We start from the raw sequence: 61,425 nt of genomic DNA, 5'->3' as shown, positions 1-61,425 counted from the left end.
CTTCAAGCTTTTGTGATCACTAAAAACTGTGAAGGTAGCACCATACAAGAGCCACTCCTGTAGATGATATGACGTGTCCAAGAAACTGGATCTCATGTAACCAAAACTCACACTTGGATGGTTTGGCATATAACTGATGCTCCCTTAAAATCTGTAGAACTATCTTCAAATGCTCTGCATGTTCTTCCTTACTTTTGGAGTAGATCAGAATATCATCAATGAATACTACAATTCATATAACTCATGAACACGGCCGGGGCATTAGTAAGCCCAAATGGGATCACTAGATACTCATAGTGCCCATATCTAGATCGGAAAGCCGTCTTCGGAATATCCTCTGCTTTTACCCGAATCTGGTGATATCCGGAACGAAGATCAATCTTTGAGAACACTGAAGCACCCCTGAGCTGATCCAACAGATCATCAATGCGTGGTAGAGGATACTTGTTCTTTACTGTTACCTTGTTTAACTGTCGATAATCAGTGCACAACCTCATAGTCCCATCCTTCTTTTTCACGAAGATGACTGGTGCACCCCAAGGAGATACACTCGGTCTGATAAAGTTCTTGCGGGATAATTCTTCTAACTGCTTCTTCAGCTCAGCTAGCTCCACTGGTGACATCCGGTATGGAGCCAATGAGATAGGCCCCACACCAGGTACTAAGTCAATTGAGAATTCAATCTCCCTCTCAGGTGGAAAATGAGGAATTTCTTCCGGAAATACATCTTCAAACTCGCATACAACCGGAATATTAGCAGTAGGTTCTTTGGAGTCTCCTACGAGTCCTCCCAGGATAATGTATCCTGCATCTCCCTCATTTAGAGCCTTATTTAATTTTTGTGCCGTCAAGTACAAACTGTCCGGTTTTTCTCCTTTTGCAGCAAAGAAAACCCTTCTGCTACAACAATCTAGCATCACACCATATCGGACCAGCCAATCCATACCTAAGATAATGTGTAGATTCATGCCCTCAAGCACTATCAAATCCACCATATACTCTTCTTGCTCATATATGAATCTGACTTCTTTGCACTTCAAGGAAGTAGAAACAATGTCTCCGGTGGCAGTCTTCACTACCATGGGAGGCGTGAACTCACAAATGGGTAAATGTACCCCATTAGCAACAAATTCCGATATGAAGGAGTGGGTAGCTCCAGAATCAAACATGGCATCAAAAGCATATCCTCTGATAAGAATAGTACCTCTGATAAGGTTTGGAGACCTCTCTGCCTCCTGCTGTGTCACTGCATATACCCTGGCACTAGTGGGCGCCATAGGCTCCTCTATGGCTCTCTGAGTAGGCACAGACTGAATAGGGATCGCCTGAATGGCTGCAACTTGCCCCGTCTTCTTGGGGCACTCTCTGGAATAATGACCTGCCTGACCACAACTGAAGCAAACATTCTGCCCCAGTCGACAAACACCTGTATGCATCTTCCCACACTTGGCACAAGTGGGAATCTTCCCTGCACTAAACATTCTGCTTCCATTCTTCACAAAGGGAGTCTTCTTAAACTTGGTGTTCTGCTGTGCTTGCAAACCCTTGCCCTTACTCTTCCAGGGCGTAGTCCTCCCACTGAAGCTCTTTCCTGCTGCTTCCTTTCCCCTGGTACGATAGTGCTCCTGAATATTCTGGCACTGCTTGATCAACTCCACAAAATTTCTGGTGCAATGACCCGCCAGTTTGTCTGCTATCATATCATTCAGACCCTTCCTGAATCGAAAGGCCTTGTCTTCTGGAGTGAGGGGAGTTCTACCATAACAAGAATATTTTGCCAAGCGGTTGAACTTGCTGAGATATTCATCCACAGTCATGCCTCCCTGCCGGAGGTCTTCAAACTCACTCTTCTTCCTTTCCCTGGCTTCTTCAGGGAAGTACTTTTGCAGAAAATGCCTCTCAAATAATGGCCAAGTAATAGCATAACCTTGGCACTCAAGTGGGTTTCTAACATTACTCCACCAGTCAGCAGCATCCCCCTGTAACATGTACACCGCATATAGGAGCTTCATGTTGGCATCGCATTCCATAACCTGAAAAATACGCTCCATCTCTTGGAGCCACTCCAATGCTGCAATGGGATCTCTTCCACCTTTGTAGTGAGGTGGGGAATGCTTCCTGAAAGCATTCAGCATACGCTCTCTAGTATCCCGGTCAAACCTGGGTGGTATAGTTGATCTATCAACCTCAATAATTGGCTGCCTCACTAGTCCTTCATGGACAGATGCCTCCGCCTCCTGATGGGCCTCTCCTGACCCTTCATGTCCCAGCACAACAGGCTCAAGAATCTGTACGGGACCAGCAGCACGTGCAACCTGCTGCTGCACATGTGGTGTAACTGGCGGTGGAGGAAGTGGTGGAGGTCCTCCTCGTACCTCTGTCAACAGTAGTCGGATCATCTCAGCATTGGCCAGCCTATTCTGTGCCATAAGGTCTTCACTGGCCTTTCTTAGCTGCTCTCTATCGCGATCTCTGGCCTCTTCGATTCTTTTCAAATCAGCTTCCCTGGTTTCATTCAGGGTCTGCTGCAATGTTGCTATAGTTGCAACAATAGGATCAGGAGGAGGGATTTGAACTATTCGCATGGGTCTCCCTCGAGGTGCCATGTCACTACACAAAACTGCACGAGGTATGAGTTAGCTACGCTCAATCAAGTGATAGCATATGCAATATCATGACACTCAAGAGACACTCAATAACACCCCGTAGTACTCCGGTTGTTAACATACATGATATTTAACATTCACAGCGGAAGACTTTATTTGAAAAGGAATAAAGCATCTTATAAAAATACGAGTAAACTTTTTCCAAAACATTTCATAAAAACATTTCTAAAAACGTTCACGTCAGATACTGCGAAAGCGTAAATCTAAATATACATCTACTAATTAATCCCATGAGCCAGTATTAGTGGCCATTGACCATCAAGATATGACATCAAGTGTCATTCCTGACGGAGTCTCACGGACAGCATAACGGCTGTATTTCGGATAACTAGAAACATGATTCTACACATACAGATAACCTAATTAATACAACAATTTAAACAGATAGCTTGCAAGTCCCACACGGACTGCAATCCCCTTAATGGGTCAATACAACTAATAAGGCTCCATGCCCAAATTAACTGAATACATGCATCAAGTCTATATTAATTCGAAGTATAAAAGTATCAGTAAATAATCCATGGCTCTAAGAATACTATCATGAGCCTAAATAAATACATACAATAATCTCCATAAAATAATTAAGCATGTTAACAAGTCTACATGCCAACATCAAATCTAAACATAATATAAAATCATCAGCTGCATCATCAACTACTCCAATGCGGGGGCCTTGCCCCTAGAAGCATCACCACTACTCTGGGTACCTGAAATGATGTCCCCAAACGGGGTAAGATAACAACATCTCAGTAAGCTCAAGGTTCATAGAGGATCCTCTAACCCCTGAGCCCACTTCCTGCATAACAAGTCAGATATAAAGCATATAATACAGACATACAGCATAAACATAGCATCATCATATCATCCTTGTGTAACCCTAGGGTCAAAGCCATAGACGGTTACACATGTGTGACTTCCAGGGTCAAGCCATAGACAGTCAACACAACCTCAGTATGAAATAGCTCCCAGAGTCAAGTCATAGGCAGCCTACATACCATGATCACTGGCCAGGATCCTCATAACATATATCATCAGTGCATCATCATAACATCAAGATCATATAACATCTATATGAATGTGAATGAATGCACATATACATCATACCATATACTTTCATACAATATAACCATAATGCCCACCATCATGGTGGGGCCACAAGAGAGAGGAGTCAACTAGAACTAGGAGCTTACCTTAGGGAGCTTAGCACAAGCCCACACTCCAATATAATACGTATGCTCCAACAAAATCCTCAAGTGCACGGTTCTCTAGGCACACCTAGAGTAGGAACCATTCACATCATTAATTACATATTAATTAATCAAGTCATATCCACGACTTAATCATTTAATGATTCCACTTTTCATACTCATATGCCAATAATATGCCCATTACAAGCCTAGACCAATTATAACTTATTACATATTTTAGTGCATTATTACAAGCCACTTTAATCTTCAATTACTTACATAGCTTAGAATCACATGCAAGGCTCACTTAGATTATTTTCAACTCATCCAAGTCATATTTATGATTATTATAAGTTACTAAGGGTTCCCATAAGCCCACTTAGCTTAAATATCACTTTTACGGTTTTTCCATAACTGTACATGCTTCTGTTTTCTAGTTACTGGGCGTGACTCACTTGTTATAAAATTCTCATCTTTTAGTATGTTAATCTAGACTCAATTACCTTTCCAAAAAGGTATCATATGCCTCATTTGAAGTTTCCTAGCTCCGGTTATCACCATTTGAAGTTGGACAAACAAAGCTGTTTGCCAACTCCGAACAGGGCCCTAAACATCCTTTACCATTTCTGCGATTATGAAAATTATACTAAATAATTTGCTCTAAAATTTTTATGTAGACAACTAGACACCTTTATCTTTAATTAGACATATTATGAGCCTAATTTGAGTAATAATTGAGGGAGAAAAAATTCATGGAAGTGTCAGCCATGTACAGCGCCCCTGCACATGCCTCCCTGTGCAGTCCTCACTCAAACGAACATACAGAATGGAATATATCTTCAATTGATACCAAATTTTGACACCACGTAGATAACATCTCAATAGTCAATTTGATATAAGGCACATCCCTATATGATCTCTGTGGAGGAAGATATGCTCTCCCCAATTTTGCCTAAAAACTGGTTACTTAGCCTTAAATGTGTTTACTTAACAAACCTTAATTACTTTTGATTATAAATCCTAATTCACATTAATTCTTGGATTTTTCTATTATTAAGTCACATTATGAAATATCCTTAGTCCCATTATGTCATGATACTTAAATTTTACTAATTATTTAATTAGTGTACCTAAACCTTACTTTAGTCCAATTTTAGAGTTAAATCCTTGATTACTTTTGTTAATTAATCTCTACCCTTAATTAATCACCTAATTCATCATCTCCTTAATTTTAACACAACTAAACCCTTATGTACTTTATGGGGCAGATTTGATTAGCTATATTAATTAGGATTTTTAGCCATTATTAATCATGATTAGAGAGTTTTACTTAGAGTTAACCCACCTAGTTAATCTTTCTAATCATTTTTCCACACTTAACAACTTAATAACATTTTTTTGTCATCAAACCCTATCCTTACATGATATGGCTGAAATGTTCATGGTCCATTTTTGAGTTCATAGTCATCTTTTTACATGAACATCACTCAAAGGTCCAAAGGTGGCACCTTTAGTCATCCAATCCATCATTCCATGGTTCCAAACACACACACACTTAAGAATCATCATCAAACCATGACATTACGAAATTTTAAACAACATTCTCCTCATGAACATATCAAAACCAAGGCACTCAACAAGAAAAGGGAGGCTTTTTGGTTCATATTTCCCAAGTGGGAGCTTACATCTTCAAGGTTTCTCCTTTAGCTCAAGTCTCCACCTTTTTCCACCAAGAACACACCTTTAGGCAAGCACACACCTTCATGAACATGCTCATGAGTTAGGCTCAAGAACATAAGAAGAAAAGATGATATTTTTCATGAAAAAAATTTAAGAACACTTACCCAAAAATCAAAGGAAACAAGCAAGCAAGTGTGATTCTTCAAGAGAGCTCAAGAACACAACTCCATAGCCTTTGCTCTCCACAAAACCATGGCTGTTTGGGATGATAAGGGACACGGAATTTTTGATTCACACCATGAAAATGGTATGGTTGTGAAGAGGAGAGTGAGGGGAACAATCTTTGTGAAGGAAGTTTGGTGGTTTAGAGAGATTTAGGTGAAGAAATCTTAGAGAGAAGTGAGAGAGTTTTCAAAATTTGAAACTTAGAGAGAGAAGGAGGTGAAGGGGCTGCTGATCAGAAATGGAAGGGAAGGAGAGGAGGGTGCCCTAATGAGGGGTGCCATGTCACTTAAGTGATATTCGTCCTTTAGTGAGACCCGGTGTAATTTTTAACTGATCTGTCGTCAAATTTTTACCCGAAAACTCTCAAGACCCTAACTTTAAGTACTTAACATTAATTTTGTCTAATTATCATGTTCATAACTTAAAAATTTGATTAGTAGGTCACAGATCCACTAACAGTTGTTTAATTGCACTGTAGTCTTTACCGGTGTTTTTAACTGTACTCGGATTTCATAATCTTCTTAACTTTAACATTTTTGGTCTAATTATGACTTGTTAGGCATATATTGGTCTTTATTTCTATTTTCTTATCTTTTTCCTGTTCCGGGATTCTACCGGATGCTGCTACAGCAGTACAAAATACCCGGCAGAAGTGACTTTTCAAAAATACCCCAATATGGGTATCAATCTTCACCAAATCATATCCTAACCTCATTCATGATGTTTATATCATTAGATTAGCTCTCTAACTATAATTTGCTAACTTGGAGCTATTCTACTAACTGTTATTACGTCAGCAGTCAAATTTGACAAATGAAAATTCATCTGTGCATAATACCTCAATATGGGTATCAAAATTCTTATAATTTTATGCTCATTCCATTTATGACTATAAGGTCATCATTATAACCCTCTAATTTAAAAGTCATATAATTAGGGTTATTATATTCATCCCTAACTTTTAGACATTCATATTGCCTTCATCCTCACTTATTTTTTAAAGGAAAACTTAAGTTGAAAAACGTATTATTTTGAATCACTTATCTCTTTTTTTTTTTAATTACTTAATCCCTTGTGAGTTTTTCATCCACACTTTTTCTTAGCATTGTTAGAAACTTAATTAAGTATGCATATTTTTTTTTTCTTCTTAGAAAAAAATAAAGTGATAAAAAAAGAAAAATAAGACCAAATGTTATGAAAACTTATAATATTTCATAAAAGATTAAAATAAAGAATAGAAAAAAAAATTGAATGTGTCTAAATAAAAAATAAATAAAATAAGGACAAAAAAATAGAAGAAAAAATAACGCCAAACATGTTAAAAATCATAACAGTAACACAAAAGACTAAAATTAAAAAAGTTAAAATTAGTCCAAATAAAAAAAATACTAAAGACAAAAAATAGAAGAAAAAATTAAGATAAAAAATAAAATAAAAAGAAATCACATTTATTAGTTTCCAATATATTTGGTTATATTTTTTCTTTTTTGTTCTTGGTCTATTTTATTCTTTTTTATTTAGATATGTTTGGTCTTTTTTCTATTTTTTATTTATTTTTTGGTCTATTTTATTCTGTTTTTCTTCTTTTTTTTAGTCTTGTGCCACCCCATCTACTAAAGATTTTAGTAAAAAAAATTTAGAAAAAGAGAGAGAATAAAATGGAGATATAAAAAAGATCAAACATATCTAAATAAAAAGAATAAAATAGACTAGGGACAAAAACGAAAAAATAGAAAAAACTAAATATATTGAAAATTCATAATTATGATTTCTTTTTGTTCTATTTTTTATTTTATTTTTTATCTTATTTTTTCTTTCTATTTTTTTTTGTCTTCAGCCTATTTTTTTTTTACTTTTAGTCTTTTCTGTTATTGTTGGGATTTTAAACATATTTGGTCTTATTTTTTTTCTATTTTTTATCTTTATTCTATTTTTTTATTTAGACACATTTGATCTTTTTATCTCTTTTAATCTTTTATTAAGTATTCTAAGTTTTCATCTTTTTTTATATAACTTTATTTTCTTGTTCTAAGAAGGATAAAATAGGTATATTTGTCAAGTTTCTAACAATATTAAGGAGGGATGTAATTAAAAAAAAAACATAAAAATGTAAGTGATTCAAAGCAAGCAATACCACATGAAGTTTTTGAACTATTCCCTAATTATAAAGGATCACAATTAAATAAGAAATTGTTTTTGTCATCGTAAAAGAAAACACGTGTATAACCATTGTACATTTTTTTTTATGCTAGGTCCTACTTGGGCTCCTAGAATATACTTTATAAGGAATTTCTACTTGGGGAAACCATGGAGAGGAGTGAGAATGGAAATAAAAAATGACTCAATGGGTGCAGCTCAGCTCAGTTGGTTCCTTGGCACTGAGTTAGTGGAGTTTGACATGTGTTCGATTTCCGCTGAATGCATTCTTGGGGAGGGGGCTGAACCTTTAGCCATCACTCCGGATTAGTCCCATAGCCGGCTCAAAGAGTTGAAGCTTGTGGGGATACCGGAGGGAGCCAACTCGCCTCAAAAAAGTAATTAAGGTTGAGTAACTCCAAAAAAATAAAAATAAAAAATGAATGATTTATCAAGAAGCATTCAATCTCATATTAAAAACTTACAAGTATTGTTATAAAAAAAAAAAAAAAAAAAAAAACTTACAAGTAAAGGTTTCAATCAAGGGAGTTAGATTCATGTACATAATTTTAAATCTAACAATTAGTAACTATTCTGTATACGGAACGAACTTTTAAAAAAAATAAAATCATGTTTAGAAAAATTCAAACAAAGCAAACAAATAACATCTTGACATATATAAAATTATTAATATAGCCTCACCCAAAAGCTTAAGCTTTTGAGTTGAATTAATTCTTTAAATGGTATCAGAGCCTCGGTGTACTGGATTTGATCCTCACCACCACACTTTCTTTCTAGTTAAATTTTTTTCTTTGCACAGTTAGGTGGGGCCGTCTCCCAAGTTGAATTTCTTTCTTTGCACAGTTAGGTGGGCCATCTCCCACTTTCTTTTTAGTTGAATTTCTTTCTTTGCACATACAGTTAGGTGGACCTGTGCATTATCCACCCTTCTAGTCCAGTGGATTCTCGTGTGAGGGGACATGTTGATATATATAAAATCATTAATGTAGCCTTACTAACAACTAACCTTTTGACTTAAATTGATTCTTTATATAACATCAATTTGATTTTCCCTACCCAAAATCAAAACTTCAAATGCCAACAAAATGAGTAAAGAAAAAAGAAAAATGAAACATTGGAAGTTAAAAATCAGAGACAAAATTCACAGATAGCATGAGCAGTTCAATCTTCATTAGAAGAAAAGCTTAAAAAGCAATGCTCCAAAAAAGTACCGCATCTTCACGGGTTCACACGAGCGTTTCCAGTTCAAAAGCCTAACTTCAATGGTCAACACACACGCTTACGCAAACAACAAATACACCTACTCTCTCTCTCTCTCTCACATACACATTTTCTCTCTCCTCTACTGTGTTCAAAAACATCGCCTAGAAATGTCAAATTAGACTTCTACTTCTACCGACACTTACCTTCCAAATTCAGCACACCCCACTTTACCAATTTAGCTCCCTTCTCTTAAAAATCCTTGCTTTCTTTGTTGTGTCTCTTTCCCATTTTTTCTGGTTTTGGATTCTGACCTTCAACACCAGACATGTCTCTTGAGTCAGCTACAGCTTCAGCTGAACACAATAACATCAGAGGAGTTCCCACTCATGGTGGACGCTATGTTCAATACAATATCTATGGCAACCTCTTCGAGGTCTCCAGGAAATATGTCCCTCCTATCCGACCTGTGGGAAGAGGAGCTTATGGTATTGTTTGGTAAGGGAAAAAAAAATTGTAGGGTTGAGACTTTTTGGCTGAATTGATTTGTTTTCTGTGTTGCTTTTGTTGTTTGTGAGGTGTTTTGGGGTGAAGGGTTGCCTTTGTTTTAGCTTTGTGTTGCTTGCATCTTCTGGGGGTGTGGAACACTTGGCTTTGATTTTAGTCAGAAGCCTTTTGTTGATTTTTGTTGAGATATATAGTCCCACGTTGGTTGTACGTGCAACTAACGTGGAGTTTATAAGGTCTTGGGCACTCTCACCCAGTTCTTAATATGGTATCAGAGCTTCGCCGCCCCCACCTTATCTTGTGACATTTCTTAATTGTCCACTCTTCAAGCCCAATGAGCTCTTGTGTGAAGGGGGCGTATTGAGATATATAGAATTTGAATGTAAGGGGGAGTTCAGAAATCGTCAGTGACTGTGTGTTTGTTGGAATATGTTTATTTTTAGTTAGTTCATTTGATGGTTACTGGTTTGTGATTCTAGACTTTTGTCACGGGGTTTATGTGAAGTAGACGTTTGGCATGTTCTGTTAGTTGTATGGATGAGGATTGTAGTGGTTATTTTGGTGATGATGATGAGCTTAATGCGGGCTACTGTACTGAGCTGATTGTGATTCTTGAGATTAAAAATCTATCCTGTCGTTGTTTGAGTTTGATTAGAATTAAGATTTAGTCTTGTGGGATTTATTTAATTCTATCTAGTTCTGTACGTTTGGTATTATGCGAAGTGTTATAGCCTCAAGTTCTCATTTTCCTTTTGGGGACATCTGTTGGGTCAAGCTTCCCACTGTCTTCTTTACTGGCCTTTGAGAATGTATCTTAATTGTCTTCAATGATGACCATCAAATGTAAAACTTTTCTATTCTTTTAGCATACAAGGATGTTTGGTTCTTTTTGAGCCGAATTCAAAATGAGATAGGATCATTCTTTTGGTATCTATGTTCAGGTGATTGACACTGAATATAACACAATCCTCAGGATTTTCAGACTCGTTAAACTGAAGATAATATGTATCTTGTGGACGATTTCTTAGAATTTGGTGTGTTTGACAATAATTCATCTGTTCTCATTCATGTGGATTTAGATTCTGTCATCAACAATATTATTTTTTTCGTTTCCTTCAGTGCTGCTGTAAATGCGGAGACACTTGAAGAAGTTGCCATTAAGAAGGTTGGCAATGCATTTGACAACAGAATAGATGCCAAAAGGACCTTACGAGAAATTAAACTTCTTCGGCACATGGATCACGAAAATGTAATTCTAGTTTAACTTTTTTACTTGCATTCTCACATCTAACCTTGTTTCCCTCATTTATGTTGTTATTCTATTTTTTTTCTTAATTTTGGATATTAAGGGGATGCCATTTTTCATCTGTGGCGGTATGAATGATCCTATTTGACTTGTTATTGTCTCCTTTATTTTCTTTTTTGTTTCTGCCTTTTTGGTTATATCTGCAACTGTAAGCAAATTTTCCATGTGTTACTAGTGATGAAAGGACCTTTAAAGCATATTGGTAATGCTCTTTTGCTAAATTATGTTTTATTGATAAGAAATGCCTGTTGTATGGTTAAATTAGGCATTTGTTTTAGTTCCCATGAACATGTCTATAATTCAGAAGTATTCATTTATATACTTTTTGGTTATACTATTTGTCTTTTGAAAAATTCTAAACTCATTGCAATATATCAAAATATATGGTCAGTGTATTCTGGCTTAAATGGTTAACTGATATCAAGATATGGTGATAGAACTTTTGCTTTGATATATTTACATTAAATTTTCTTTTGGGTTGCATTTTTTTTCCTTATTAGAAATTTATACCCTTCATACCATTTTATAGTTAATCTAACAACTAGCCAGGTATTTTTTCTTCTTTTGTTTTCTAATTAGTATATTATGAAAGCCACAGCGTTTGAACTCGTGTTACGGTCACATGAAATTCTAATCCCTGAGCAACATTACTTGATATCTTCAATTCATTTTTCTATGTTGGTTAAAGATTTTGGTAGTACATAATGTCCCAGTGCAGTAGAATATCCTGGGGCATAATGCAAAGTTTTGAAGTCTAGATGTGATTCTAATATATATCGGCTTTGTGTTACTTACGCATATATTACTGTACAATATTTTCTCCAGATGTCTAGGTTTTTTATTTGTTAGGCTGAAAATTCAACTATCTAAGCTTACTGGTTCATTCACTATCATCTAATCTCAGTTTATCAAACAAAACATGCTTTTGGATGGAGTAAATTAGACCATGGAGAGTATCATGTTATTGGTTTGTAAGTAGGTTTGTTTGGACATTCTTACTCAAATTCTGTTGGTTTGGAATGATTTCTTTATGCTTAAATGCATCAACAGATGATGATTTCTCTAGAACAAATACTTGTTACATTGTCAGTCAGTCTCTAGCTAGACCTTCTCCTTGATTCATGAAAGTTTCCTGATTGGATTTTCCACATTGTATTTTGATTCTACAATCTTTATTAGAATTCAATTTCAGAAAAGGCTGCTTACTTACAAGTTACTTCTCCAATGCAGGTGATAGCCCTTAAAGACATTATACGACCACCACAGAAGGAGAACTTCAATGATGTGTACATTGTTTATGAGTTAATGGATACTGATTTGCATCAAATAATTCGTTCCAATCAACCATTGACTGATGATCATTGTCGGGTTAGCACTACAACTATTTCTTTTAGCATATGCCATTTAATGTTTAACTCATTGAAAGGTCTTTAGGTAATGGCTTGGGTAACATATTCTCCTTTGTAGTATTGTTGCCCAAACTGAAGATAAAGTGCTTGTTTGAATTAGCTGAATCAAAATTCCCAAGAGATAGCTTGGGTAACATATTCTCCTTGGGCTTTCTCTTAGTATTTTTTTTTTTCTCTTGTTTTGAATTAAAATAGTACTCAACATACATGGATTTTGTAATATTATATATTTAAAACGTAATTAAACTGTTGCAGTGACTGATAAGATACATTTTCCAGTATTTTCTGTATCAGTTGTTACGAGGACTCAAATATGTACACTCAGCAAATGTTCTACACCGTGATCTAAAGCCTAGCAACTTGCTACTGAATGCCAATTGTGATCTTAAGATTGGAGACTTTGGTCTTGCTAGAACTACGTCTGAAACTGATTTTATGACTGAGTATGTGGTTACTCGATGGTACCGAGCTCCAGAATTGCTTCTTAATTGTTCAGAATATACTGCAGCGATTGATATATGGTCTGTTGGTTGCATCCTTGGTGAAATCATGACAAGACAACCCCTATTTCCTGGGAAAGATTATGTTCATCAGCTCAGATTGATCACAGAGGTATTTGACTATTAGCCAGAGATCTTAAATGAAACTTTTTACTTCTGACTCCTGAATTGCAAGTATGCTTTCATCCATTTTTATTTTTCCTTCATAAGCCAGAATCTTGGATCCCCTTGTAATTAAATAGACAGAGAAAAAAAATGCTCTGTGGACATAGTCCATGTGGATCATTTGACACATGACAGCAAAAGGCACAGGATTCAATGGATCAAAATTAGGTTTTATTTTGGGAGAATTAAGGTTAGAAATTAGAGAAAATGAAGGCTCATATGGAATATGTGGGGCTGTGATGGTATGCTAGCAATGATGTCATAAGAAGGGTGACTGCACCCTTCTTATGACATCATTTGACTATTATTGGTTGATAAATCATGTATTTACCAACTTGACCATATAGTCAGGTTGGGTTTGTTTGTTTATTTATTTATTTTATTAAATTGTTAACCAGAACTAAGAGAACCTGGCCTTGGTCATGGTTGATAGGTTAGGTGTAGGTTAAGTAGAAAGGGTATGAGCGACATGATCACTGAAAGAATTGACTTCGACATTGCTTATACTCAACATGACCTAACTCAACCTAATAAGGGTGCAGTCAAAGCGTTTGAGGAGGACATTAATTTTCCGAAGATAAGAAAAAAAATAATTATATAGCTTGGTGGTTGGAATTTTTATGAAGTCTCTGTCAAAAGGAATCCGATCTGATGGCATAAGAAAAAAAAAAGTCAAGAATCTCTTCAAGTGTCCCTTAGGTTTTCATACCGAAGAATACGAGACTCATCTTGAGCTTGGTGGCTAGGGTTTTTCCCTGATAATGATTTCATCATTCACTGTTTATCTTTTGTGGCTGGTTACAGAACTTATATAGGGCTAGTCAAACTTGTGCACCAAGTAGTCCACAACTTAGGACCCAAGTTAACTAGTCAGTCTCTAATAAACTCAAGAAAGCCTAAATATCTATTATTTGAGAAGCCCACAAAACTAAAACACTAGATCCCCAACTCTAGGAAGGACCGTAATGAAAATTGCTAAAACCCCCGGATGCCTGAGAATACATGTTAACTATAAACTAATTTAACCCTAATTGAAGAGAAGATAACAAAAACTCATCTAAGGTGGTTTGGTTATATGAGTAGAAGACCAAGAGAGGCTCCACTAAGAAAATTGGATCAAATTGAAGATAGTCTGATGTAATTGATTTACTGAAAAGTTGGTTTTTGATAGGACTCCACTTAACAGGATAAGTTTGGTTGTTGTTGAGTCTGTTGCAATGTTAGAGTCAGGTAAAAAATAAAATCTAAAAACCAAATTAGTGAAATTTTTGGATCTTTAGATTATGTCTTCTCTTCTGTATTCAGTGGATTATATAGCCTGCAACACCATGTCTAAATGAAAAATTATGAATTTGCATGCATCACTATGAACCTGCATCACCATGTCTTTTATTTTTTTGTTCATTTTTTTTGGGAATATAGGATGGAGAACTCCAACTTGATAATTGGAAAATGAATAAAATATGACTGGATAGATTGCTAACTCTCTCATTCTTTCGATCCTTTTTAGACTTAGTCTCCATGTTTAAAATTTGATATTAGCATGACAAATTTTCCTTGCTTTAAAAAGCTCATAGGTTCACCGGATGACACTAGCCTTGGATTTCTACGAAGTGATAATGCTCGTAGATATGTAAGACAGCTTCCTCAATATCCAAAGCAACAGTTTGCTGCTAGATTTCCCAATATGTCTCCTGGTTCTGTTGATTTGTTAGAGAAGATGCTTATCTTTGATCCAAACAGACGCATTACAGGTAAAATGTCATGCTTTCTCTTCCTTCCTTTTCATAGGTACAATTCTTGTAATTTTGTTTTTTAAAAATGGCCTTCTAAATTTGTGAAGTGTTTACTGACTTCCACTGATTTCTTAGGTTAGAACAACCAGATCAATTACCAGATTGTTTTTGGTTAACTGGGTCCTGTTGGTGAACATGTGTTGTCTGTATGTCATTCAATCCAACTAGTTTTGTGAATTCATCAACACTCTAATCTTTGGACATGAAATCCTGGAAAGCTCACCATGATTAACTTGCTATGCCATGCTCATTAATTTTTTCTTCTTCTGAAGTATTAGTCTCTAATAACAATGAATATTGAATGTTGGTTAATGGTTACATCAATCAACAACGGTTAAAACCTTTTTTCACTAGATGGGGCTGGTTACATGAATCGAAATGATGCCATTGTGTTTTGTCGAAAACCAATTCTTCAGCCAGGCTATGTAATTCTCCAAAACCTAAATGTTGGTAACAATTCAAATTTAAGAGTAAAGCTCTTTTTGAGTCCTTAACAAAAAACACGGTTCCCACTTTCATTCCTTACAAAAAAAAATTCAACTTTTGGTCTCTCTACAATTCCAGTTCTTTGAAAATGTGATCTTTCAGAAATTCAATGAAGATCTAATTTAGTCCATAAAAAAAGACTAATATGGGTATTTTTTTTGTAAGGGACGAAAGTGGGGACCGTGTTTTTTGTTAAGGATCCCAAAGGGGCTTTACTCCAAATTTAATTTGTTATAAAAAGTAAAATTATCATCTCAATTCTTTGTTCTGTTTCTAAGTTTCTATTAATTTTAAAGTATTAAAAAATTATGCATTTGTTCATCCAACTGCAAGCCAGAGCTTGCTTACTGCTTGTGATAAGCTTGTCCATAGTGTAAAGATTCTAATGTTTTTTTGACAAGATATCCGCAGTAGTGTTTTATAGACTGAGTTCTCTTTGTCTATATTTTTATTGATGGTACGTTATTTCTTGATGCTTTGCAGTTGAGGAGGCTCTGTGCCACCAATACTTGGCACCACTCCATGATATTAACGAGGAACCTGTTTGTCCTAGACCTTTCAGTTTTGATTTTGAGCAACCGTCTTTCACTGAAGAGGATATCAAGGAACTCATCTGGAGAGAGTCTGTGAAGTTCAATCCCGATCCACCTATTTATTGAGATTTTGCATTTGCTGTTGTATGTGCATAGTAAAATCCTAGATGACTGATTTACAAGACTACTGAGAAGTTGTCAGTTCTCCACTAAAGTATTAAACATGATGGTCATATTGAGATTTTTTAGGTAAATTATATCGAGATTCAATGAGACTGGTGTGAGGTTGGTTGTCTTTTATTTAATTCTTAGCTCACATTCTTGGATGATTGTATTGTTGAGATGTCCTGTTGGAATGATCCGAAGCTAAGCAGCATTACTCAAAAGGTTTCAGCAGGAATATCCAGGAGCTCTGACTCCTTGTTGGTCTATTTCTATCTTTCAGCTTAGACTAGGGGCAACAGTTAAAAGACTCACAAAAATTAGACAAGAAAACATTTCATTTGTGGGGACAGACATTATGCGCATTGTAAGACATAAAATGAAATGATTTATTATTGATTGAATAGATTTTCAGAAAACACCTTGGCTTGCTAACCTGCCATGACCACTTGTTTCAGTTTTGTGCTTGATTTGAATGAATCTGTAAAGAATACTAATAGCAAGACTTTAACTAGCCAATTTTGATTAACTTTGAAACTTTAGCAGCATGAAGCCATCAAGTTCCAGAAACTAGGAGAGGAGACAAGAAAAGAAAAGAAAATCGTTTCATTACTATAATTTGACAAATCATGCATTTCTCAAGCTTTCTGGATTATAAAGACTATTCTTAAATAAATAACCTTCGTAGTTTAATACATCCTAACATATTTCATGTTGTAAGTACGTTTCTTAAGCTCTAACACGTCAATAGGTAGAGTCTCTGTTGGGAAATCACATGTTGTAATTTTCTCTGGCCCCTGATCAGATAACAAACTACAAGGTGGAGGGGTCACCCCACTTGTGATCCCTTGAATATCAGTGCATGTCCATGGCTGTTTCTTGGCCTTGGCTGCCATCCCAATTGTAGCATTGGCAATGTAGATTCCTGTAAACGGGTCATTGGAGATTCCTTCAAACCTAGCTGCAATGGTCACATTCTCAACCACAATATCTCTATAGTTGATTCCTGTGATCTCAGGCAAGGCATTAGGGTCATAGTGTATTACCCGAGTCCATTGATCCTCAAGCCCAAGCCCAAGCAGTAGCAGTTCATGAAGTGTCCAATACTTACACACGAAGAACAGATCATGAAAGATAGCAGCTAACAAATTTTTGTTGAGACGTTGGCACGGTTGTAATTAGTTAGAGTTAGTTGAACTTTGCTATGTATTGAGCCCCATATAAATTGGGTCACTGTGTGTAAATTTTCACTCATTCAATGATATCAGTATTATTCATTTCTGATATGGTATCAGAGCTCTGAAAAGAGCTCTGGTATTTTGCTTCGTTAATCTCATTTCTTTCTTGTAATCAAATCATTCTTTTCCCTCATAGCAATGGCTTTTGCTCCCGATTTTAACACTAATCCTTCTCATCCACTATACTTGCATCCAAATGAAAGTCCATCACTGGTTTTGGTATCACCACCATTAACCGATAATAACTATCACACATGGGCTCGAAGCATGACAATAGCTCTTCTTTCTAAAAACAAGATCGGTTTGATTGATGGTAGTATTATTCCTCCTAATATTGATGATCCAACTTACTCTCAATGGCAACGACGCAATACAACAGTTTTAGCATGGATTCACAGATCAATTTCTGAGTACATTGCAAGATCCATCTTTTGGATAGAGTGTGCTCGTGATGCCTGGTTGGATCTCAAAGAAAGATTTTCTCAGACTGATATCTTTCGTATTTCAGACCTTCAAGAAGAAATATGCAAATTACAGCAAGGCGAACTTCCAGTTGCTGAATTTTTCCCTGAACTTAAGACGATATGGGACGAGCTGGAGAATCTGAACACTCTTCCTACGTGTGAATGTGTTCCTCCATGTGCTTGTGGAGCGATGTTGAAAGTACGAGCATATCGTGATAAGGATCATGTAATTCAGTTCTTGAAAGGACTCAATGAACAATATACTTTGATTCGATCATAAATCATGATTATTGATCCTTTGCCTAATATCAATAAAGCGTTTTCCATGATTGTTCAACAGGAAAGGAAATTTGGATCCGAATCAGGTAATATTGTTTCTCAAACATTTGCTATGTTCAAAAGCTACACTACAAATAATAATAGCAGATCATTTGCTCCAAACGGAGGAAGACATGGAAGAAGACGTGGATTTACTGGAAGAAACAGTGCTGGAAGTGGATCTGGAGGCAGGATTTGCACACATTGTGGAAGATCAAATCATACTATAGAAACCTGTTATCAGCTACATGGTTATCCTCCTGGATACCGTTCAAGAATCTCAGATACTCGCACTGCAAATAATGTGTCCACTGAAGCTAATAATTCCAATGTGACCACTAATAATCAGATTTCTCAAGATCAATATCAACATATTCTCTCGATCTTGCACAACAACAATTCTGTGCTTCAACATCTCATCATACAAATGCAGTACAAGTCTCAAATGCTGACACCAATGTATCAGGTATTTTGAGTGATCAGTGGATTGTGGACACTGGAGCCACTGATCACATCTCCCATCTTACTTCATGTTTCATGAGTCTTCATAAAATTGAGCCAATCACAATTAATCTTCCCGATGGCACACAAGTCATTTCTTGTTATTCTGGTTCAGTTTATTTGTCACCAAAACTGATCTTAACAGATGTGCTTTTTAGTACCTGAATTTCATGTCAACTTGATATCTGTTACAAAGTTATTAATATCTCTTAATTGTTTTCTCACATTCTTTGACTCTTTTTGTCATATTAAACAGACTCAATCCCAGGAGATGATTGGTATTGCTGAGCAAAATAGAGGTCTATATATGATAGTAAAAAATGGTGTTGTCAACCGTTAACACAAAGTGCAGAAGAAAGATAGTTGTACTATGAATAATTCATCTTGTGTTTCAGATAGTTCATCTTTATGGCATAGACTTTTAGGTCATGCTTCAGAAACTGTATTACGTACTATGTCATCACAATTTCCTTTTATTCATAACTCTCATATAAAGCCTTGTGATGCATGTCACTTGGCCAAACATAAACATCTTCCTTTTATTTCAAGTCTTAATAAAACAGAGAAGATATTTGATGTTCTTCATGTGGATATATAGGGTCCTTTTAGCAGTTTATCAATACATGGTTATAAATATTTCCTAACTTTAGTAGATGGCCATTCTCGCTTCACTTGGGTAGTCTTAATGAAAACTAAAAGTGAAACACGAGCACACATCAAATATTTCTTGGCCTATGTTGAAAACCAGTTCAAGACCATGATCAAGATTCTTCGCAGTGATAATGAAAATGAATTTTCCATAAACCAATTCTTCTCAGAAAAAGGTATTATTCATCAAGTTACTTGTGTTGAAACTCCGAAGCAGAATGCAATAGTAGAGCGCAAGCACCAGCACCTACTCAATGTGGCTCGAGCGTTGTATTTCCAAGCATAATTACCTATTACCCTATGGCTTATACTGTGACATATGCATCACACTTAGTTAACCATACCTCTTCTCCCAACCTTGACAATAAAACCCCTTACGAAATCCTTTATGGATCATTACTTAGCCTTTCTCACCTCAGAGTATTTGGGAGTCTGTGCTATGCTTCCACTCTCAAGTCTCATTGCACCAAATTTAGTCTAAGAGCAAGAAAAGCTGCATTTCTTGGGTATAGAGAAGGAACCAAAGGATTCTTGCTTTATGATCTCACATCACATTCTTTATTCGTCTCTAGGAATGTGGTTTTCTATGAAATCCTTTTTCCCTTTTTATCAAACCTACTCACCTAACACTATACATCAATCACCTCCTCCTGATACTTCTTTTGACTTAACACCTAGTAGCACAATACCTATACCAAATCCTATACTTGCCTCAAACACAGAACCTACACCAAATCCTATACCTAACCTACCTATAGAAACATTTAACACGGAAGCTACCAATATAGACACAGCAGCTCTGAGTCACGATAATCTAGCAGAAGCAGCACTTCGTCGATCATCATGTCTACGTACTGCTCCTCACTACCTTTTAGACTATCACTATGGCCTCTCAGCTACTCATCATGCCAATATATCTCCAGGTAATCCTAACTCCATTAAACATCCCTTATCTGATGTCATATCATATGATATTTTCTCACCTTCATATGAGAACTTCTGCTTTAGTTCATCCATTCACTATGAGCCTCGCACCTATTCTCAAGCTTCCAAGCATGAACATTGGCAAAAAGCTATGCAAGATGAATTGTCTGCCCTTGCACAAAACAACACTTGGTCACTTGTGGAACTACCTGATGGAAAACAGCCCATAAGATGCAAATGGGTATACAAAATAAAATATCATTCAGATGGATCTATTGAGTGTTACAAAGCACGTCTAGTTGCTAAGAGATTTACTCAGCAAGAAGAAGTTGATTACTTTGATACTTTCTCTCCAATTGCGAAGCTTACTTTTGTCAGAACATTGCTTGCAATTGCTGCTATTAAAGGGTGGAATCTTGAACGGTTGGATATGAATAATGCTTTTCTGCATGGTGATCTCTACGAAGATGTGTATATGGAGCAGCCCTAAGGTCTTTCAGCTAAGTCCAAGCTCGTTTGCAAACTTAAAAAGTCACTTTATGGACTGAAACAGGCAATGGTATGCCAAGCTTTCTTCAGCTTTGCTCTCCCTTGGTTATTCACAAGCCAAGGCGGACTATTCCATGTTCATTCTGGGTGATTCTCACATGTTTACTGATATGCCTTCAGCATATGGGTAAATTCAAGCCAAAAAGAGGAAGATTATTGGTTAATTCTGAGTAAAAAGGCAACGTTTATTGTTGCTTTGCTGAAATTTCAAATCCAGGATTGTTCAACTGATTTTATGCTGATTTTGTAAGAAAAGCAGACAAAACTGAAGCCAAATGGAGATTTGCCAAAATGAAGATCCACGCTCATAGCGTGGATGTCACGCTGATGGCGTGAAACCATTCTTTCTCCAACGCTCATAGCGTGGAGTTCACGTTGATGGCGTGATGATTCAGAGGCAACCACGCCCTTGGCGTGGATCTGACGCTGAGAGCGCCAGATTGCGGGAACTGAAGTCGCGTTCTGTCCACAAGGATAATTTTGGAAGATGAAAAAGAAGATTATAAAAAGGACCTAAGGAGACCGTTGTGCGTCAGAAGGAGAGCTCCGGAGAGAAATTCTTGATCTTCTTTATTCTTCCATCTACATTCTCAAGTAACATTGAATTTATCAGCCATGATAATGGTTGGCTAAGTTTTCTTTATTGTAGTTAGGGTCACAAACCTTATGTGAACTCTTGTTACGACGGATTGGTTTATTTCTACTCGTTTATATGAGTTTCTTTATCTTTACCTTGTGCGAAATTTCTATTTTCTTTGTTAAACTTAATCAATCTAATAGTTGATGATAGCTTGAGGGTTAGAACCCTAGATAGGAATATTGGGGTTTTGATCTTGAAAGGGGGTAAGATAACAATTATTATGCATGCTAGGAATAGATGTATATTTAATTGCAGATGCTTTAATTATCGTGTTCATTGTTTAATTTTCATGAGGGGTTACTAAGAGATTAGGATTCCAATTGAGGCTAAAGGGTTAAATTGCCAAGGGATTGGAATTTAACTAATTAATTTTAGATGATAATTATCTGAGTATTTATATAAATAAGTATTTTTAAATCAATTCAAAGTAAGAACTGAGGATCATATGGTGAGTTCACTCTAGCTACAATTCTTTCTCTCAATTACAAAAATCCATATTTGTTCTTTCTTAAAAGCAAAAATCCAAAAACAAGTCTTTACTTTTAAATTTACTCAAATCGACATTATTTGTCACAAACAACCCCTTTTGAACTCTTCCATTCTTGAAAGGAATATTAATTGATAAACGATCACAATCCCTGTGGAGACGAACTTTACTTACTATTATATTACTTGTGCGATCGGTACACTTGCTGGTGAGCATCATTTACTGTCCTCTTAGTCTATGTGGATGATATCATACTCTCAGGCAATTCTCTTGCTGAAATACAAAGGGTTAAAGCCTTCTTGGATAATAAATTCAAGATAAAAGATCTTGGCAGCCTCCGTTTCTTTTTAGGCCTGAAGTGGCACGATCAAAGACTGGTATAGTGTTGAATAAACGTAAATATACACTTGAACTTTTAGCTGATGCTGGCCTTCTGGCTTCTAAGCCATTCTCTACTCCAATGGATGCTCAGGTGAAACTTAGTTGTTCCCAAGGCTTCATTTTGCCTGATCCAGCTTCTTATTGTCGTTTGATCGACCGTTTACTATACTTGACAACAACGCGTCCTGATATTTGTTTTGTTGTACATCAATTATCACAGTTTGTTTCCAAACCTACTGATATTCACATGAATGCTGCTCATCATGTCCTAAGGTATTTGAAGAACTCACCTGGTACTGGCTTATTCTTTCCTACTTCTGGTAGTTTACATGTTAAGGCATTTGCTGATGCAGACCAGGCTTTTTGCCCAGATACTCGCCGTTCAGTCACTGGGTTTTGTGTATTTGTGGGATCCTCCTTGGTATCACAGAAATTCAAGAAGCAAACGATTGTTTCACGTTCTTCATCCGAAGCAGAGTACCGTGCTCTTGCAAGCCTTTCTTGTGAGTTATAGTGGCTTAAATATCTCTTTGAAGATATTCGCATTCCATGGCACAAACTTGCATTTGCATCCATCTATTGTGATAATCGTTCTGCTATATACTTAGCTCATAATCCCACTTTCCATGAACGTTCTAAGCATATAGAACTTGATTGTCATGTCATATGCGAGAAACTTGTCTCTGGTCTTGTGCGCTTACTTCCTATTTCATCAGCTGATCAACTAGCTGACGTTTTTACCAAACCATTGTCCTCCTCTATTTTTCGTTATGCTATATATACATATATATATTTTCAAGTTGGGCTTTCTCAATATCCTACGCCCATCTTGTGGGGTGGGGGGGGGGGGGGGGTATTACCAGAGTCCATTAATCCTCAAGCCCAAGCCCAAGTCCAAGCAGTAGTAGTTCATGAAGTGTCCAATATTTACACACGAAAAACAGATCATGAAAGATAGTAGCTAACAAATTTCTGTTGAGACGTTGGCACGGTTGTAATTAGTTAGAGTTAGTTGAACTTAAATAGTTAGTTATTTTTCTTCTTGATCTTTGCTATGTATTGAGCCCCATATAAATTGGGTCACCGTGTAAATTTTCACTCATTCAATGATATCAGTGTTATTCATTTTCAATGATATTAGTTTTCCTACCAGAAACAGCATGCTCACAAACTTCCCCAATTCCTGACAGTAAACCAATGACGTCTACAGAACAAAGAAGATGGACTTATTATTTACAGCAATAAAAAAAAATAAATCACCGACTAAAACCAAAGACAAAACATATTACCTACTAAATAAGGACAATTAGCCGATTCTTTCTCAATGACGTCAAAATCAACAAAATCAAATTCATTGGCATATAGATTGGCATCAACAATCGATTTAACATCCGTCCTCAAGTTGAAAGACAGACAATAATCATGTCTGGTTGGCCTAGAATTATCACTATTTAATCCAACTCCAATTTTTTTTATGAAATAGACTTCTCCTTCACATAATTTTTTTACACCTGTAAAGAACCCTTAATAGTAGCATGGATCCTTCCACCCTAAACAAAAACACGTTCATGCATTAAGATTAAGAGACACAAAAAGTAAACAAAAACCAAAAAACATTACCTGTTCATCTAATAGAACCATCTCAACATTGTCATCAACATCTTTACGATGAAAATTAGGAACCTTGCAAGTCCTAACCACTCTAACCTTAATCCTCCACTCTCCTCCTTGGTAGGATTAAGATCTCTTATAAAATCATATTTTGAGAACATATCAAATGAGAAAATGAAGAAAATATGCAAAAAGAACCAATTTGCAGAAGCAAAAAAAATAAAATACGGACCATATATGTGCCTTTGATGATCCTTTTTATAGACGCGGTCAAAAGGTTTTTCTTAGAGTTTTTTTTTTTAAATATAGTAATACACTTTCCAATTCCAATAAACTTTTTTCCAATTTCAATGTAGAAAGTAATGAGATATTAAATGATCTGTCTGCCCAAAGAAGTCCAACTTTTTTCCCATTCCCACCTATATCAATTAAAAAATTCAAAGTTTAAAATTCAAAATTTAAAAAAGAAGTGGGATATTAATATAAAAGTCTGCCAACAATTAATGAATGAACTCATTTCCCTCCTAATGAAGTTTAAAATTCGAATTTAAAAATTTACTAAAGGAGGAAAGATTTTAAATGTTCTCTAGTGTGAACACAAACTTGAAATTGAAGGAGAGAACGACATGTCAACAAACTTGCCAAAGATGGCATTCCCTTTTAATATATATATATATATATATATATATATATATATATATATATATATAGGTAGGATCCTTTGACACTAGTGTCAAATTTAAAATTTGACACCTCATCTGAGAGTCATTGGATCAAAAAAGATCAACAGTTCTGATTTGTAAGCATGTGACACCATTGATCTTTTTTGATCCAATGGCTCTCAGATGAGGTGTCAAAAGATCCTACCTCATATATATATATATATATCTATATATATCTATATTATAACCGTTAGATTGACGAAAATCAACGGTGATTAAATTGGTTGTAAAGATGGTAAACATTTTTTGTGGTAAGTATATCCTGCCCCTATATATATATATATAAATATATATATGGATTTTAATTTTCTTATGCAATAAGAGAAAATTTTCTTATATTATAGACATCTTTTGTATGGGCCCACATCTACTAAAAATAATGAAAAAATATTACATGGAAATCAAAGAGTCACTGATAGAAAAAAAAACAATTTTAAAAGATGTTTCCCAGTATATATAGGGTTAAGCAAACGTCCTTGTCGTGTCGTGTGTTTGAGTTTAATATAATTATTTAGGATACCTTATGTTTTATTGAGTTGGGTTACGATGTTATTGAGTTTACCATTTTATTAGAAAAAAACTATTTAATTATTGAATAATAGAAAAAAACTATTTAATTAACAAAAAAACAATTCTAGAAAAAAAATTATTAGATTCGTTGGATTACAATTACCATTTTATTAAGTTTAATATAATATTTAGAATATCTTATGTTTTTTTATAAAATTGATTGGTATTATAAGTCTAGTTTCGCTTTTTTGTTAAATTATTAAATATTAAATATAATATACACTACAGAAATTAAAAATATTATTTAATATCAAAGCGTGTACTAATATAATAAAATCTAACATTTTTTAAAATTAACATATTAAATTATTATGTAGTATCATATTCGTATCCCGTGTCGATATCAGTGGAACATAGTTCAGAACCTACTTTAAATCAAATAAATATTCTGCTGCACTTTACTTTGTGGGAAATGGGTGCTTGGGATTGGAGCGCGTGAGTTTTCTTTCGAAGTTACCCGACGACATACATATTCGATTTTGGACTTTACTTCGTGGAGTTTCATGCTTTTGATTACAGTGGACGGTTTCAACACTTGGCAGTGGCACATGGGGTTCGCAGCGTTACAAGACAAGAAAGATTTGATGGGACCCAAAACTCTACCTGGACTGTCTTTTGCTTTTGAGTTTTGACTGTGCTCTTTATTTTTGCTAATTTTTATTCGCGACGCCAATAAAAAGTAAAAACTATAAACACTGTGGCCAAGCCACAACATTGTATATATGACTCTCTACAATACCAGAGGAAGAATAGAATATACTGGACGTGACGCGTGTTTAAAATCATAATAGTATTTATTATAATAAAATCAATATATATATATATAGATGCACACACTTAATTACTGGGTACAATTTACAACAAATATCACCTACAAAGTTACAATTGTAATTGAACAAAAACATATACGCAAAATTAAATCTACACTTCACTCACTGTTCTAGTATGTCATTTGTGTGGTAATTAATTTTATTATGCACCAACTTTTACATATGAAAAGGACAGGTCATATGGCTCATGGAGGCCAATGAGGTTGCGGATCCGTTACATAATTGCTTTCCATTGGTGAAAAGGACAGTTCATATGGCTAATACTCACATGGAGGCCTATGAGATTGCGGATTGGCTTGCTTTGAATGCATTGGCTCATACCACATGTGAAAATTTCGTGTTACTTGCGCTTATGTATAGGTAACACAGCTCAATTTATAAATGTTGGCTATCTTTTTATTCAGGCTCTTTTATACAAGCTAGAATTTTGTATTTAAATGCACATAATTACCACACAAGTGACATACTAGAACAGTGAGTGGAGTGGTAGATTTAATTTTGCGTTTATGTTTTTGTTCAATTGTAATTTTGTAGGTGATATTTGTTGTAAATTCTACCCAGTAAAGTGTAATTTTATATGCTTCGAGAATTAATTTAAAATTAATTATAACAATGTACATATATATATATATATATATAAATATATATATATATATATATACATATTGTAGCAAAACATTAAAGAGCTACAACTTTCTTTTTTATTTTATTATTAATAAATTTTTGGCCAAATAATAAAACAAAATCTGAATAGTTTAGTCATCCTAACTACTTTCAATTGTCTAATATCTACTTTTTGTTTGTTTTGGAGATGTCTAATATCTACTTTTGAATTTGTTAATTCTAGTTAAATTTTTTCAAAAAAGCGCTGTGTATTATCACTCTAAATAGTAACGCACTATTGGTCATCAAAATTAACTTGCATTTAATGGTTTTTTGTACTTTTATTTTCAATAGTTTTACAAAGATCATAACAACAAATCTTTTCCGTTCAATAAAAAATAATAATGGAGAGGGTTTATTCTTCTATTAAAGGTAGTAAAAGTTGCCGTATTACATATACAAGTTATCATAAACTTGGAGAGATGTTCCAAAACTTGACAAGTTGGACTAGCTAAACCGTGACTATATATATGTTACATTTGGGGTTGCTGAAGATGAAAGCTAATCAAACAATTTTTATTTTTATTTTTATATTTTATTTTTTGTGGCAATGCTGACAGCTAAAACCTGCCCAATAAAAATAAAATTACAGAGAAAGGTGTTGTAAATACAAAGTAATAATATCTATCAAGAATCCAGACATGAATATTTCAATCATGAAGGTCTTTAGGAGTTGCATTAAATGACAAAAACTTGTGATGAGGAAGTTGCAGCTTGTACAACTCTTGCTAGCTTACAAACAAGTCCAACTCGACAGATTGCAATAACTTCCTAGGAGTTACATTAAATGACATAAACTAAATATATACAATAGGGAAAATTGACGAATACATGCACCGCTCTTCAAACATTTTTCTATAAATTCACTCGCATTCCATTATTCTAATTGCTCATTTCTCTCATCAATCTCTTGTTAGATTGTGGTGACTTTAGAATATATTTCTCCTCTATTTAGCTCCTGCTAACTTATTTATATACTCCCAATGGCCGACTCAAAAAATAAATCCAACATTGCTACTAACTCTGGTCCTCAAACTTCAACCACTTCGCAGAAACCACCTAAGTTTACCATTAAAGATATGTGTCCAATAACAAAACCAAGTAATCCTCCTACGAGTTCAACCTCTAGGCCTGGAACACCATTATATACTGTCCAGAACACTTTTGCCGAAAAGAAGGGGAGTGGATGACCACATCAAATTCACATGCATCGTGTAATTTCATCCTCTTCACTCATCAGATCTCATCAACCTTATGATCATGATCGGTTCTTAATAATCACCACCGTCTAGCACCACTCAGTAACGTGTCTTGGTATTTTTATTTTTTTTAATATATATATATATATATAACCATCCATATGTAATGTATACATTACATATGTGATATTGTAAGGCATCATAACGTGTCTTAGTATCAGTTTTTTTTTTTTTTTTTAATCTGTCTTTATTGTTATGAGATCAAGTTATGAGGTTATGAAGTGTTGAGATTTTATATATCTGTCTTCCTTGATTCTTCTTATTCTCTCTCTTCGTCTCTTATATATTCTTCCTATGCTTCATTAACTTTACAAACTGAAAAAAGAGAATATGAATATCTACATAGATACTATTTTATTAGGGATTCAACAAAGAATTGATTTTTAATCACTTAACAATAAAATCTTGACTTTTGTGATTTTATTGTTATTATTTAAAATAAAAAAGAGAGAAGGTCACAATGCAGCAATTCGAAGAAACAAGGCGTTGAATTAAGTATACGTTTTTCATGTGTTCGACAAAAAAAAGAGAATATGAATATATATCTACATACATAGATACTATTTTTATTAGGGATCGATGCAACAAAGAATTTACTTAATTAGTTAACAACAATATTGGTGGGTACAATACAACAGTTACGGCTGTCTCTGTGAGTTTGGAATGCAGACTGCTTGGTGTTTGTGTTTGTGTCAGCCGCAAAATCTTGAAATGCACTGACAGTAAGTAGCAACGGTTGCACACGCGCGACAAATCTGCAACACGCGACCTGGGCTGACGTTGCAACGGCGGCTGACGGACAGACTGAATCAGCCGCGGTGGTGATGGCACACATGACCGTTGGCGGTAGCAGCAACCGGACGGAACACGATGATGACTAAGAACCGTTCTGAACCGGCGGCGATGGTAGCGACGGCGACGAGAGCTGACCGTAGGACATGGCGTTCGGTGGATGACAACGGTGGCACGCGGCGAGAATCGATGGTCCGGCAGTGCAAGGATGCTGAATAATTTTGGGGCGGCGGCTGAAGCTTGAATAAGAATCCCTGGATGAACAGGTTGGGGAGGGTAATTTGGAGGAAAAAAAAAAAAAATACTTCAAGAGGGCGTGTGCGTTTGGTACAGAAGAAATTTTTTTTATCCTGAAATCTTAATTTTTAAAAATATAATTTTTACATTCCATTTACGATAATATTTCAAAATTAAAAATTTAGAAAAATTCAGTTTTTCAAGAATTCCAAAAAATTTCCACGTACCAAATGTCCCAGAGTGTATTTTGGGACAATCTGAAAATGCCAGGGGACAAGCTGGGCCAATCATGTATTCATGCACGCACGCATATTGCAAGTTGCAATGCAACACTGAGTTAATGATGTATGCTATATAGGATCTTTTTTTCTGGCTCCATTGCAGTACAACCTAGAAGCTATGGGTGGGGCAGATGCGCTCACGCTCACTCTAACATGCCTTTTCTTCCCTTGCTGGTTTCTTACAGCTAGAAGCTAATAAAACAAATCTCGTTTTGATAAATTTACACATAACTTTATCATATCAAAAATATTATGTTTATTGTTATCAAAAAAAAAAAAAAAATATTATGTTTATTTCATTGTTAATAGGTCTTTATAAATTCTAATATAATTTCACCTATAATATATTTATTAGAGAGAGGGGTAAATACAAAATTTTAAAATCATATTGTCATATAAAAAACTTAAATTAAAAAAAACTGCTATCCCAAAATTGCGTCCTGATATCTTTAAGTATATTTGTCTTTAACGTAACTTTAATACGGGAAAAATGTTTCTCCTGTCAAAATAGTAATAAAATAGCTTGGTTGAACACAATTGATAAAACAAGCAAATATATATATATATATATATATATATATATATATATATATATATATATATATGTGCAGACAAAATATATATATATATATATATATATATATATATATATATATATATATATATATATACGCGTGGTAAATTTTACATTAATATTGTTGTATATATATAAGAATATTATTTGCATAGATTTTACATTAATATCGTTGTATTAATTTCGTATAAAAATAATAATCTATATGTAGATATTGTTGTTAAAAAAACAAAATACTATAACAATTCATAATTTGATGATTTTATTTGAACTATATTACTATATTATTACAAGAAGTATTATATTTATAAACATTTTATTTATAAATTTTTTATTTATAAACTTATCTATGTATTTTAGAGAGTATAAAAATAGAGGAATGTACCCAAAATACATAGAAAGTTTATAAGAATTTGTAAAAAACTGTTTCTAATATAATATATTTTCCACAAATATATATATATATATATATATATATATATATATATATATATATATATATATGAGAAAAATATTTTTCAAGCAGCTTGAGATAAGTTTATCTCCGGCAGCCCCAAAACTACGTCTTTTTATTTATTTATATTAATTGATTCACCTTTGAATGGTTATGATTCTCTTTTTCTCTCTCTTCCTTTATCACCATTGATTCATTTTTGTACGATTATGATTCGGCAGATGGAGATAAAATTATCTCAAGCAACTTGAGAAACAATAAGCCCTATATATATATAGGGAGTTATTAATCTCATGTTGCTTGAGATAGTTCTCTCATCTGTGTGAGATAAATATGTGGGGTCCACACTTTAAAATAAAAAAGGAAAAAGCTGGCACAAAATTCACTGAGTGTATAACATGAGATAGGAATATATTTTTTATATATATATATGAGGTAGGATCATTTGACACCTCATCTGAGTGTATAGCATGAGATAGAAAAATATTGTCACAAGCTTGCAAATCAGAGTCTTCGATCTTTTTTTGATCTAACGGCTCTCAGATGAGAATTTGACACTGGTGTCAAAGGATCGGTTTTTAAAATTAGGTTGAACCATGAACCGAACCGAACAGCTCCATAAAATAACCGATTTTTAAAAACCAGTTCATGAACCGAACCGGTTTAAGAACCGAACCGATTTTTAGAATCGGTTTAATAACCGAATCGTTTCCGAATCGAACCAAATTAATTTTTATAACTTTATTTTTTAAATTTTTTTCTTTTCAAAAGAGGGTCGACCCGAACTGGTTTTGAATCGGTTCTAAACCAGTTCCGAACCACTTCTGAACCGAATCGAATCACTTCTGAACCGAACCGAACCATTTTCGAACGAACCATTTAAACTAATTCGGTTTTTAAAAAAATTCAGTTTGGTTCGACCCATGCACATCCCTACCGTTGGCGGTAGCAGCAATCGAACGGAACACGATGATGACTAAGAACCGATCTGAACCGGCTGCGACGGTAGCTACGACGACGAGAGATGACCGTCCGACATGGCGTTCGGTGGATGACGACGGTGGCACGCGGCCAAAATCGATGGTCCGGCGGTGCAAGGATGCTAAACAGGTTAGTGAGGGTAATTTGAAAAAAAAAATACTTCAAGGGTATTTTCGGACAATCCAAAAATATAGTAATATTTGAGGAAAATATTTTATATTATAAAATTTTTCTTACAAATTCTTATAAACTTTCTATGTATTTTGGGTACATTCCTCAATTTTTATACTATCTAAAGTACATATATAAATTTATGAATAAAAAATTTATAAATAAAATGTTTATAAATATAATATTTCTCGTAATAATATAATAATATAGTTAAAATAAAATCATATGAATTGTTATGGTTTTTTATTTTTTTAACAACGATATTTACATGTACATTATTTTTTCTTATAAGAAATTAATACAACGATATTAATGTACAATCTATGTAACAATATTCTTATATCTATACAACAATATCAATGTAAAATTTACCACGCATAAATGTAAATATATTTTTTGTTTGTACCTGTTTTACCAAGCTATTTTATTACTATTTATTTTGATAGGAGAAACATTTTCCCCATATTAAAGTTACGTTAAAGACAAATATACTCAAAGATATTAGGACACAATTTGGGATAGCATTGTTTTTTAATTTAAGTTTTTTATATGACAATATCATTTTAAAATTTGTATTTACCCCTCTCTCTAATAAAAATATTATAAGCGGAATTCTATTAGAATTTATAAAGACCTATTAACAATGAAATAAACATAATATTTTTGAAAAAGATTGTCTCATGACAAGAAACCTATGGGTTAGTCCTGCGTGAAGTCCACGCGCGCGATTATTTTACTCCCTCTGCTACGGCAAACGAGATGGGTTCCACCAATGAAAGTCACGGCGGTCCAGCACCAACTCCAACACCAAACGATTCAAACGAGTTCATGAGAAAGAGTATCAAGCGATCCAAAAACAGAGAGGAATTTTCTCCGGATTCATCAAACAGAGGCGCTAGTTTAGGCAACATTACTGATCGTATCCCATCTGGGAAAACAAAGTCCTTCGCGGAAGCACTTAAAGCCAGCGACAACACCATGGGAGAAGAAGACTCCTGGCACGAAGAGCAGACGGAGGAAGAGAGCGAACCCCTTGACCCAAGTCTAGGGGTAATAAATGAACAGGGTTTTCAAACCATCTTCGGAGCTGATGGGTCAGTGCGAATAAGATGTACGGAGGAAGCTAAACAAAGACTCAGAAGTCCCTGGAGAAATGCAATCATAGTCAAACTACTGGGCAAGAAGGTAGGAGTGATGTACATGAAGACCAAGCTTGATAGCCTCTGGGCAAAATCGGGTCCTATCACTGTGGCTGATTTAGGAAACGATTTTTTCTCGGTGAAGTTCACAAGCGTGGAGGATCTGAACCTGGCACTAACCGGCGGCCCATGGGTCTTTGATGGGGCATTATCTGGCAATCAGGAAATGGGAACCATTTTTTAACCCATTTAAAACCAACATCCATAAAGTTGCTGCGTGGATCCGCCTACCAGGTATCTTTGGAAAAAAGATAGGTTCAATATGTCTGTCATAGAGAAATCCAATCAATTCATTCACATGTCTTTTTCCGCTAGTCAAGGACCTTCCTTTTATATCACTATGGTTTATGCCAACCCTAGAGAGGAAGCCCGTGAAGAGCTTTGGATGGATATTAAAAGAATAAGTGGTAGCATGGGGGGACCATGGGCCATGATGAGGGACTTCAATGAGATAGCTTCCCCAAAAGAGAAAATAGGGGGAGCCCCTGTGAACATTGCAAGATGCCAGAAGTTCTCCTACTTTCTTAATGACTGCCACATGCTGGATCTGGGCTGTAGAGGCTCTAAATTCACTTGGAGGGGACCCAAGTGGCTCCATCTTGATAGAGTCTTCAAGAGACTTGATAGAATATGTTCAAATGCAGCTTGGAGAACCACTTTTGGAGATGCGGATGTTAGAGCTTTACCTAGACTAAACTCGGACCGCAACCCACTTCTCCTCTCTCTTTTCCCCAATGAAAACCAGTGGAAAGAGAGACCCTTCAGATTTTTGGTAGCTTGGCAGAGTCATAGTACTTTGACTCATTTCCTCAGGTTCATCTGGAAACCACCAGACCAAGATTATCACTTGTCTGGATAATTTAATTGATCCCCTCAAGTCTTGGAACAAAAGAGTTTTTGGCTGCATCCGAGTTAGGAAGGATTACCTTCTTAAAAGAATCCAAGAGACCCATAATAACAACACTAATCAGCAATATCTTGCCCAATCTGATCTTGAATTTGCTCTTCAGGAAGAGTTGAATAGAGTTTTAGAACAAGAAGAAGCTCTTTGGTTTCAAAAGGCTAGATGCAAGTGGATTGAAGATGGAGACCGTAACACTAGATTCTATCATACAACTACCATAATAAGGAGAGCTAGAAACAAAATTCTTGAGCTCAAGAAAGAAGAGGGTCATTGGGTCAAAGAAGAAGACAGCTTGAACATGATCATTCATGATTTCTTCACCAACCTTTTTAAGGAAGAAGACCATTATAGACCCTGGGAAATAACCAACACTAGTTGGCCTGCCTTAGAAGAGACTGAGTTGACAGCCTTGAAGGATCCAATTTCAGAGTTGAATATCAAGGAAGCTTTCTTCTCCATGAATGCTCTCAAAGCTCCTGGACCGGATGGTTTCCCAGCTTTTTTCTTCCAAAAAAACTGGGAAATTATGAGGAAGCAAGTGGTGGATTGTGTGCATCAGATCTGGGATAAGCCTGAAGAAGTGAAGGACCTTAACAAAACCTTCCTTGTTCTCATTCCTAAGCTGGCCAAACCAGAAAAGATCAACCAATTTCTCCCGATTGCTATATGTTCTGTTCTTTATAAAGGTATCAGCAAGTTAATAATGAGCAAGCTGAAACCCCTCCTCAACAAACTGATCTCACCTCAACAAGTCAGTTTTGTTCCTCAAAGACAGATCCAGGATAACATAATCATTGCCCAAGAGATGGTTCACTCCATGAATAGAATGAAGGGGAAAATGGGCTTCTTTACAATCAAAATTGATTTAGAGAAAGCCTATGATAAGATGTCCTGGAAGTTTATCTACAAAGTGCTGTCCGAGATAAACATCCCAGAGTCCCTGGTGAATATCATTATGCAGTGCATCACATCAACAGAGCTAGAAATCCTCTGGAATGGATCCAAGGCTGGCAGCATCCTCCCTAGCAGAGGCTTGAGGCAAGGAGATCCAATATCTCCTTACATTTTCGTGCTTTGTATGGAGAAACTTACCCATTTGATTTCTGATGCAATAGCAAGAAAAGAGTGGAAACCAATGGCAGCTGGTAGAGGAGGACCAACCATATCTCATCTTCTTTTTGCCGACGATTTGTTACTCTTTGGAGAAGCCAACATTGATCAAGTCAAGTCTATAATGAATTGCCTCACAAAGTTTGGGAATATGTCTGGTCAGAAAGTGAGTTATCCAAAATCCAATATCTTCTTCTCCAAAAATGTCCCAATAGATGTTGCTAATGCAATAGTGAAGATTAGTGGTTTTGCTCAAACAAAAAATTTGGGTAGATACCTGGGCTACAGAATGAAACATGGCAGGACTAGTAAACTTCACTATGGAGAGATCATGGACAGGGTTAACAATAGACTCAATGGCTGGAAAAAGCAGTGCTTATCCATGGCAGGTAGAGTGACTTTGGTTAAATCGGTCATCTCTACTATCCCAATGTTTCACATGCAAAACAGCTTATTACCTGTGGGTATTTGTGAAGAAATCGAAAAGAAGCAAAGGAATTTCATCTGGGGTGATACTGATGAACAAAGGAAGCATCATGCAATCGGATGGGAACAACTTCAACTACCAAAAAATCAAGGTGGTTTAGGTATTCTCAACCTTCGAAGCCAGAATGAAGCATTTATTCAAAAGTGTGCTTGGCATATGGTCCAATTCCCATCTCAGCTTTGGGTCCAGGTCTTGTTATCCAAATATGGCAGGAAAAAAGACATTCTAAAGGAGGTGGTCAGTAAACCTTATGATTCTCACTTGTGGAAGAGCCTTTGTAAGATCTGGCCTCAAATGATAAGCAATACTTCTTGGCAAATTGGCAATGGAATGAAGATTGATTTTTGGAAAGACAATTGGACTAGACACAGCCCAAACCTCCTGGCTCACTCTCATACCCTTCCATCTCAAGAGGACTTGGAGTTAAAGATCAATAATAGCATTTTCCTATCAGAAGGGGGCTGGAATGTGCAATATCTAGTGAACCATTTTGACCTTAATGTGGTGAACAAAATTCTTGCAATCCCCCATCCTGATGAGGAAGCCGAAGAGGACAGCCTAGCTTGGAGCAACTGGAATCCTGGGCAATCTATTGTCAAGCTGGCTTATAACAACCTGTTATGTTCAAATAATCCTTTTCCCTTTGACTGCTGGGACCGAATCTGGAAGTGGAAAGGCAAGGAAAGAGTCAAGCTGTTCATATGGAAAATGCTTCATGGTAGAATCCTAACAAGGGAATCAATTTCAAAGTGGAGTGGAACTTCCAACAAGTGCCCTTTTTGCCCTGAAATGATTGAAGATTGTCTCCATGTATTTAGAGACTGCTGGAAGGCAAGAAAGATCTGGCTATTACCCATGCTGCACCCTCTTCCAATGGGTTTTCTTACTGAAAACTCTTTTAAGGAATGGATGATTCTCAATCTCAACTCAACCACCAGCAAGCTTAAGGAATGGAGAGATTTTTTCTTCACCATTTGCTACTATCTGTGGTTTTGGAGAAACAAGGAAATTCATGAAGAAGAGTTCAAAAGACCTCAGGACCCTTCAAAGACTATTGCTGCTGAAATTGAGGAAAACAGGTACTGTTGGGCCAAGTTCACAAAAACCTTTACAGGTAACTCACATTCTCATCTCCCTGCATGGTGGAACAGACCAGAGGAGGATTTTCTGAAGTTAAATGTGGATGGGGCTGTGCAAGGCAATCGGGCAGCATGTGGAGGTCTCTTGAGGGATAAGAATGGTCTATGGACTGGCGGCTTCTCAGCCTTCATTGGCTCCTGCATACCCCTGCATGCTGAACTTTGGGCTCTCCTTAAAGGACTAGATTTCGCTTGGAAGCATGGCTGGCGGAAACTAGTCTTGGAAACTGATTCTTCTCAGGCTTTTAGCCTTCTTACCAATCATGGTAATGACACTCGAAAGCTGCCTTTGGTAGCTAAGATTCGAGTCTTTTTACAGAAAGAGTGGACTGTTCTACTGAATAAAATTCCTAGGAGTAGCAACACTTGTGCGGATTGGATTGCGAAGAAGGCTTTGGAGGATTCTTTTGGTCTCAACTCAATCACCTCCCCTCATAGTGATCTGTTAAATCTCCTTGCTACTGATCTTTTGGATCCGGGGCTGAACTTGGACACAGTTAGGAGAATAATAGGATAATGTTTGATTCCTGTTATTCTGCTAGCTTGGGCTGTTTTCTTTTCTGATGTTTTCTGTTTCTGTTCTCTTTTCCTTTCTGTTCTAGTCTGTGTTTTCTGTATTTGTTGGGGCTTTGCCCCTTAATGTAACTAAAAAAAAAAAACATAATCTTTTTGATATGATAAAGTTATGTGTAAATTTATCAAAACGAGATTTGTTTTATTAGCTTCTAGCTTCACGCATATTAGAGTAGGCTTGTGCATGGGTCAGGTCGGGTCAGGTTTTTGTGTCGACTCGACCCAACTTGATTTTTTTAGGTCAGGTATTTTGACTCGACTCGTTTTAATTTGATCCAAGTAAGGTCTGACTTGGTTTGGATTTTTTTGAACTAGTTTAGAACCGGGTCGGATCTGACCTGACTTGGTTTATGAAGTGGGTCAAATCTGACCTGACCCAGTTTTGACTTGGTTTCGTCGCAAAATTTCGTCAAAATTTCTACGTTGCAAATGACAAAAATTTCGTTACACAATTATTTTTTCGTCGGAATACTTTTTGTTGCAAAGGGACGGAATTTTTTCTCTAATGAAAATTTTTACAAAAATAAATTTTCTATCGAAATTTAGTTTCCGTCAAAAGTTTTAACGAAAATGATTTCCTCCATCAAATGTTTTAAACGAAAAAAGAATTCTGTCAAAAATTTTGACAGAATGTTTTCCGTTCAAAATTTCGATTGGAATGTGTTCTAACGAAAATTTCGATGGAAATTGTTTTGGGGGAAATGTTTCATTCGAAACTTTCGACAAAATTTAGATTCTCTAAAGAATTTTTAACAGAATATTTTTTTCGTCAAAATTTTTTATCAAAATATTTTTTGTCAAAAATTTTTACGATAATTTTTAACAGAAATGTGTTCCGTTGAAAATTTTGATGGAAATATTTTTTATCAAAAAATTTGACGAAAATATTTAGTCGAAAATTTTCGATGAAAATGTGTTTCGCTAGAATTTTCGACGAAATTTTTTTTTTGTCAAAAAGTTTAACGAAAATGTTAACGTCGAAAACTTTTGCCGAAATTTGAATTTTGTAAAGAATTTTGATGAAATGTTTTTCCGTCAAAAAATTTCTATGGAAATGTGTTTCGTCGAAATTTTTGATGAATATGTTTTTTTTCGAAATGTTTTGACGAAATTTAGTTTCCGTAAAAAAATTCGACAAAATTTTTTTTCATCAATTTTTTTTACAGAAATGTTTTTAGTCAAAATTCTAATGAAAATATTTTTCGTCAAAAATTTTTGCGAAAAATTTTGATGAAAAGATTTTTCGTAAATTTTTTTGACGTAATTGTTTTACGTTAAAACTTTTCTTTTAATGTAATTGTGATTTTTTTTTTCTTTTTTTTCACATAATGAGTATGGGTCAAGTTTTGGGTCAATGGGTTATTATTAAAACAAGTCAGGTCTAAAATTGACCCAAACAAAAGTGGGTCAATATTTAAATCAATTCAAGAAAAATAGATATTTATGGGTTATGTCAAGGTCAGATCAAAGGCATAACAAGTGAACCAATTTTTTTTCACACCTCTATTTAGAGTGAGCGAGAGCGCATCTGCGGCATAGTTTCTAGGTTGTGCTCTCTCTGTCCTGCAATGTAGCCAGAAAAGAAAAAAGATCTTATATAGCATATATATAGGGGTTTGATTTTCTCATGTTGAATAAGAATTCAATTCTCATGTTGTAGAGATAAAAAGCATGTGAGACCCATGTGTTAGAAAAAATTAAATGTAGGACCCATGTCAGCATGAAAATCGAAGGGTGTGTAGGAAAATTTTAATTCTCATGTTGAATAAGAATTATAAAACCCTAGCATATATCATTAACTCAGTGTTGCAACTTGCAATATGCGCATGAATACATGATTGGCCCAGCTTATACCGTGGCATCATTTATCTATAAGACGTAACCCATGTCTTGTAATTAAATGTCTTGTTTGACCTGCTTAAACGAATCCTATAACAGTGATAGTATTTTTTTTATCATTTAATTCAATAATTAAGTTTATTCGCAATTTAATTTTGTAATACTTGCTAATTTTAGTTTGAGTCATATTATTTGCTATAAAACACCGGCACTTCAAAAAATTTAACGTGTTGTGTCCGACACTTTTCGACACTCTTATATTTCCTGACATTCCAATATGCGTTGCAGAGATTAAAAAAAGATCAAATATTATATTACGTTACGTTTTTAGTTCAAATTATTAGATTACGATTACTATATTATTGAGTTTAATATAAATATTTAGAATATCTTATGTATCTTTGCAAAATTGATGGGTATTATAAGTTTAGCTTTATTTTTTTATTAAACTATTGAATATTAAATATAATATACACTACATAAATTAAAAATATTATTCAATATCAAAATGTGTCATAACGTCTCAAAATCTAATATTTTTTAAAATTAACATGTCGAAGTGTCGTGTCGTGACATATCACGTGTCATGTGTCGATTTCGTTGTAACAGATTATTTGTATATTAAAAATATGTGATAGGTTATTCTACATTTTTCTATCACTCTTCAACATCATCATATGTGATTCTCAATTACCTTTATCATTTCTCTCTTCTATTGAAATTCTTATCTAACGATATTTGAGTGTGGTAGCAAAGATAAGCAAAAAAAAAAAAAAAACATATGTAGAATAACTTATCTCAAAAAATAGTATATTATCTTTCAATCTTTTCAATGCTGCATTATAAACGTATTTTAAAATTTGACATTATTTATTTTGACATGCTATTTTTTTTACCGTTGTTATGATTCTCTTTGTTTTTTTCTCTCTTCTGTGCTCACATGTTACCATTTCAGCACTGGTGTTTTATTTTTATTAGAGGGATGAATGGAACCAACGGCGAAGTCAGAGGAGCTAGGGTGGGCCCCGAGTTTTAAAGAATATTTTTTAAACTTAATTATTTAAAGAGAGCTGATCTTTTAGAACTCCCTCTCCTCCCTCCATTATCAACTTCTCGCTGCAAAAACGTTATTGATATATAAAAAGCAAACTTGCTTTGAGTTAATGAGTTATATATTAAAAAGAAAATGTGTGGTATAAATTTCAGAAAGCATTAATATATTGTAACAAAGGTAAATAATTTTTATAATGAGAATGCGTTATTTTGTGTTTGAGCAAGATAGTTCTCTTATACGTTATTTAACATTATTATATAAAATCTCAATCATTTAAATGATAATAATTTTATCATTCTCTATGCCAATATTTTTTTCCCCTTATCTCTTATCACAATTAATTTATCAGTTAATCCTATTATATGATAGGATCATATTAAATAATACAAAAAAAAAATTCTACACCGCGAATAATGTTTTATTTTTTTCTTAAAATAAAAAACTTCTTTCACATTTTTTAATAACATTTTTTAATTGACTTTACACGTGAGAAGTTGTTAGGTAGGTCACGCTCAGTGTGTGATTAATTCTCGTCACACCTGAACTGAGTTTTGGCGGCTCCGTGACTGTCATTCGCCGTTTAATTAAATTTAAATTTTATCGAGAAAATCTTGAACACACAGTAAGGTGATTATTATAAGGATAAGTTCATAGGATTTTATTTGGATGAATTTTTGAAAAAAAAATAATTATACACTTTTTTAGAAAAATATATTTTTAAAAGATGAAATTATTTTGTAATTGTATCAGTATTTAAAATACAATTTTACATAAAATTAATATGGTTTTAAATAAATATTATTATTATTTTTATGACATTTTAAAAAAATTATATCTAAATACACATAAAGTAAACAGTGTTTTTTAAAATAAAATAGCTTCTTAAAGAAATTCATGCAAACTAAATGGGTACAATTACAAAATAATTTCATCTTTTAAAAATATATTTTTCTAAAAAAGTGTATAATTATTTTTTTTTCAAAAATTCATCCAAATAAAATCCTATGAACTTATCCTTATAATAATCACCTTACTGTCTGTTCAAGATTTTCTCGATAAAATTTAAATTTAATAAAATTGGCGAATGACAGTTATGCAGCCGCCAATACCCAGGGTTAGGTGTAACGAGAATTGACCACACACTGAGCGTGACCTTCCTACATAAAGAAGTTTTTTATTTTAAAAAATAAAACATTATTCGCGGTGTAGATTTTTTTTATGTATTATTGAATATGATCCTATCATATAATACGATTTTAATTACTTACTGATAAATTAATGGTGATAAGAGATCAGGGCGAAAAAATATTGGCATAGATAATGATATAATTATTACCATTAATTTGATAATAAATGATTAAAATTATATATAATAATATTAAATAACGAATAAGAAAACTATCTTGGTCAAACACAAAATAACACATTCTCGTTATAAAAATTACATAGCTTTTTTTGTTTTTGGTATATTGCCAAGAGGTATTCCCATTCAATCTTCTCCGAGCACCTTGTCCTCGAGATACGGTCCGTTTGGGCTAGCCCCTCATTGTAACAAATTATATAGCTTTGTTACAGTATATTAATGCTTTCTGAAATTTATACAACAGATTTTCATTTTAATATATAACTCAGTAACTCAAAACACGTTTGCTTTTTATATATCAATAACGTTTTTGCAACGAGAAGTTGATAACGTAGGGAGGAGAGGGAGTTCTAAAAGACCAACTCTCTTTAAAAAATTAAGTTTAAAAAAATACTTTAAAACTTGGGGCCCACCCTAGCTCTGCCCTTGGTTCTATTCATCCCTCCAATAAAAATAAAACACCAGTGTTGAAATGGTAACATGTCAGCACAGATAAGAGAGAAAAATAAAGAGAATCCTATCGACGGTAAAAAAATAGAATGTCAAAATAAATAATCTATCAAAATTTAAAATATGTTTATAATGTACAATTGAAAAGATTGAAAGATAATATAATATTTTTTGGATAAGTTATTCTACCTTTTTTTTTTTTCTGCTTACATTTGTCCACCATTCTCAAACATCATTAAATAAGAATGTAAGAGAAAAATATAAAGGTAATATAATAATGCTGAAGAGTGATAGGAAAAGATAGAATAACCTATCACATGTTTTTAATATACAAATAATATGACTCAAACTAAAATTAGCAAGTATTGCAAAATTAAATTGCAAATAAACTTAATTATTGAATTAAATGATAAAAAAAATACTATCACTGTTATAGGATTCGTTTAAGCAGGTCAAACAAGACATATTTAATTACAAGACATGGGTTACGTCTTATAGATGAATGATGCCACGGGATAAGCTGGGCCAATCATGTATTCATGCACGCATATTGCAAGTTGCAACACTACTGTATATACCATTGGTGGTATATTAATAAGCAGGAGCTAAATAGAGGAAAAATATATTCTAAAGTCACCAAAATGTAACGAGGTTTGATGAGAGAAATGAGCACTTAGAAGAATGGAATGGGACGAATATACTTTTTTTTTTTTTTGATAACAATGGAACGAATATTTATAAGCAAGGAGTGTGGACAAGCTGTAATATTTAGTTTGTGTCAATTGGAGAATGTATTCACTATTCAGGTCTAGAAGCTTATGTCATTTAATGCAACTCCTACGAAGTTGCAATCTGTCGAGTTGCACTTTTTTGAAATTAAGCTAGCAAGAGTTGGACAAGCTGCAACTCCTCATCACAAGTTTTTGTCATTATTTAATGCAACTCCTAAAGACCTTCTTCATGATTGAAATGTATTCATGTCTAGATTCTTGATAGATATTATTGCTTTATATTTACAACACCTTTATCTGTAACTTTATTTTTTTTGGGCTGTTTTTAGCTGTCAGCATTACCACAAAAAAAATAATACAAAATTGTTTGATTAGCTTTCATCTCGAGCAACCCCAAATGGCCAAATGTAACATATATAGTCACGGTTTAGCTAGTCCAACTTGTCAGTTTTGGAACATCTCTCCAAGTTTATGATAACTTATATATATAATAACTACTAGAAAATGCTTTTTTTTCGACGAAAAAATTCCGTTGAAAATGACATTTTCGACGGAAAAGAAGTCGTCGAATAAGTCTTCGTAGGTAACAAATTTTTCGATGGAATTAGAGATTCCATCGAAAAAATTCGACGAAAATTATTTCCGTCGAATTTTTTCGACGGAATAATTTCTGTGGAAAATTTTGACGGAAATAATTTTCGTCGAAAAATCTTTTAATATTTTTCGACGGAAAATGAAAGAAATTCCGTCGAAATTTTTTTTAATGATTTTCGACAGAAAATAAATTCTGTCGAAATTTTTCGACGGAAATTGAATGAAATTCCGTCGAAAAATCTTTTAATGAGTTTTGACGAAAAATAAATTCTGTCGAAAATTTTCGACGAAAAATGAATGAAATTTCGTCGAAAAATCTTTTAATAATTTTCGACGGAAAACAAATTTCGTCGAAAATTTTCGATAAAAAATTCATAAAATTCCGTTGAATATTTTTTTCTCTACAAAATTAATATCAATTTATGTTTCACACCTGATAAACAAATATAATGAAAGTAACATATCACAATTATATGATTTTAATATAATTATGTGTACAAAAATCCCTGTCATATACTAATCAAAACAGACTTATATATATAAATGTCCAAGACATATACTAATCAATAGGGACATACATATACAAAAGTCCCTATCATATACTAATCAAAAGAGTACTATATCTAAAAATGTCCAAGACATATGCTAATCAAAAGGGACATACATATACAGAAGTCCCCTGTCATATACAAATCAAAAGAGTCCTATATGTATAAATGTCAAAGACATATACTAATCAAACAGGGACATACATATACAAAAGTCTCTGTCATATACTAATCAAAATAGTCTATGGACACTAGTCTCGGTCATATACATCCAACAAAGATACAAAAGTCATGCTGGTGGATGACCTGCATGATCGTGGTCATCACCTAGGTCCTGAGACGGGGGCTGAGTCTCATCGTCATCCTCAGTATCTAATAATTCCACAGGAACCCTTCGCAAAAGCTTCTCCATGGTGTCCATTCGCCTCTGCATCATAAGCATTACACTATCCTGTTTGTCAACCTTTTTCTGCTGCTGTGTAGCCTTCTCCTCTTGTTGTGCAACTGTACCCTGCAATTGTAGAATCAATGTGTGCATCCTGTCATTCTCCTGCTGCGACACTCCAAATGGTAGCCTATTGGAGAGTCGAGATTGCTTATATTCTCCTCCTCGTGTACCTAAACCGTATACCCGTCCTTTACTGTTAACCCCATCAGCTGCCTGCAAGATTAAATCATTATATGAGGCAACACTGTTAGCATCCACTCCTGGAGTGACTTGACTGTCTCTGTCTTCCCTAAGTCTCGTAAAGTCATCCTGAAATTTACATAGAAAGTATTGATGTGTTAAAGTCATGTCGGAATTCCTCTTAAATCATTATCTGAGGCAACATTGCTTTTATTTTTTTTAAATTGTTTTCGACGGAATTTCTTTTCCGTGGAAAATCTTTGATGGAATAGAGATTCTGTCGAAAAATTCATTAAATTAATTTCTTTTTGATATATTGTTTTGAAATTGTTTTCGACGGAATTACTTTTCCGTGATAAATCTTCGACGGAATCAGTTTTCCGTCGAAGATTTCATAAAATTAATTTCTTTTTCATTTATTTTTTTAAAATTGTTTTCGACGGAATTATTTTTCTATGGAAATTCTTCGACGGAATTAGTTTTCTGTCGAAGATTTCATAAAATTAATTAATTTTTTTTTTGAAATTGATTTTGATAGAATTTCATTTCCGTGGATAATCTTCGACGGAATCCCTTTTCCATGGTAAATCTTCGACGGAATCCGTTTTCCGTCTAAGATTTCATAAAATGAATTTCTTTTTAGATTTATTTTTTTGAAATTGATTTCGACGACATTCTTTTTTCGTGGAAAATCTTCGACAGAATTCCTTTTCCGTCGAAAAATTCATAAAATTAATTTCTTTTCGATTTATTTTTTTGAAATTATTTTCGACGGAATTATTTTTCCGTGGAAAATCTTCGACGAAATCAAATTTTCGTGAAAAATCTTCGACAGAATCAGATTTCCGTCGAATATTTTTTACGGAAAATAATTTCCGTAAAAAATTATCAACGAAATACATTTTCTGTTGAAATTTTCGTCTTTAATTTGGACGGAATATTTTCCGTCGAAAATCTTGACTTTTCTAGTAGTGAATACGACAACTTTTACTACCTTTAATAGAGGAATAACCCCTCTCTCCATTTTTATTTTTTATTGATCGGAAAAGAGTTGTTGTTATCAATGTTATTAGAACCGAATCGGTCATTGACCCCGCCGAGGTACCGGGTCACTGAGTCAATTGTTCAACCGGTGGGTCACCGGTTGAACCGCATGAACCGGATATATATATATAAATTTTTATTTTATACTTAATTATAAAATAAATATTTTAAATGGTGCAATTCAAACAATAACCTAATGTAGTCTAGTGGTAATTACTATGTTGTCTATCTTCAATGCACAGGGTTCGATTTCTATTTGATGCAATTTTTGAAATAATTCTGTTAACTTAATAGTTATATAATATGTATATTAAATGGTGGATTTGGCGCTCCTCACCTTGAAGGACAGGGTTCGAATCCCACTTCGTGCAAAAAATGAAATATTTTGGAGCTTATTTTGAAAAATCGGTTGAACCAAAAAACCGGTACCGATTTATACTGGTTGGACCGCGGTTTATGACCGAGTCACTGAGTTGATACCGGGTCGAATGCTTAAACGATCTAACACTAGAATCGGACCGGTTGATGGGCCGGTTTCCGGGTCAACCAGTCAGACCGGCCGGGTAACACTGGTTGTTATGATCTTCTTATATTGAAAAATAAAAGTACATGAAACAATTGAATGCAAGTTAATTGATGACCACACAGCGCTTCTTTGAAAAAGTTTAACTAGAATTAACAAATTCAAAAGTAGATATTAAACATCTCCAAAAAAAAAAAAGATATTAGACAATTGAAAGTAGGATGAATAAACTATTCAGAATTTTTTTATTAATTGGCCAAAAATTTATTAATAATAAAATAAAAAAGAAAGTTCGAGCTTTTTAATTGTTTTGCTACAATATATACATATATATATATATATATATATATATATATATATAAGTTAATCTTTTCTCATTTTACATGAGAAAAAATTCTCATGTTACACACACAATTAAAATGTGGGTTTTATCTTTATTTTTTTGTCTTTTCACTTTTTTGTGGACCCCACTTATGTATTGTGTGTGTAACGTGAGAAAATTTTCTCATGTCAAATGAGAAAATTAATCCCCTATATATATATTGTTATAATTAATTTTAAATTAATTCTCGAAGCATATAAAATTACACTGGATAGAATTTACAACAAATAGCACCTACAAAATTACAATAGTAATTGAACAAATTAAGTTAATTTAAACATAAACGCAAAATTAAATCTACACTCCACTCACTGTTCTAGCATGTCACTTGTGTGGTAATTATGTGCAATTAAATACAAAATTCTAGCTTGTATAAAAGAGCCTGAATAAAAAGAAAGCCAACATTTATAAATTGAGCTGTGTTACCAAGTAAAACAAAATTTTCTGATGTGGTATGAGCCAATGCATTCAAAGCAAGTCAATCCGCAATCTCATTGGCCTCCGTGTGAGTATTAGACATATGAACTGTCCTTTTCACCAATGGAAAGCAATTATGTAACGGATCCGCAACCTCATTGGCTTTCATATGTGCTAAAATAATTACCACACAAGTGACATACTAGAACAGTGAGTGCAGTACTAGATTTAAACTAGTATATTACTCGTGCGATGCACGGAGAAAAAAGATCAAATTTTTGTCGTTCGCTGTGGTTGGTTAATTGCACTGCAAATTTTATACTTACAAAAAAATTGTGTTGCTATCTTGTTCTATATTTCAAGTGAAAAAAATTACAGCATTGACACAGAATTTTACAAATATCAACTAAAAACAAAAATATGCTATCAGATTTAGGAATTTAATTATAAAAGAAGAAGAATGAAATTTTAATTTAACTATAAAAATGTGTCAGTGGGCAAATTTGTATTTAAAATTTTACAAATTTGTATTTACAAAAATTAAAATCAGATTTAGGAATTTAATCATAAAAGAAGAAGAATGAAATTTTAATTTAATTATAAAAATGTCTTGGTGGGCCGGCCCTTCGGGCCGAGCCCAGTTTGCCACCTCTAATTATTTGCATGTAATAGGTTTTTATATTTATCCACAAAAAAAGACTCTAGTTGCGTTTAGGTTTTTATATTTTATCTCAGAGATAAACTTTCATTTATTATAATTAGATATACGAAATAATAATAGTTATTTTTTGTAAGGATTTGTGTCATTAATATTTGAAATTTTAAGAATATGTATTTACAAAAATTGAAATCTGAATTAGAAATCTAATTATAAAAGAATAATAGTGAAATTTAATTTAATTATAAAAATATGTTGGTATGCGGGACGGGCAGGCCCTTTGGGCCAAGCCCAATTTGCAACATTTAACTATCAGCATTTTATTTAAATAATTATTTTTTTGCAAGGATTTATGTCATTAGTATTTTTGAATTTTACATATTTACAACAATGAAAATCAGATTTAGGAATTTAATTATAAAAGAAGAACGATAAAATTTTGATTCACTTATAAAAATGTGTTGGTGGGCCGGCCCTCCGGGTCCAGCCCAGTTTGTCACCTCTAACTATTAGCATGTAATAGGTTTTTATGTTTATCCACACAAAAAAGGCTCTTATAGTTGTGTCTAGATTTTTATATTTTATCTCAGAGATGAACTTTCATTTATTATAGTTAGATTTACAAAATAATATTAAATTATTATTTTTTGCAAAGATTTGTATCGTTAGTATTTGGAATTTTATAAATTTATATTTACCAAAATTGAAATCTGAATTAGGAATTTAATTATAAAAAATGAATAGTAGAATTTTAAATTAATTATAAAAATGTGTTGGTAGGCGGGGCGGGCCCTCTGGGTCAAGCTCAGTTTGCAACCTTTAACTATCAGCATTTTATGTAAATAATTATTTTTTTGCAAGGATTTGTGTCATTAGTATTTTGAATTTTACAAATTTGTATTTACAAAAATTAAAATCAGATTTAGGAATTTAATTATAAAAGAAGAAGTATGAAATTTTAATTTACTTATAAAAATGTGATATGTTTTTATATATTTATCCACACAAAATTGTTCTCATAGTTGCATCTAGATTACTATATATCTATATTTTTTACAGTAGCCTTTCAATCGACTCTTTGTGGTCTGTGTATTTGTGACATATATAAGAGATAAAGAGATGAAAAATATTTGAGTTTGTACGTTTAATATTTTATCAAACACTTTATAGTTGAAGTTGAATAAGGTAATATCAAAAGACCATTCATTAGTTTATTAATATAATAATAAATATTATTAATAGACTTAACAAAATATTATTAATAGGCTCAATAATTTTCGATGCAGAAAGTTGTGGTATTATTAATAGGCTTAACAATTTTTCATGCAGAAAATAGTAAGAAACATTAAAATAGTATGTGAAATACTTAAGTGCTAACATTTTTTTACGATGCAAGAGTTAGATGGTCACTGAATAATCGTTCATTTTTATAGTGATTAAATTTTTATAATTATTTTTTACTGAATGATAGGTGTCATTTTTTATTTAAATTAAAAATTAAAATTCTTTTATATTTTTTTATTCAATATTCTTTTGAAAATATATCAATATCTTGGTCGTCTTCCCCATAATAAACCAATATCAACGCCAACACTAATGTTATGGTGAATTGGTAACCAATGGTATTACTATTTTTAAAATGACAACTCAATTCTCAATGTAAAAATACATGACCACAACACCATTTTTAATTATCATTTCTCAAGCTGCCGGAGATAAAGTTATCTCCGGCTACTAAATCATAACCGTACAAAGATGGATCAATGGTGATAAAGGAAGAGAGAGAAAAAGAGAATCATAACCATTCAAAGATGAATCAATTAATATAAGGAAATAAATAAATAAAACGACGTAGTTTTGGGGTAGTCGGAGATAAACTTATCTCAAGTTGCTTGAGAAATGTTTTTCCCATATATATATATATATATATATATATATATATATATATATATATATATATTCTGTAACTTTTATGTTACATTGAACGAATATTCAGGAATCATAAATTCACATAATTTATTTTCTTGCCGTTATTATTATGAGTTTAATTAGCAACGTTTAACATAAAGGAACTGCCTTGAAATATTAAACATAATACCATAAAAGAAGGTGGCAAACTTCGTAGTTTTGCACATTTAGTAGCCTTTTTTCTCATACTTATTTCACAGTATTGTTTAGCTTTGAAACAGTAGCAGAGGGTGCCATTGTTGCTTAGCATCCACCATCTAATTTCATTGTTCAAGGAAACCGAGCTTCCCTCTTTTCCTTACAACCTCGTTCGTCCACTTCCCACCGACCCATTGTGTTTTGTTGATCTCCCTTTCACATAATAATTACAATTAAAACCACCAGCAAATGTTATATTTGCCTTTTCAAATTTCATTCTATATTTTTTTGAATTTATCTTTTCAAATTCATTCAACCTAACCATTAATGTCGTTTCATTTATGTCTTTACAAATTCCATTTAATCTGAACATTAAATTTTCATTCAATTCAAACAAATAGCAAGTGTTATTTTTACTTTTTCAAATTTCATTCAATTTGTTTTATTAATTTTTTACAAATTCAATTATATACATTTAATGCCGATTAAGTTATGACTAACAGTGGGAACTGCAGATAACCCAAGAGTCAAATATTTTAGTTGAGTTGCTGATTTTTGGGATGAGCACTAAATTTTTTTCCTAATCCTTCACTTAGATTATTGTGCCCTTTGAATTTTTCCATACATATTGTAATTCCAAACAATTTTCAAATTACTATCATTTTAAAATTCTAATGTCGTTTTATTTATGACTAACTGTAGGAACTGCAACACTATAATAGCAATTAAGGAATTGAAGCAATTTGCATTGCAAGTGCAGCACTATTTTAGCTCAGTTATTAATTTACCATAACTTTTAAGTTTTTCATACCAATATTGAAGCAATTTGCATTGTAAGTGCAGCACTATTTTAGCTCAGTTATTAATTTACCATAACTTTTAAGTTTTTCATACCAATAGAAATACAACAGGTACAACCAAATGGTGGTAGCTCAGTTCGCGCATGGGAGCTGAGCAGGTGGGGAGAGAGCATGTGTTCGAATCCTCCCAGTACCACCTTTGGGAGGGGTTTAAAGCCTTAATCCTGGACCCGCCCCGAATCGGATTAGTTGCGAAGCGATAAACCGATTGGAATATTTCCAAAAACAAAATATAACAGGTACAATAAATAATTCAAAAGTTTTAATAGACTCAACAACTTTCAATGTTAGTTTAAAAATATATTAATATATGAATTTTTAAATTATTTAAAATCCCTAATTGAATATTAATGGTTTTGCATTCAAAAATAATTTTTTAAAATCTTAATTGAATACACCCTTTAAATAATAATAAAAATTTGGTCTCATAGATATTATTTAAAAATATATTAATCCCTAATTTGAAATCAATTCAGAATTCGAATTTCAAAAGAGTGAGGAATGAGAAGAAAATCGAAATATGTGCATTAAAAAGAAAAAAAACAATACCTGATTGTGAAAGGATTTTCACGATTTTCACTACATCAGAGAGAATATGAGTTAAGAAATTGAAAAGAAAAACTAAAACCCATTATAAAGAATTCAACATTAGCATCTAAAACAAAAGAAAAAAATGAAAAGAAACATAATGCATGATAGAGAATTCAAAATTGAAGAACTGAAAAAGAATACCTGATTGTGAAGGGATTTTCACGATTTTTCACTTCATCAGAGAGAATAGGAGATCAAAAGTTGAAAAGAAAAACTAAAACTCATTCCAAAGAATTCAACTTTAGCAACGAAATCAGAAGAAGAAAAAGAAAAGAAACATAATGCATGATAGAGAATTCAAAATTGAAGAACCGAAAAAGAATACCTAATTGTGAAAGGATTTTCACGATTTTCACTGCATCAGAGAGAATAGGAGTTCAGAAATTGAAAAGAAAAACTAAAACTCATTTTCAAAGAATTCAAGATTAGCAACTAAAACAAAAGAAAAAAAAGAAACATAATGCATGATAGAGAATTCAAAATTGAAGAACTTAAAAAGAATACCTGATTGTGAAGGGATTTTCACGATTTTCACTTCATCAGAGAGAATAGGAGATCAAAAATTGAAAAGAAAAACTAAAACTCATTCCAAAGAATTCAACATTAGCAACTAAAACAAAAGAAAAAAAAAAGAAATATAATGCATGATAGAGAATTCAAAATTGAAGAACTTAAAAAGAATACCTGATGGTGAAAGGATTTTCACGATTTTCACTGCATCGGAGAGAATAAGAGTTCAGAAATTGAAAAGAAAAACTAAAACCCATTTCAAAGATTCAACATTAGCAACTAAAACAAAAGAAAAAAATGAAAAGAAACATAATGCATGATAGAGAATTCAAAGTTGAAGAACTGAAAAAGAATACCTGATTGTGAAAAGATTTTCACGATTTTCACTGCATCAGAGAGAATAGGAGTTAAGAAATTGAAAAGAAAATCTAAAACTCATTCCAAAGAATTCAACATTAGCAACTAAAACAAAAGAAAAAAAAAGAAACATAATGCATGATAGAGAATTCAAAATTGAAGAACTTAAAAAGAATACCTGATGGTGAAAGGATTTTCACGATTTTCACTGCATCAGAGAGAATAGGAGTTCAGAAATTGAAAAGAAAAACTAAAACCTATTCCAAAGAATTCAATATTAGCAACTAAAACAAAAGAAAAAAAATGAAAAAAAACATAATGCATGATAGAGAATTCAAAATTGAAGAACTGAAAAAGAATACCTGATTGTGAAAGGATTTTCACGATTTTCAGTGCATTAGAGAGAATAAGAGTTAAGAAATTGAAAAGAAAAACTAAAACTCATTCCAAAGAATTCAACATTAGCAACTAAAACAAAAGAAAAAAATGAAAAGAAACATAATGCATGATAGAGAATTCAAAATTGAAGAACTGAAAAAGAATACCTGATTGTGAAGGGATTTTCACGATTTTCACTTCATCAGAGAGAATAGGAGATCAAAAATTGAAAAGAAAAACTAAAACTCATTCCAAAGAATTCAACTTTAGCAACGAAATCAGAAGAAGAAAAAAAAGAAAAGAAACATAATGCATGATAGAGAATTCAAAATTGAAGAACTGAAATAGAATACCTAATTGTGAAAGGATTTTCACGATTTTCACTGCATCAGAGAGAATATGAGTTTAGAAATTGAAAAGAAAAACTAAAACCCATTCCAAAGAATTCAACATTAGCAACGAAAATAGAAGAAAAAAAGAAGAAACATAATGCATAATAGAGAATTCGAAATTGAAGAACTGAAAAGAATATCTGATTGTAAAAGGATTTTCTCGATTTTCAGTGCATCAGAGAGAATAAGAGTTCAGAAATTGAAAAGAAAAAAAGAAACCCATTCCAAAGAATTCAACTTTAGCAACGAAAAAAGAAAAAAAGAAAAAAAAGAAACATAATGTAAATAGAGAATTCAAAATTGAAGAACCGAAAAAGAATACCTGGTTGTGAAAGGATTTTCATGATTTTCACTGCATCAGAGAGAATAGGAGTTCAGAAATTGAAAAGAAAAACTAAAACTCATTCCAAATAATTCAACATTAGTAAGGAAAACAGAAAAAAAAACATAATGCATGATAGAGAATTCAAAATTGAAGAACTGAAAAAGAATACTTGATTGTGAAATACGACGAAACCTAAACCCACACACCATGAAATACGACGAAACGTTCCGCCATACAAAACGAAAAAAAGAGAATTAGTATACAAAAATCAGAACACGAATTCATAGCAACAATCCCTACAAAAAAAATATTGTCTGAACGGGATTTGAATTTGAATGCAACTTAATCAAATAAGCATGTATAAGTCATATTTTTTGCTTACATTGCAAAAAATGATAATTCTAAATAGAATTAAATATAACAAATTTATCACATCCCGTTCTATTCTCTCTAATTTTTTTTAAAATCTAAATAATAATAACCGGTGTTGTTTTATTTCATGCAATAGCCTTTGAGTTTTCCATCACTCAGCTACAGTTTTACGCACTGCGTTTTTCATCACTCGTCTCAAGTTCTTTGCATGTTTCTTCTCCATGATGCTAGCTAGGTTTACTACCTTCCTCTCTCTTTTTATCCTCTTCCTAGACCTTAAAAAAAAACTTCTTATAAATTTGATCAATCAACTTTTAATATAATTATCTTAAAATTAATCATAAAAGACATATGATCAATAACTTAATGTGAATTTACCGAAAGACAAAGTGAATTTTTCAGATCTCATTTAACTCAAATTGCAAACATAATTAAATAATAACTATCTCATTCCAGAAGCAACAGAAACCACCGCCTATGTAGCTACACTACTATAGTTTCAATTCACCAATGATTTTAAATACCACTAACAGATCTAACCATCCAATTATGCATCCGTAAAGCGAATATATTAAATTCAACAATATGAGTCACGAAATTAAGTTAAACAGTCAGAGAACTCACCTTGCTGAGATTTCAAGGAGTGAGTCCACGGGACTCGGTGGTGACACTGCTCCGTCAGGAAGCGACATAGGTGATCAACAGACATGGAGGAGGCGCCAGCGGCCAAGCGATGGAGATGGTCCTGTTCGTCGAAGAGAGCATCCGTGATGGCGGTGTTCTTGTGACAGGGTTTCGATTTTTTTTTATTTTATTTTTTAGACGAATTGTTGACAGGGTCAGTATTTGCATTAGTGGCAGGACAGAAAATACTGAAATGAAATGAAATTGGAAATGGAGATAAGGTCGGTGTTGTCGCGATCGTACAAATCGAACGCATCGCGGAGCTTGGCGGCATCACCGTGCGGCGATTCTGAGCTTGCTATTCTTAGCACACACGGAGAGAGATAGAGAGAGAGACGGTAGAGAGAGAGAGGCGGTAGAGAGATTGTCGTGCTCAATTAGTTAGATTGTGCTGATAACGTGTATATTTTGCAATTCATAGAACAGTGAGAATGCTTGTATATTTTCTTAAACGTTTAACAATTTCAAGAAAGTAGGCGAACATTAACTGAGTTGTCAGTTTTTAAAAATTAAATTTAAATTTTGAACTCCAAATTTCAAATTTCAAAAAAAGATGAGTTGTATCCCAATAAAAATGAGAACAGATCTGCATCATTGATTTTAGGTAGCAAATCGTGGCCATCAATTTTGAGTCCAGATTATAATTTCTTTTCGAATTTTTTTATTCCCTGAATTACCAAAGAAGGAAACTTTTTGAATTGTGTAGTGTGAAAGCAAACCTGAAAGTGAAGGAGAAGCAGACACGTGTAAGAAGTTGCCAAAGAATGGCTTTGTCTTAGAATATAAGATGAGTATATGTTTAAATTAACTTAATTTGTATAATTAAAATTGTAATTTTATCGGTGATATTTGTTATACATTGTACCCAGTAATTAGGTGTGTGCATCTATCTATCTATATATATATATATATATATATATATATATATATATATATATATATATATATATATATATATATATTTTATTATAATAAATATTATCATGATTTTAAACACATCACGTCCAGTGTATTCTTCCTCTGGTATTGTAGAGAGTCATACAATGTTGTGGCCAGTGTTTTTAGTTTTTAGTTTTTAGTGGCGTCATGAATAAAAAATAGCAAAAATAAAGAGCACACTAGCACAGTCAAACTCAAAGGCAAAAGACAGGCCAGGTAGAGTTTTGGGTACCATCAAATCTTAACCCCTCTTGTCTTGTAACGCTGCGAACCCCATGTGCCAGTGGCACTGCCTGGTTAGAAAGAACCACCTTCCACCGTAATCAAAAGCATGAGATCCGCAAACAAACAGCAGCAAAACCGAAGCTATATTCGTGTAACTTCAAAACAAAATTCACGCGCTCCAATCCCAAGCACACCCATTTTCTTTCGGCCAATATTCTCTTACCATTAACCACAAAACCGTAAGCTAGCTAAAAATTCTGTCATGATATGGCGTTCATATACCACCAATGGCCGACTCAAAAAATTTAATAAAGAAAAAAGAGACAAGGTTCTTTTTGAACTTTCTGGTGTACGTTGTGTGGCATTATAATTACTTTTTTTTTTTTTTTTCCGTTTCCTTCAGGCATAAATGGTCTAGATGTGAAAGAAAACAATATTCTCTAATTTCTAACCTTAATTCTCCCAAATTAAAACCTAATTTTGATCCATTGAATCCTGTGCCTTTTGCTGTCCTGCATCAAATGATCGACATGGACCATGTCCACAAAGAATATTTTTCTGTGTCTATTTAATTACAAGGGGATCCAAGACTCATGAGCTATGAAGGAAAAATAAAAATGAATGAAAGCACTCTTAAGTTATCATAAACTTGGAGAGATGTTCCAAAACTTGACCGGTAATTGGACTACCTAAACCTTGAGACCTTGACAATGTTACATTTGAGGTTGCTGAAGATGAAAAGCTAATCGAACAAAAAAAAAAATTGGTAATGCTGAGGGCTAAAACCAGCCTAAGAAAAACAAAGTTACCCAGAAAAGTGTTGTAAATTGTAAATCTAAAGCAACAATTATATCTGGAATATTCTAGATCTGAATACATTTCAATGTATCACAAAATTAACAGATATTGTTAGTTCGTTAACTTTCAACGTCAGGCATAATGCTTGTAACTTTCAACGTCTAAGAAGAAGAATGAAGGAAGAGAGGAAGAAACAAGGGGAATATAAAATAGATATATAGAATCTCAACACTTCATAACCTCATAACATCATAACAACTTGCTCTCATACACAATACAGACTGAGATTTAAAAAAAGAAAAGAAAAGAGAGAGAGCCTCATATACTAAGACACATTATTAAAAAAAGAAAAAAACCAAGAGACGTTACTGAGCAGTGCTAGACGGTGGTGAGGATGAAATTACACGTACGATGAACACATGTGAATTTGGTGCGGTCATCCACTCGCACTCTTGCGGCCAAAAACACCCTGGATAGTGGGCAATGGTGTTCCAGTCCTTGAGGTTGAACTCCTGGTAACACTAGGACTAGGAGGATTACTTGGTCGTGTTACTGGACACAAAGCATCTTTAATGGAAATGGCAACCTTAGGTGGTTTCTGCGAAGTGGTTGAAGTTTGAGGACCAGAGGCATGAGAAATGTTGGATTCATTGTTTGAGTCGGCCATTAATAATGGTGATATATAAATAAATAAGCTAGCAGGAGCTAAACAGAGGAGAAAGTCACCACAATGTAACAAGAGGTTGATGAGAGAAATGAGCAATTATACGAATGGGATATGGTGCATATTTATAAGCTAGAGTAATTTTATTTTTTATTTTTTTGAGATTTTCCTTAATCGATTAATTAAATTGGAATAACCCCCTTTATGGGTTTAACCTAGTAACTCAAGAGCAGATAAATTACATGTAACAACAGCTAGCAATGTTGTGTACTTGTGTGAGCTTGCTTGCATGTGACATTGCATGCAATCACGCTCGTTTTATGTCATTGGGATGCTAAGTTTGGGGGGCCATTTTTGTGGCTCTGCGCCATCCGCCTATCAAAACGTAGTTGACTGCTTGCTTAGTTAAGTAATTATTATCTACCGTTGCCCTCATTTCTCCTTTGCTTGACTCACATAACAAACGTCAAAATTGAAACCTGACTTTACAGCAAAACAATTCAAAAACGCATTTCAAGTAATTTTGTTTATGTTCTCAGTGGCCGGGATGCTAAGTTTGAGGAGCCATTTTTGTGGGGTAGAGAATCAACAAATCTAGCTCTACTTTCTTGTTAATTAATGTATTCGGATTTGGGATACTAAGTTTTGGTACTCATGAATACCTAAAACAAAAACAAAAAAAGCAAACACCGTTGGCATATAGAACGTGAGCACATGTAGCTATATCTTGACAGTTTCTATATATGTAGTTTGAAAATTTATATATTCCTTTTTGTTGTAAATAATAATTATTTAGTTATTATTTAGTTATTATTTAGTCATTTATTTGTTGTATTGGGCCAAGCCCATTAGGTTAAAATTAGGTCAAATATTCTCTATAAATAGAGAACCCTTTGTACATATTATTTACAATTCTATAATATATTAGAATACCCGTTTCCAACAGTGGTATCAGAGCCGGATTAGGCTCGATCTAGCCATGTGATTGGCTAGGAGGCGGGTCGAGTACTTTGCGCTTCGGGTACTCGGTTGAGGGGGAGTATACCAATGGTGGGTTTCACACTTGAGGGGGAGATTATTGGGATATCAAGTGTGATGAGTCCCACATTGGTTGGTAATGAGCTAAGTGAAGAGTATATAAGTGAAAGGACCCGTGAACCCAAAGCCTTAAGGTTTTGGGTTGAAATGTGGTGTCGGATCCACTTGCTACGGTTGGTGTAGCCTTAGCTCATTGGTGGTGGCTCCCCGCCACGGGCTTCCCCTGGACCCGCTTGACATTGGAGTTTGAGGGAACGAATTTCCCAACAGTTACATTTGGTATCAGAGCCTGGCCCTGGACCGGTGTGTACAGCGGGGACGCTGTATTCCCAGTGGGGGAGGATGTAATGTCCCACATCGGTTGGAGAGGCGAACGAAGCATGCCTTATAAGGGTGTGGATACCTCTTCTAGTGTGAGGCCTTTTGTGGGGTGTCCCAAGAAACAAAACCGTGAGCCCGAGGGCAAACCGGACAATATCATGCTACAGGGTTTGGGGCTATTATATTTGGTATCAGAGCTCTCGATCTGAGGGCTTTGCTTTCGCACATATTATCTTCTTTTTTAACAAAACCCTAATTTCTTTGCCTCTTGCCGCCATCAGCCGCCACCGGAAAATTTTTCCAGGGACCTTTTGGACCAAGGGGACCATTGTTGACCTTATTTTTCTTCCGATCTATCATTCTACGCACTGTTCCTCCGCCACAAACGACCAAAACACCTCCGACCGCCTCCAATCAGATCTGTCTTCACCGTTTGGACCACTTTCCGGCTACTTTTCAACCGCGACCACCCACAGACAGGTGCGCGCTCACTGGACGACCACACCAGAAAAATCTCAGCCGGCGAAGCCCATCCACGCGCTCTCACGTGCCGCCCCTTTCCCTGCGAGTGAATCCCACGCGCAGCTCCTTTCTCTGGCGCGTGCGGCCGTGTTTTTGGACCGGACCACCACCATTCTTCTCGTCTTCTTGTTTTTTGTCTGGATCTGTAATTATTTTTCTGATCAGAGGTCATTTGATATTCTGTTTGGTTGATTTTATCGCTGGTTGTTAACTTTTTTTGTTAAAGAATGGCCGAGCATGATAGTTCTTCGATCTTATCTGGTAAGAGCACACGTTCTATATCTCTTCTTGCTTCTTGCACTGATTTTAAAACCTCATGGATTTTGGATTCTGGTGCAACTGATCATATGGCTTGTCGTACTGAGTTGTTTTGTTCTTATCATCCTACTGTTGGTAGTCATACTATATTCGTAGCTGATGGATCCCATAAATCAGTTATTGGTTCTGGTAACATTCAAATTCTACCTTCCTTGTTTCTTAAAAATGTTCTTTATGTTCCTCAGCTTTCTACTAATCTTATCTCCACTCAAAAACTTACAACTGATTTGAATTGTTCTATCATATTTTTTCCTTCTCATTGTCTTATTCAGGATCTGACCACGAAGAAGACAATTGGAGTTGCTAATGAACAGGATGGGTTGTATCATCTCCTTCCAGACCATGCTAGCAAAAACCAGTTATTAATGACACGTCATCCTTCTACTGCAGAGTCTATGATTTGGCTCCATCACAAGCGTCTCGGGCATCCACCATTTAGTCTTTTGAAGTCTATGTTCCCCTCTCTGTTTCTCAATAAGTCGGTTGAGACCTTTCATTGTGATGTTTGTGAATTTGCAAAACACCATCGAGTGTCATTTCCTTCTAGCACTATTAAAAGCAGGGAACCTTTTTCCCTTATCCATTCTAATGTTTGGGGCCCTTCTAAAGTGCACAGTGTTTCAGGTGCAAGGTGGTTTGTTTCTTTTATTGACGATTGTACTCGGATAACATGGATATACTTGATGAAAGACAAGTATGAAGTACCAAAGATATTTATTCGGTTTCATCACATGGTTGAGACTCAGTTTGGTAAGGGTATTAAAAGACTCAGATCTGATAATGGTACTGAGTACGTCAATCAACGCCTGTCACAATTCATTTCAGACAAAGGTATGATTCATGAGCTCACATGTGTTGATACCCCTCAACAAAACGGGGTTGCTGAAAGGAAAAATCGTCACCTTCTTGAAGTTGCTAGAGCACTACTTTTTCAGACATCTGTTCCTAGTTCTTATTGGGGTGAAGCAGTATTAGCTGCAACCTTTTTGGTCAACCGTTTACCTTCACGGGTCCTTAACAATATCAGTCCTATTCATTCCATGACTTCCTTCTTTCCTTCTGTTCCCATATTGCAGAGCCTTCCACCAAGAGTGTTTGGATGTGTTGCCTTTGTCCATGTTCATAAACAACATCGGAGTAAGTTGGATCCTAGGGCTCTTAAGTGTGTCTTCCTTGGTTATAACCCTTATAAAAAAGGGTACAAGTGTTATCATCCACCAAGTCGGAAATTTTTTGTTTCTATGGATGTCACCTTTCAAGAATCTGAATCTTATTTCCTGGGTCCTCATCGTCAGGGGGAGAATAGTTCTTCAGAAGACTCGTCCCCTTCCTTCTTTGAGTCTGGATCAATCTTCCCTCTTCCTAGTGTGTCTGCTCCTGGTGTGTCAGAACCTTCAAATACACCTAAGATACAACCCATACTGTCTCACCAGCAACCTCAATCGTCTGAACCACTGGTAAGTCCTGAATCTCTTATTTCTTCTGAGTCTCCTGAATCTCCTGTTTCTGATTTTAATATTATTTCCTCTCATGATTTGTCTATTTCTTCTGATATCTCTAATGACTTACCCATTGCTTCTACTTCTGATGACTTACCTATTGCTCTTAGAAAAGGAAAAAGATCTTGTCACAAGAAAACTTGTTCCTCCTGTCCCTCTTGTACTCAATACCCTATCTCCCACTTTGTTTCCTCTGCTAATATTTCTGTGCAGCACAAAAGCTTTGTTTCAGCACTAGATTCTATTGCAATCCCAAAATCAGTACATGAAGCCTTGAAAGATAGGAATTGGGCTCAAGCCATGCAAGAGGAGATGAATGCTTTGGAGAAAAATAAAACATGAGAGGTTATTGATAGACCCAACGGAAAGAAAGCAGTAGGGTGCAGATGGGTTTATGCCCTGAAATATAATTCTGATGGCACTCTTGAGAGATATAAGGCTCGATTAGTAGCCAAAGGTCACACTCAAACCTATGGCATTGATTATGAAGAAACCTTTGCTCCAGTTGCAAATATGAATACAGTGAGAATCTTGTTATCCCTTGCTGCCCATTACAATTGGGATATAAATCAATTTGATGTGAAAAATGCTTTCCTCAATGGTGAGTTAGAAGAAGAAGTCTACATGGAAATCCCGCCTGGTTTTGATTCTGTGAAGGGGGAAAATAAAGTTTGTAGATTAAAAAAGGCCTTGTATGGATTGAAGCAGTCACCTCGTGCTTGGTTTGGAAGATTTACTAAGGTTATGATGACCTTAGGATACAGACAGAGCCAAGGAGATCACACTCTTTTCTTCAAGCACTCCCAAAATGGGAAGCTTACTGTGCTCCTTGTATATGTTGATGATATTATTATCACAGGTGATGATTTTGTGGAGAGACAGATTCTGCAAACACGGCTTGCCTCTGAGTTTGAAATCAAAGACCTTGGTAAACTGAGATATTTCCTAGGGATAGAAGTAGCTCATTCAAGCAAAGGAATTTTTATCAGCCAGAGGAAATATGTTCTTGATCTTCTCAAAGAAGCAGGAAAGCTCGGGTGTAATCCCTCTAATACTCCTATTGAGCAGAATCACAAGATGGGCTATGAAGAAGAGAGTCCTCCAGTTGATAAAGGACAATATCAACGGCTAGTTGGGAAATTGATATATCTGGCCCATACTAGACCAGACCTAGCTTATGTTGTTAGTGTTGTCAGTCAGTTTATGCACGATCCAAAAGAAAAACACATGCAGGCAGTAGAGAGAATTCTTCAGTATCTTAAAGGTACTCCTGGTAAAGGATTGTTATTCCGACGTGATGGCAATCTATCTTTAGAAGTCTACACAGATGCTGATTATGCTGGATCCGTGACTGACCGTCGTTCTACCACTGGTTATTGCATGTTTCTTTGCGGTAACTTGGTGACATGGAGAAGTAAGAAACAAGATGTGGTTGCCAGATCAAGTGCAGAAGCTGAATTTCGAGCTATGGCTCAAGACATTTGTGAGTTACTGTGGCTGAAAATTGTACTTGATGATCTCAAAATAAAATGTGAGGGACCTATGAAGCTGCTATGTGATAATAAGTCCGCTATTTGTATAGCTCATAATCCAGTCCAACATGATCGGA

General features: G+C 34.3%; 2 protein-coding genes and 1 long non-coding RNA gene across 4 annotated transcripts; 2 read left to right on the top strand and 1 right to left on the bottom strand.

The window, feature by feature from the left end:
• Positions 1 to 3,162: 3,162 nt before the first annotated feature.
• On the bottom strand, positions 3,163 to 5,810 carry LOC133295502 (uncharacterized). Its single transcript, XR_009749350.1, has 4 exons — positions 5,698 to 5,810; positions 5,539 to 5,612; positions 3,857 to 3,941; positions 3,163 to 3,373 (listed from the first exon to the last, which is right to left on the bottom strand). It is a non-coding gene; the product is annotated as an uncharacterized LOC133295502 (long non-coding RNA).
• A 3,402-nt stretch (positions 5,811 to 9,212) lies between these two features.
• On the top strand, positions 9,213 to 16,349 carry LOC133295504 (mitogen-activated protein kinase homolog MMK2-like). Of its 2 annotated transcripts, none has more exons than XM_061494346.1 (6): positions 9,213 to 9,613; positions 10,742 to 10,871; positions 12,159 to 12,296; positions 12,632 to 12,949; positions 14,573 to 14,756; positions 15,768 to 16,349. In XM_061494346.1, the coding sequence occupies exons 1-6, from the start codon at positions 9,444 to 9,446 to the stop codon at positions 15,941 to 15,943; spliced, it is 1,116 nt and encodes a 371-aa protein (XP_061350330.1). In that variant the 5' UTR covers positions 9,213 to 9,443; the 3' UTR covers positions 15,944 to 16,349. The 2 variants fall into 2 exon arrangements, with proteins under 2 accessions (XP_061350330.1, XP_061350329.1); XM_061494345.1 differs by having other exon boundaries at positions 12,617 to 12,949.
• A 16,464-nt stretch (positions 16,350 to 32,813) lies between these two features.
• Positions 32,814 to 36,630, top strand: LOC133295506 (uncharacterized). Its single transcript, XM_061494349.1, has 2 exons — positions 32,814 to 33,177; positions 33,287 to 36,630. The coding sequence occupies exons 1-2, from the start codon at positions 32,814 to 32,816 to the stop codon at positions 36,628 to 36,630; spliced, it is 3,708 nt and encodes a 1,235-aa protein (XP_061350333.1).
• Positions 36,631 to 61,425: the final 24,795 nt, after the last annotated feature.

Source organism: Gastrolobium bilobum, unplaced genomic scaffold (assembly GCF_033153095.1).
Source record: "Gastrolobium bilobum isolate Gb01-03AN ecotype WA unplaced genomic scaffold, APGP_CSIRO_Gbil_v1 utg39339, whole genome shotgun sequence".
Classification (NCBI taxonomy): domain Eukaryota; kingdom Viridiplantae; phylum Streptophyta; class Magnoliopsida; order Fabales; family Fabaceae; genus Gastrolobium; species Gastrolobium bilobum.
Note: the sequence above shows the minus strand (reverse complement) of the source record. Positions and strands in the feature narration are given on the sequence as shown.

Coding starts and splice junctions, on each gene's coding strand:
- LOC133295504 (XM_061494345.1), top strand. CDS start 9,444: ATGTCTCTTGAGTCAGCTACAGCTTCAGCTGAACACAATAACATCAGA. Junction 9,614..10,741: donor GGAGCTTATGGTATTGTTTG/GTAAGGGAAAAA, acceptor CGTTTCCTTCAG/TGCTGCTGTAAATGCGGAGA. Junction 12,297..12,616: donor TGACTGATGATCATTGTCGG/GTTAGCACTACA, acceptor TACATTTTCCAG/TATTTTCTGTATCAGTTGTT.
- LOC133295506 (XM_061494349.1), top strand. CDS start 32,814: ATGGTTTATGCCAACCCTAGAGAGGAAGCCCGTGAAGAGCTTTGGATG. Junction 33,178..33,286: donor ACCTAGACTAAACTCGGACC/GCAACCCACTTC, acceptor TCATTTCCTCAG/GTTCATCTGGAAACCACCAG.